The sequence below is a fragment of the Phoenix dactylifera genome, chromosome 4, assembly GCF_009389715.1.
Source record: "Phoenix dactylifera cultivar Barhee BC4 chromosome 4, palm_55x_up_171113_PBpolish2nd_filt_p, whole genome shotgun sequence".
Classification (NCBI taxonomy): Eukaryota; Viridiplantae; Streptophyta; class Magnoliopsida; order Arecales; family Arecaceae; genus Phoenix; species Phoenix dactylifera.
The window spans coordinates 6,964,098-7,035,707 of record NC_052395.1 but is presented as its reverse complement, the minus strand read 5'-3'; the positions used below and the strand labels follow the sequence as shown (position 1 = coordinate 7,035,707).

Sequence of the window (71,610 nt, the reverse complement as noted above, 5' to 3'; positions counted from 1 at the left end):
AGTATAGGATTATACTATGGAGCATAGGATTTTTCTGTATGTTATTTTATGAGTCATTTACAACTCAGTAAAATATATCATGACTCAGTGTGTAACGACCATTCTCTCTTTTTGACTTTTTTAGAGAGATATAAAGAATACCTCCAAGGAGAGGACCTGCTCGTCCTGGAAGGAGGATGGAGCCAGATATAGCATTGGATGCGGGTTCTGCACATGTCGAGCCCCAAAGAGAAAAACCTCCTCCTGCTGATAGACGGAGGGTTGATGATCAAGGAGATGTAGGAAGTAGAGATGCATTGATGGAACAGTTACTGGCGGAGAATCAGGCTCTGAGGGAGCAGATTGCTCAGGGGAAACCTCCTGCCCCGTCAGTAGTATCCATCTCACCTCCTGTACCTGTGCCAAGAAGTTTGGCCAGGCGAGCTCTAGATGATGAGGGGATTACTGTACAGGAATTTCTGAGGCTCAGAACCCCAGAGTTTAAGGGGGAAGAAGGTGAAGATCCTCAGAGATTCCTGGAGGAGACTGAAAAGATGATACGGAGACTGCCCTGTTCTGATGTAAGGGCAATAGAACTTGTAGGGCTCACAATGAAAGAAGATGCCTGGGGCTGGTACCAGAGGCACGTGGAGGACAGATTGTACAGTAGGAATCCTCCAACCTGGGAAGAGTTCCGGCAAGCAGTGATGGATGAGTTTTTGTCTCCGGCTGAGAGGCAGAATCGGGCTCTTCAGTTTGAGAGGCTGAAGCAGATGCCCGGAATGAGCGTATCTGAGTACGCTCGTGAGTTCACTAGATTGGGGAAGTATGCTCCTTCATCATCCCCACTGAAGCTGCCAGGATAGAAAGATTCAGGCGGGGTCTGATTTCCCCGCTTTATAATGCAGTACTGGCAGTAGAGGTCCCCACCTTATCTAGGCTGATTGATAAAGCAAAACAGTGGGAGACCAGAAACAAAGAGGAAAGAGCTGAAAGAGAACAGAGGAAAATGAGTATGGGGAAAGGGCAAAGCAGTAGAGATAGATCTGAGGGAGTAGATCTCTCGGAGGGCCCGATGGAGCAGTCTGTACGCTCAGCTCCTCCTGCCCCACGTAAGAGGAAATGGAGGGAAAGAGGTCAATCACAAGATACTTTTCTGCCATCAGTACCTCGTCCTCCGGTCACTATGGCCAGAACGGAATCCAAGTTCCAATCATGGCCAGTATGTGGCATATGTGGGAAGCAGCACCCTGGCAGATGCAGAATGGGTCAGGGAGTGTGCTACAGATGTGGACAGCCGGGTCATTTTGTCAGAGAATGCCCGCAGGGTGCCACCCAGCAGTTTGTGCCTTTGGCATCCTACCCTTCTGTGCAGATGGATAGGCCTAGTAGTAGGGAGCCTGTAGGCAGAGGCAGAGGTCAAGCACAAACATCACAGCAGAGTGCTGGACCATCTCAAATGTCAGCTCCAATAGGCAGAGGGCAAGGAAGGGTGTTCACGGTAAATCCACCGGAGGTACAGGCATCAAATGCAGCTGTGACAGGTATGCTCCTCATTGATAAGATTAAAGCTAGAGTGTTATTTGATTCTGGAGCTACCCATTCATTTGTGTCCCCTTATTTTGCTAAAAAGTTAGCTAAGGATAAGATATTGATGCATATTCCCTTAGCTATTAATACACCTGTAGGGGATAGTATAGAAGCGAAGTATGTATATCCTACCTATGTGGTAGAGATAGAAGGTAAAACACTCCTAATTTATTTGATTCCCAATACCACACCGAGCAGAATATGAAGACCAGATACACTCACCCCTTTGAGTAATCAGGTAATTTACTCTTTTAAATTCGAGGACGAATTTTATATAAGGAGGGGAGGATGTAATAACCCCAAAATTTTTTTTATATAAAAAGGGATAGAATAGTCCTTTAAAATTGATATGAGGGGTAAAATTGGAAGGAATGAAAAGATAATGGCATAGTTGTAGATATGTTGAAGTGTTAGGGGCAAAATGGGAATTTAATAATATTAAACAAAGGGTAAATAGTGTTTTGATGTGACTTAATTGGAGGGTTTTGAGTTGGTTGGCTGGCGTTGGGATGGAAACTGAGAGAGAGTAACAGAGAGGGAGAGTCAGAGACGCAGAGAGGAAAGAAAGAAGGAAAAAGAGAAGAAGAAGAAGAAGAAAGAAGAAGAGGAAAGGGATTCGAGGAGGAAAGGGAATCCCGGTTGCACTTCCAGCTGAAGGGAAAAACGTAGATCTCCTTCCCCTCTACGCAAGGACCTCGATTTCCAAAAAGAAAAAGGTAAATATCCATCCCTATCTAGTCTTTTGATGACATTAGGCTATACAAAGGGTGGATATAGTCTAGAGGGGTCGGATAAGGGTTGTAGAGGTGGTTAAAAGAAGAAGAATCGGATTTTGACAAATTTTTCCGGCACTACGGAAAAACTGTGTCAAAGTCCCAACTTCGACGAATTATTTAGGGGGTCAAACGGCCTCCGATGATGATGCATATTATCTCTTTGGAATCCTCTATGAGTGTAGAATGCTAGGTAAAAATTTCATCAATTTTGGAGTCCTGAAAGTGGATCAAAACCGGGATGAAGTAACCCACTGTCAGTTCGGGTTACTGTTCATCCGGGTGGAAAATAGGGGATTTCATGCTATAATAGAGTATTAAGCCTAGATCAAGCTAAAAGGGACCTTGTACTCATGCAAAGGAGTCCCTAATACATATAAATGGTGAGTTAATTAATTAAAAAGAAAAAGAAGAAAGAAAAGAAAAGATTTAGGGAACAGGGGAGTTGAATCAATTAAAGTTCCCTATGTTATAATTGGCACGTAGATTATAGCCCTTGATACAAGACTAAATGTATTGTAAATGCATGTCACAGTTGGGCAAGAAGCTAGGGAACAAGAGGAAGAAGTCCCCTGCTGCCTACTGTAAAATTCTAGAGGCGTATCGAGGCCGTGCCGGATTGACAGGTGAGTGGGAGTCATGTACTTTGCACCATGAGCATTCCTTATTCATTTTCATGAATGTTGCCAAGTGTGACTTGATTCCACCTGAGCCTATTGATTAACTGTTGTTGTAGATTCCTCTATATTTTGTTCTCCATACTTGATTATTCTGTACATGCATTCGAGGGAACATTGAGAGGAATTACGATGGATCTGAATTGGGAAATGACATCTTTTGTAAAGTGATTTCATTTCATCTATTTCAAAGACTTGTGAGTGGGAGTCATGTACTTTGCACCATGAGCATCCTTAATTCATTTTCATGAATGTCGCCAAGTGTGAATTGATTCCACTTGAGCATATTGATTGATATTGTAGTAGATTCCTCTATAATCTTGATTCTCCATGCTTGATTATTCTATACATGCATTTGAGGGAACATTGAGAGGAATTACGAGGGGTTGATGAGTAATCAAATTGATTCCGAATTGTGAAATGATTTCTTTTGTAAATTGATTTCATTTCCTCTATTTTAAAGACTTGTGAGTCGTAGCTTGATTATACTCTTTTATGAGTAATTAAATTGGTTCCAAATTGTGAAATAACTTCTTTTGTAAATTGATTTCATTTCCTCCATTTCAAAGATTTGTAGAGCCTTTTTAGTGGTATATTGAGTTGTATTGCACTTCCTTGACCCTCACTCCTAACCCTGATGTTAGTTTATGATTGGGTCATGATCGAGTGAGTGGTAATCTTGATTATACTCCTTTTTAGTAGAGTATTGGGAGGGTGCATTATGGCATTTATGCATGGCTTGGCAGTATCTGCAGGACACCTATAGTCGATGGGGTTGAACATCGGCCTTTGTGCACATAGTAGCCTTCTGGGTGGGCGGAGCCCAGTCCCTTCCTAGGGGGGGACACGGCCCTAGGCGTAGGATCGGCCGGTCCTACGACTTATATTCTGCTTGCCGCCGGGCATAGTAAGACCCCGCGAGGTGCAGTATGGCTTTCCGCGGATGTAGAATTCCCGCGAGGTGCCGTTTAGTATGTAGATGTGAGATGGATTTCTGTTCTGGATACTGGCCAGCATTTATATGATCAGTGTGGTGTCTTATCCTGCATATGCATGTGACAGTAGGGAGTTGTTGCTGGTTCGCCTGGGGCGTAAAACCCACCTCCTGATAGCTGTCTAGCATTTATGTTATCGGTATGGTGTCTTATCCTGCATATGCATGTGACAGTAGGGAGTTGTTGCTGGTTCGCCTGGGGCGTAAAACCCACCTCCCGACAGCTGTCTAGCATTTATGTTATCGGTATGGTGTCTTATCCTGCATATGCATGTGACAGTAGGAAGTTGTTGCTGGTTCGCCTGGGGCGTAAAACCCACCTCCCGACAGCTGTCTAGTGATGATTTCAGCATATTGACACCTGATTTGTATGTTCCAGCATTATGATCTGTTGAGCATATTCATGAGTAGCATATATGTTTGCTTGATTATTCCATATATGCTTCAGATGAGTTGATATTGATTGTGGTAATATTGATGATTTATTCCATATTCTCTATGTTGAGTTCATGTTCATGTTGTTATTGATCTTGAGATTTCATCTCGAGCCATGATTATATTCTGTCTCATGTGCATAGTACTCTCTACTCCACTCACTGAGTATTCATATACTCACTCCCCAGTTTGATATTTTTGATTGCAGGGCAGGTATTGTATAGAGAGGAGCAGGGTTAGAGATTGCCTGCTAGCTGTGCCGCTCCATAGTATAGTATAATGTAGATAGAGGTTTATTCCCTTTTGGTGTATTATAAACCTTCTGTTGTATTTAGTGTATAGTTACAGTCATAGATCCTGTTGTGGATATGGGTTTGACCATGGATAGAATGGGAACCAGATTTTTATACAGTTGAGTTATATGCCTGTGATGATGTATTGATATATATTGTCCAGGTTCGTTATGTGACAGGTTATGTGATTGCTGCTCTGACAGGTAGCGTTTTGTATGTAATGAGATAATCCTGACAGGTTACCATAGGAAAGGTGATCATTTTGTACATGTATCATGCCAAATTTTTCAAGATCTATTGATGATTGATAGGTAGTAGGGTTCTACGTGGTGGCTGGTGGCCTTATGCCTACCCGCACCCTAGGACCGTCGCGGCGGCCCGCCGGGAACGGGGCGGGGGTCGTGACAGCCGCCTCCCCGACTGCCGCTGCAACCCGCCCCTCGGCGAGCCGGCAGCGGCTGCGACTCCCCGTGGCCGCCATGGCCACCGCGGGCGGAGGAAAGGAAATTAAAAAAAAAAAAAAGGGAAAGGGAGGACTCGGCCGCCATGGCCTGCGGCCCGCCGCTAAGCGGCCCCAGCCGCTGCCAGCGGCGCCAGCCGCGCCACCCACGGCGCCCGCAGCACGGCCTCCGGCCGACGCCCCTGCGGCCCGCGACCGCGGGCTGCGGCCGCACCCTGCGGCCGAACCCCGCGGCCTCCGCGGCCGATCCCGGCCTCCGGCCCCGCCTTGTGGCCGCCCCGCTGCCTGCAGCCGTGCCTACGGCCGGCGGTGGCGGTTGCGCCGCCGTCGTTTAGGAGAGAAGGGGCCACTGGTTTTGGCCCCCTTCTCTTTTCGCTTGGGGAAGATGAAGAGATGGGTTTCGGGTTTCGGGCATGGAATCCAACCCGAAATCCGAATCCATTTAAATATATATAAAGGGGTGAAGGGATTAACAGGTTTCGGATTATTGGGCTTCGCCCGCAACCCGAAACCCGAATCCTTTTGGCTTAAATTGGGCCTTTTACAGTTAAACCCCTGACAATATGTTATTCTGCAAAAGGGGCTTTTGAAATTCATATATGGTCCCCAGCCGAAAGTTGAATTATCAAAAGGGTCCTAAAATATTTTTATGTGGTCCCTTTGCTAAAGTTTCATTGCAGAACAGTACTTTGACAATTATATATTACTCTATGTAATGAATTTATTGCATAATTGATCAATTTATATGCTTTCTTATGATGATACATGATTATTTAAATTTATTCATATTTTTCATGATAAAAGAATGATATATGCATGAGACGAGCCAAAGCATCTTATGTAGGAAAAGACATGTAAATGATTAAATTTTTGCATATTTGTGGTGACGAGCCAAAGCATCCCATAAATTTTAGAATGCTTTAGCTTAATTTAATCAATAAAGAGTCTTTTTATCATCATCTCATGAAATTGAATAGTTGCATCATATATAATGAACCGGCCCCAAAGGGAAATCATTATACAAAGTTAATGGTGGGATGAAATAATGTTATTAGTATGATATTTATGATGAAATCTTGTTGCCCAAAGGCCTTGAATTCTTCATTAACATTGAACAATATCTAGTAAAATTTTATCCATTGAATAACGGTGTCTAAGAAAAGCTTGTCAAAAAGGCATACGTGCCTAAGAAAGGCTGGTACTTAAGTGAGCCTAGTGCTCCACCACCGATCTGGAGCTGATCTGGCTGTTATTCTTTGGATTTTTTCAACTAGATATATAAAGTTCATTAAATATCATACTTAATGCATTAGTTTTATCGTAAAGGGGTAAATCATGTAAAGTTAATTTTGATTTACTCACTAAATTGCTAATATGGGTTAGTGATTTAGATAAGGTTTTAGCGTAATTATAGCATGCATATTGATAGTAAGCATATGTTTTGCAGCTTTGTTTCCGACAGTTTTTTCACAATCCACATCATCCATCCCAATACTTAATGGTTCAAATTTCTCGGAATGGAAAGAAAGACTGACATTTACTTTAGGGTGCATGGATATTGATCTGGTACTTCGTGAGGACATGCCACCTGTCCCCACGGAGGAAACTACGCCAGAGGAGAAAAAGTTGTATGAGAGGTGGGAGCGGTCAAACCGCTTAAGTCTTTTACTCATACAAAATCATATCTCCAGAAAGATAAGGGGCTCAATTCCAGATTGCAAAACTGCAAAAGAATTCTTAACAGCAGTAGAAGAGCAATTTGTGAGTTCAAAGAAAGCCCTAGCCAGCACCTTAATATCAAGGTTTGCTTCCTTAAAGTATAATGATAATGGTGGCATACGCGAGCACATTATGGAATTACGTGACATCGCTGCCCAATTAAAATCATTGGAAGTAGACATGTCAGAAACTTTTCTTGTACACTTTGTCCTTAATTCTCTGCCTATGGAGTATGCACCATTTAAGATCTCATACAACACACATACAGAAAAATGGACTATGAATCAACTTCTAGCCATGTGTGTTGATGAGGAGCAGAGAATAAAACAAGAGAGGCAAGAGAGTGTTTATCTCACCTCTCATAGGGGAAAAGGACATAAAGAGGTCGGCGGTACCAGTCATCATATTCCTGTTAAGAAGAAGAAAATGAAAGTGTCAGCCAAAGTGACTGACAAAAGGCAAATAAAGTGCTTCTTCTGTAAGAAACAGGGACATTTGAAAAAGGACTGCATCAAGTACAAGAAATGGCTCGAAAAGAAAGGTACTTTTCTTTCCTTAGTGTGTTATGAATCAAATTTTATTGATGTACCTCATAACACATGGTGGATTGACTCTGGTGCTACTATCCATATATGTAAAACTTTGCAGGGATTGTTGAACAAAAGAATTCCAACGAAAAGTGAGCGAAGCATCATAATGGGAAATAAGATGCGTTCACATGTGGAAGCTGTTGGAACGTTCAAATTGACCTTAAAGACTGGCCATATTTTGTACCTAGAAAATACTTTTTATGTACCTGGATTTTCTAGAAACCTAATATCTATTTCAAAACTTGTTTCTTTTGGATATACCGTTTCATTTGGACGGTCATTTGTAAACCTTTCCTTGAATAATATTATTGTTGGTAATTGCTTGTTAGAGGATGGTTTATTTAAATTAGACCTTGATACATCCTTTGAGCTATCCCTTTTATCCCTGCAAAATAAAGATCATTATGGATTAAAACGTAGCCTAATAAATGAAAATTCCTCTATATTATGGCACCGAAGATTAGGCCATATCTCCATAAAAAGAATCAAGAGATTAGTAAATGATGGAATTTTACCAACTCTTGACTATGGTGATTTTGAAACTTGTTTAGACTGCATCAAGGGAAAGCAGACTAACAAGTTTAAGAAAGATGCCATTAGAAGTACAAATTTATTGGATCTCATACATACAGATATATGTGGGCCTTTTTCGATCCCATGTTTTACTGGTCATAAATATTTTATCACCTTTATTGATGATTACTCACGCTATGGGTATCTCTACTTGTTGTACGATAAGGCTGAGGCATTAAATGCATTTAAGCTTTTCAAAACAGAGGTAGAGTTACAACTTAATAAAAAGATTAAAGTTGTGAGATCAGATAGAGGTGGTGAATACTACGGTAGGTATACTGAAACTGGACAACATTTAGGTCCATTTGCTCGATTTCTTCAAGAGCAAGGTATAGTTGCACAATACACTATGCCTGGTACTCCTGATCAAAATGGAGTTGCGGAAAGAAGAAACCGAACATTAATGGAGATGGTAAGAAGTATGATTAGTCACTCAACTCTCCCAATTTCTCTGTGGGGTGATGCCTTAAAAACCGCTGCGTATATTCTAAACAGGGTTCCTACTAAAGCTGTCCCAAAAACACCCTATGAAGTTTGGACAGGTAGGAAACCTAGTTTAAGACATCTACACATTTGGGATGTCAAGCTGAGGCAAGGGTGTACAACCCACAAGAGAAAAAGTTGGACTTTAGAACCATTAGTTGTTATTTTATTGGTTATCCAGAAAAGTCCAAGGGATACAGATTTTATTGTCCTAATCATACTTTGAGGATTGTGGAGACAAGAAATGCTAGATTCCTTGAAAATGACCAAATCAGTGGGAGTATAAACCCTCAAGAAATTAATTTTGAGGAAAAGCAAACTCCGTATGCTGTGCAAGATTCAAATAAGCAGCCAATGATTCCTCCACCTATCATTAATAATAATTTAGAGGAGGATGAGTCTACTATTAATGTTCCACTTGAATCTGTGCCAATTATCACTGAGAATGTTGCTCCTCCACCTATAGAGCCAGTGGATCAAGAAGCAACTTTAAGAAGAAAGAGATAAAAAGGAAGAAAGCCTTGACCAAGAAAGAGTCAAGCAAGAAATTAAAAGTTAGGAGCAACAATGATGATATTAGCTCCAAGGAACTACAAGAGGTAACTAACTCGTGCTTTATGGCACAAGAAGACAAGGTAAAATCTGAATCTACTCTTACCTCAAATGATTTTCAAGAAGAATTCTCTTATGATGAATTATTAAATGCTTTTCATGATTTGTATGGTGAATGTAGAAAATTAGCTGTGAAGAATAAAAATCTTAAGAAACTAAATCTGAAAATTTCAAAAGAAAGAAATTCTAATGATGAAATACAAGATAAACTAAATTCTGAAAATGAAATTTTAAGGTTAAATTCAGAACAATTAATTCAGAAAAATCAGAATTTAATTAAAGAAAATCAAAACTTAAGTAAAGAAATTAACCAATTGAAGTCTTTTATTAACAAATTTACTGTAAGTTCAGAAAGATTAAAAATGATGTTTGAAAGCCAACATGCTGATTTTGATAAATCAAAATTTGGCTTAACTCCTTCACTTAGCAATGAATTCCTAAAGAAAAAGGTTATCAATTCACCAAGCAAACCATTAAATAAGATAACTTATTTCAAACATGAAAAGAATGGGCATAACAACTTTACCTATCGTTCTAACATAATTAAATCAAGTAGTAAAGGTATTACAATTAAACAAATTTGGATTCCAAAAGGAACTATATGTCCTAACTCTCAAGGACCCAAGCAAGCTTGGGTACCCAAAATGAAAATATGATGATGTAGATGAAGGTGTGCCAAGATACCCATGAAACAAATGGAACTTTCATACAAATGGGTGATCTAGACACACATTAAAGAGTGAAACTTAAAATATAATCAAGAAAAGTAATTAAAATAGAAGAAATAAAATCAAAGTTCTTCATCTTTCTATACTTTTCTATATTAAGGGATACTTTGTTAATGATTAATCAACCTCCTTAAATTATCCTTTTGAGTCCTCTATATGCTTGATTGAGAGTTCGTATCTATGGCATTATCCTCTATTAATCATAAACATAATAATGTGTATTTGGTATGCATGTTAACTAAGGAAACAAACAAGAATCAATTTCTAAATCTAAAGATGTTGTTTCCATCACTAAGTTTTCAAAAGCTTACATTGGATTTGTTCTTGGCAAATAAAATTGAAGTATTTTCTGTATTTGCTAAATCCTGTAAAAGTGTTTTAAATGAAAAAGGTTTCCAAACTGTGAAGAGTATCATGGCACAGTGTTGAAAACCAAAATCCTGATAAAGTTTATACAGAAAATAATTATTTCAGCACCAAGGACACCTTAAGTAAAATAGGGTTAATAGAATTCTTGAAGAAATGAAAAAGACAATTGTGTATGATAGTCATCTACTTAAAAGCTATCATCACTGCTTGTCATACATATGATTTCTATTAGATCTATTTTTGATGAAAACTCCTTTTGATCTTCTGAAAAATAGAAAATGATCTATTGTATATCTTTCATATTTTTCAGTAGTTTATGTTATGCTTGATATGGTCTTTTGAAAATAATGCCAAATCTGATAAAGATATTTCTATCCTTAGATATCATTCATCAAGCAATGCATATAGAACATTCAATGAAAAGATTCGAGTTGTAGAAATATCAATTCATTTTATTCTTTATGAGACTAATGATTTATTATCAAGAAACTGAAATTTAATTATATATGTATATGGTTAATCTCATGTGAATCAAATTTGCCGAGTTCTAGTATTTTTTGAAAATAATATGATATATGGTTATGGACGACTCAATAAACCAACTACCTCAATGATGCATTAAGATCCCTTTTCAATAATTAATTTATGATTTTGTTAGTCATTAGAGATAGACCTGTTCAAGGTCGGGCTCAAGCTTAGGGATCAAAACCTAGTTTAACAAATATTTTTTATGTTTTTTGTATTATTTGCTTATATTTGCTGTATTTAAATACTTAATTCATAATTGTTGTAAGTTGCTGGCAATATTTAGTTATTCAATATAGCATTTTTTAAAATATTTAAAGTATTTTTAGTATTTTTAAAATTAAAAAATATCAGGAAGTTTAAGGTCTGGCATGATGCTCGAGTGAGATCTAGGTTTGGACCTGGAAGATAGGCCTTCAAGGCCCGGTTGAACCAAGATTGAGCCTAGATAAATTATGTCGACCTTTGGACAAAGTTTGATCCAGCCCAACTTATGAACAAGTCTAGGTGGAGAGAGCACTCAACCTAGCTTTTCTCTTTCAATCTTAGAGAGCACCAATTCCAACTAAACTTATTGGCTGTTTTGAATCCCATAATTAGTTTTTTTTGAAGTGAGGGACTGGCTTTGCTAAGCTAGCCCTAGAGGCATCTGAAACAAAACATGATCTATTAAATGACGACCATTAAGAAACAGAGAAATCTACGTACCCTACGATGTTGCTGCATCGTTGGTGCACCGTTGGGGTGGAAGCTGACGGAATCATCACATAAGGGGGCAAAGAGGAGGCGGAGAAGAAGACATCGAGAGACACCAGTCCGACAGGTGCACGCTACCAATTTGAAATGAATTGGGCCGTATCAAGTGAGGTTAGGGAGCGAAGGATCCTAATATGGTAATGTATCAAAGATTCCTATCAAATTTGGTGGGCCACAACACCTCCTCTGGCCCACCTAGCTTCGTTGCTCTCCAGAGTGGAGTTTGGATGCTCTCCACTTGTGGAGTTGTGGGTCGGACTGAAGAAGACCATTCCCTAAATCATGCTTGTTTGTCTGTCGTACAATGGTTATAATTGACAAGATATAATATAATATATAGTAGACTGCATGAATGATGCAGAGTCTAGTCAATCATGGAATTGTCACCACCACACACGGCCACTCCAATTCAAACCTCAACAACAAAGGACCCCAGATATTCTGACTTCTTGCTACAAATGTAAGCATAAGCAAACAAACTGGTTGCTGCTCCTGATCTAAATCTCTATCCCAATGGGATTAGAGACGCATCAAATCTTGCTTGGTTTAAATGTATGCAAGTAGGCCAGAGATGAAATATCTTCTACAAAATTGGCTTAAATATGCACAACACAAATATCACATGCACATTGGTTGTTTGATTTTGTTTTCAGACTACCTTCTTGTTTAGATGCTTTTATGAGAAGTAGCATTTTGTTGGAACGGACTCACCAGAAGAGTCCGAATCTTCTGTGCAAGTGAAGGAGGAGCCCGATCCTAGAAATTTTTAGAATTTTAAACTCATTCAAACTTATATCAGAGTCTTCTGCGCAAGTGAACGAAGAGCCCGATTTTAGAAATTCTTAACTGTCACAACAGCTGACAATTTGAATTTCAAACTTATTCAAACTTATATAAGTTGCGCTATACTTCTATAAATTTGTAAACATGATGTACGTTCAAAGCAGGGGAAATGAAAAGATCTTTTCCTTAACTCTCATCTTAAATTCTATACATTTACATACATGTATCTGTCTATATGTTTATAGTCAACATTTTGTTGGTGAAGTGATTATAGTAGACGTGCGTACGTTCATCTAGTCGCATAAAATACTTTGTATACATGTTTACAAAAATATTTATTAGTGTATTGGCATTAATTTTTACTTAAGACTATGAAGTTTAATTCAGCATTCGATTTAATACATGCTTATTTCTGTATGAATCCACATAGATCCTGGGGACGAAAAAGAATGCATCAGTTATTTTTCATCTTTTAACTTATCAATCAAGGGTATCTCCTATTTTACCCAATTTCAGTTCAATCTCTGGCTGTCCAAACCCAGAAAGAAAAAACGAAAAAAAAAAAAAAACATTTTTAGCATCAAGATTTGTGCTATGGAGGCGCAGACACGACGGGAACGCCATTGAGAAAACAACGAATGTGCCACCAAGGTGGTAGCCTAGTGGTACTAGACGTATTTTCTATCCTCATGGTTTCAAGTTCGAGTCGCTACGACGTTGATTAAAATGTGGCTTCGACAACTGCTTGAACATAGGGCCTAGAAACGCTTATTGGACCTCTAGTAATTTTGGTGGTGCCAAGTGTGATATACTCACACGTGGAATTCGAGCCGGAGCCTAAAAGGGTAGCCTTGTCGGGCCCACGGATAAGGAGGATATGAGTAAAATCGGCCGAGGTGCCCAACACACGGCTATTTCTGCCCGCATCGAACATTCTCCTAGTGGGGCGGAGGCCCAATGAGAACTGCTATGCAGGGTGTGGGCTTGTCCCTTTCTCCCGCCTTTCCCTTTTGTTTTAGGAAAAAAAAAAGAAAAAAAACAGCGAATGTCGGCCCCGGCGCACCAGACACGAGAGAAACGTTCCCTTCCATTTATTTCACGGGAGGGGACTGCTCTAGAGTCAAAACACCGCAAGGTCCACAATGCCCGTATGGACCATTGATCGGTCTTCTCTCCACCGCGATAAGTCGGCTATCCTCAGCGTTATAAATATCGGGTTTGGGTTGTTATCTTTGGCGCGAAAGAACGATTATCGCGACGTCGGCCATTGCACCGCTACAGTTCTCAAAGCACTTCTCCATGTGCAAAAAAAATAGTAGTAGATTGATGATATCTATTTGTATCTATTTTAATATTTAAATTTATTTAAATTTAAATAAAATTTTAAATATTTAATTATTATTTATATTTATATTTATAAAAAAATAAATATATATATGAATAGATAGCTAGCCAATCAATATTTAAATATCACATTTTATTTATAATTCTATTTAATTTTATACCGTACTGACATATTAATATGCTTATTAACTTAATTAATCATCTACTTAAAAATATTTTTAAATTCTTATAATTCTAAAATTTAATTATTATATTTATATTTATATTATATTTATATTTTGCTATATGATCGTCAAATAAAATAAATATGAGTGAAGATATGCTAGCCTCGGAAGATTCACGCGTGCGAGATAATACCCCTAAGGCTATAAATAGGTTGGAGTTGACTCGTGACCCGATCGGTTTTGGAGGATCCGTAGGACCGGGTCGGGTCTTAAAATTGGACCCGTTTTAGTTTTTGAGTCATGTCTGAGTTTAGATCCGCTCCGACCAATTTGAAATTTGGATAATTTTGGATTTAAATCCTACGATCCGATTTGACTCGATCCGAATTTGTAAAATTATTTAGGCCCGCGTGCTGCAATCTATAGGGGGCAAACACAAATTCTGAAGCCATGGATGAGTTGACCCAAATTGAACCCAAACCGAATCTGATATTTTTAGGTTGGGTCTCATGGATCCAATCCGACCCAAATAACCTGTTGGCTCAAAAATTATTGTGATGGATCCAACTCGATCCGATCTTCTATCGAGTCAGATCTGAATCCAAAATTAAAATCTGAATAAAAAATTAGATTTTGATTGAACTCACTAATGACCATCCGTAGACATGAGTCCATCATTTTCCAATCATCTTACGGCACATTGTCTGAAACGCCTCCGAGCAAATGACCCCTTGACGAGATTTTACCAATATCTACTCCGATATGCTCCCGTCCCCGTTGCCGCCCCACCATCCTTATCCCTATATCTCCCTCCCCAAAAGACCCGCCAAGAGTAATTGCAGGTCGTTTTCTTCGAAGCCCTTCTTCTCTTTGGAGACTACATAAAACCCCCTTTCCTCCAGCTCATCGTTCGCTCCCACTTCTCCACTCCAGTTCCAATCTCCGCGTTGCTGCAAAGCTCGTGGGAAGCGATGAGAGAAAATCTTGCGTTCTTCCTTCTCTCCTCCCTCCTCTGTCTCGATTTCTTTTTCGCGGTCGGATCGGCATCGCCGACGCTCGCCAAATCGGAAGGTAAGGAGGCGAAGCGAATCCTGTATTTAATAGGGGAGCTACATTTTTCTGATTGGATTTGGTCTCGAGTGCCAGTGAATGCGCTCCGGCGAATCGCGAAGCAACTGAGGAAGACGAACTGGGATTTCGGCGTCGATCCCTGCAGCGGCGAAGGGAACTGGAGCGTCCCGGATGCGCCGAAGGTTCTCGAGAGCGACGTCGTCTGCGATTGCTCCTTACATAAATCCCAATGTCACATCATAAGCTTGTAGGCCTTCTTTTTTGCTAAAAAGCTTGTAGGCCTTTCATCCTATCTCTTTTCGGTTTTTGATATCCTCTTTCATTCTTTAATCATCAGTGGTTTTAATTCTCACTGTTTTATTGATTTATTTATTAATTTTTAACGGGGTTCTGGATATCGTGACGTAGGTCTCTAAAAGGGCAGAACCTTTCAGGCGTGCTTCCCCCGGCATTCGGCTTGCTTCGTCACCTCCAGCTGCTGTAAGTACAGACGGGAGAATGTCGGCTGCATCCTCACCTCCGGTTACCGGAACCGACACCTTAAAATAGTAATATATCATTTAATATTTAATAACGTATGGGGCCCAATCGAACCACCAGACGTTTCATGCCATGTGGCATTAAGCAGAGTGGTTCAATTCCGATGCGATACAATATACGGCGAGAATCGCCGATATGTGACGCTAGAGCTCGGTTTGGTACCCGAGTTGGGCCTCGAAATAGTTTGATTCCAAATCCTCTGTGGCGTTCGGTTTGCGGCCCACGACGTGACGGCTGGGCAGCTGATGGGCCCACACGTTCCGGCGACACCGCGTGGGCCTCCCCGCAGACTTGACGCCATGAAGGACTCGGGAACCGGGACCCCTTTCTTTATTAGCTATTAAGTTATTCCCCTTCACTGGTATAGTTAAACTACTCTCTCTAATAAAACGGAAGGTTTTGATCGCAGAGATCTGAGCCGCAACGTCTTCAACGGCAGCATCCCAGAGCAATGGGCGGGCATGCGGTTGCAAGGCCTGTAAGCCTTTTTTTTCTCGAGTCAATTCCATCTCAATCCATGTTTAAGAATGCTTCATTAGCTAAATCAATCAATAAATGCCCAGGCTTTGGTTAATTAGATGTTGAAATGTATAATAATATGGTGATGGAAACTAGGATGAAATTAGAAAAAATAATGCAGGTTTTTGATGGGGAACCGCTTGTCTGGGCCATTCCCCATAGTTCTGACAACGATTACCACCTTAACCAATCTGTATGGAACTCTTAAACCCCCTCTCTCCTATAACTTTGGTTATTATTTGGTCCAATTTGGTTGGTTAGAATGGTGATGAAGGTTAATGAACATGTTCCTCAGGAGCATCGAAGGGAATCGCTTCACCGGGCCTCTCCCTCCTGAGCTTGGAGACCTTGTTCACATGGAGAAACTGTGAGTTTTTCACCCCTCCCCATTTCTTCCCCAATTTAAAGAAGAACCTCAGAAACTTGATCATTTATTTGTTATCTTCTTTTAATAAAATTTCGAATTTCAGTGTTCTTTCCTCCAACGAGTTCACTGGGGTGCTGCCCGAGGCTCTTGCAAAGTTGACCAATTTGACTGATCTGTGAGTTATTTTTCTTTCTTTCTTTTATTTTATTAACATTTAACAATAAATAATATTATGTGTATTCATTTTTGAAGAAGTTTGCTGTTTTGGAATGCTTTAACATATTTGCTACATAAACAGAAGGATTTCTGGTAACAACTTCTCTGGCAAGATACCTGAATTTATAAAAAACTTGACCAGACTGGAAAAACTGTAAGCAAATTCACTCCTTCATCCATTAAAATAAAATATGATAATTAGTTTCTCCGCTAATTTATGATGTTTCTCTACCAAAGAGTTATGTACATATTGGTGCAGACAGATTGAGGGATGCTCTCTAGAGGGGCCCATTCCTTCTGGCATTTCAAATTTGACGAGGATGATTGATTTGTAAGCAAGTTGTGATACATGCTTGTAATTTTCTTTTTTATTTTGTATTATCAATAAAGCTGAATCTTTTATGTGTTTATTGGTGTTTAGGAGGATTAGTGACCTGAGTGGAAATGGATCAACCTTTCCAGAGTTGAGTCAAATGGAAAATTTGAGGGCACTGTAAGTTAAATATCTAGATAAGGTTTGATGTCTATATACATCTGCTTTGCTATAGGTATCTATGTACTATGTATATGCATGTATGCATTATAATGGAGTTAAAAATAGAAATGCACATTGTGTGTAGGATACTGAGGAATTGCTCCATTCATGGAGATATCCCTGCTTATATTGGATCGATGAGGATGCTGAAGCACTTGTAAGTTATATATTTCTTAATCTTCCTATAAAATAAAGCATGTATTATCAGGCCAATGAACTCCAGCACTAGCATGTGCTCATTTAGACCAACATCATTCCTCTTCCTTTTGTTTTTTGTGATTCTTTTCTATTTGAGCAGTTCATGAAGGAATATTAATTTTTCCCATCAGATTTGCATTGTAATGAAAACTCCATTTAATGGACAATTATATTGGATAGATATGGCAAGTAGTTGCTGATTGCTTCAGCATTCAGTTTAACCATCTTAACAATTATATGCCTTTAGATAATGTCTTTTTTTGTCCTTCATAAAATTTCTCTCATTGTTGCAATTTACCTTCCATCTAGAACCGGAAGGGAGAAACACAATGTAGTCTGTTTATAATAATAAAAAAAAAATCAAACGCAGTTAAATTATTTCTGGTTTGATAACAAATATCATTGCCCATTCATATTGCATTATAGGCTTCTCTGCTATATATTACTTTTATATATTGAAGTATATCCATACAATGTTTGCCAAAAATCTAGGATGCGCTTCATGTCTGTAGTTTAGCAAAGCTTTTCTCTCTGTTAATCATGGTCTAACCTCATACAAGGATATTGCTTGCTTCTTAGACTTTTATGATTTCTTTACATTTGTTATGTATAATATTTATAACAAAACATAATCGTATTCTTGATATCATTATGCTCTATGCCCTGTCTATGCAGAGATCTCAGCTTTAATAAGTTGACTGGAGAAATTCCAAGTTCCTTTGCTTTCCTGGTTAAGGTAGATTTCATGTAAGTTGCAAATAATTTTTAAATACTGTTTTTTTATGGTTTAAAGTCTCAATAGACACAATTAGCATCACTAGTTTCAATTTTTTGTCGAACTTTTTTATCTTTCTAGAATGAATTCTAACCCCTGTTTGTGGAATCACAATGCCATTATCTGGTAGATATCTTACTGCAAACATGCTTTCTGGGACCATACCAGGATGGATCTTGAAGAGAAACAAGAATGTGTATGTGTTTTTGATTTTTCATATCAGCCAGCAATAATACTTTTACCTACAGCTTCGGTCTGTCTCTTTTATGATGTTTGGCTGCTACTATGTCTTAGACCTTTCATAAAACTTTCTAACTAATAATACATATAAAATTATTTTTAACTTGCCAGAAGCATTTAGACATGTGATTCCTTCTTTTTCTGTACAAAGGATGGTACAGTATCTGAATTTAATGTGCTCAAATTCAACGGTTGTGAAATTACCTATTTCTAAATCCATGTGAAATGAATATTCCTTCACAATTTTCTTGTTAAAGAACTTATAGCTAGTATGGTGGTATGCTTGTTTTTCTAGTCCAAAAGGGTTTAGTTGTTTTAGTCGTTTGCATCATGCATATTCCTTGTCTGGTTATTATCTGACAAAACAAGTACATTCACTATCTTTGTGCGTATAAAAATTTTAATGCACTGCAATCATCCATACTCGCTAAATAGAAAGTTTTGTGCAGTTGTTAGTGCACGACTTAGGTTGTACATATGCATGCACATATCTACTATAATGGAAAGAGCTTTAAGGAGGCCTCAATCGGATGGCCCCAAAACATGAAGCTGGGCCCCATATTGCAAAATACAGAAACAATCCATCACCTCCTATCCTGAAAGAAAGAAAAAAACACATGATACTGTTTCTATCCCACATGCATACCAACCCCACTGAAAATTATTTTTTTATTACTTGATATCTTTCCATATATGATCACGTTCTCATGTTCTATATTTAAATGGAAATCAAGGTTTTTGAACTTTCCTTCACCGGTTAGCATTCTTCTATATTCAAAACTCTTCTTAATTAAAACTAATTCTTTTTAACTAATTAAAGATCTTTTCTAATTAAATAGGCTACACATAAAATAATATTGTAGATATTATTTTAAAAATAAAAAGTACATTCTTGCATGTCCTAGTCCTAAAAGTCATAGCCATCCATGCACAGTGAATGTTCATTTGCATTGCACATGCCTCAACTCTAGTACATAAGTAAATGTACAGATGCACTTATATACATATACAGACATATACATACTTAGATACATATGAACATATGTATACATTTTTATGTATATCAAAGAGAATTCCTGCTAAATAATTAAAAATGGATGTTACTAATGTTCTTTAATTAACAAGCACGATTGTGAAGGTTCTTTAATTTGGACTAGGTAACTTGCAATATGATGTGAGGACACTGATATGGGCATTGAGCCATTATGAATCTTAAGATTCCATGTCCTCAAAATGTGTGTGATGGCAGAACATGTCTTGAAGGATATAGTTAAGTTTCTTTTTGAACTTTTCAAAATCTAGCTCCTCGCAAGAAGGGCAAAAAAAAATCCTTGCCTTCTTTCTTATAAATACACGCGATCTCCAACTGTAGACTAACCAGATCTTGCTAATTGGTGGGGAGTTTCTGATATAAACTAAAACCTAACCTTCACCTAGAAGACAATTGCCTCGACTGTATGCATATTGGCTTTAGGGATCAAGTTATGATCTATCAAAGTTTGAGCACATTTTTTTACATACAACCCTCTACTTGATAGGTAGTGAGGCCTACCTTATTGATTGGAAGTTTAAGATATGCCACTAGTATCTTGTATACTGGTAAGGTTTCAATTGAAAGGAAGAAGGCAAGGTTTGATATTTAGTACTTTTCTGTTATATTTTTTCAGATGCACCATTCAAATAGTTCTTGTCTAATGGAAATTAAATAAGCAGAAAATAAAACATTTAAATTTACATATGCCTCTAACATGTGGGATCCTATCTTCTAGACTTTGTCAAATACAAGAATTCCTGTCATTTTTATGCCAATACCTGTGCTCATGTGATGTCAAATTCCCACATTCATGAGAATGTGCGGCCACAATCATTATTTTGGTATTTCAGATAAACTTTTGGATATATATGAGTTGCATGAGCTTTATATGTGATGCAGCTGAGTTTTATCAATGGAAACAGTTGAATATATTAATCCAATCACGTACAAATATCTGGGGCCTAACATCTAGCTTCATGAATGTGTTTTCTTCTAGCCTAATTTATGCTGATACTAGACATCTTACAATTATTGATAATACCAAAGAAAGAGTACTCAGTCCTACCACAGAAGTGGTTGACTATAATGACTAATATATCTGGATTAATGTATGTGGTTAAATTGTTTGGATTGAGGGTTCAATGTAGCCAACTTTGCATATATGATTTGATAAGATCTCAGCACACTTGCTTGCCCAGTTGGAGCGATTCTTTACTATTTTCTATTTCATTGTTCTTCTACAGAAATATCAGATATTGATTGTTAGTTTTGAAATCCAGGGATATTTCTTACAATAACTTCACAGTGGGAAGCTCAGGCATTACTCAATGTCTTGAAGGGAGTGTGTAAGAATGCTTTCTCTTAGATTTTGCTTGCCTCTTAACATGATTTTTTTTTCCTTTCTTCAAACTATAACTCCCAATTAATGCTTTTCAGTAACACAGTGGAGTGCTACTCACCAGCAGCAGACAATATGTAAGATTAGCTTGAGATGTCAAATAAATTTATTCACATACGTGAAAAGCATCTTTAGTTACCCAAGTATTTTCTGAACCCTAGCTTTGTTCTCTTACTTGTATTATATCTTCTGGTGAATAGTAAAGTAAATTCATGCCTAAAGAGGACTTTCCCCTGCAGTGCTTCCAACAAACAATGTGAGTAAATCGAATTCATTATTCAACTCAAATCCTGATCAAAAGTTTTCCTTCCCTAGGTATTATAGTAATCTTAGTTATGATCACATTAATTTCCATGCTTCATGTAGTAATTCATTGACATGCATTTTGTAACGCTTGCTTCTGTCTCTCTCATTGAAAAATATAATTCACAATAAGCTTTTTTGACAACCAAAATTAGGCGGAAAACACTTAAAAAGTCATGAAGTTCTACCGAGAGCTGTTCATACTCTTTCAGAGAAAGAGAGAGACAATAGATTTATACTTCAGAACCCAATGATGATTAACTTATGTCAGAAAAAAAATATTTTTTTGCAGAATTATCGCCTTAATAAGTGGTTGTCCCCACAAGTATGTAACCAGATCCCAGCTTATATTACATGTTCTCACCATGATCTTATGAACAGATCAGTACTCCTTGCACATCAATTGTGGAGGTGAAGAAACAATTATCAAGGGAACCAAGTATGAAGCAGATACAGAGGAAAGAGGTGCTTCAACGTTTTACTTAGGTCCAAACTGGGCATTCAGCAGCACAGGGGACTTCATGGACGATGATGTGAATGCGGACAATTATATTACTACAAACGCATCTATACTCTCCATGCTTCATCCAGAACTATATACAAAAGCACGCCTTTCTGCTCTTTCACTTACCTATTATGGCCTGTGTATGATGAATGGAAGTTACACTGTGAAACTCCACTTTGCAGAAATAGTTTTCACAAATGACAATACATTTAGCAGCCTTGGGAAGCGCTTATTTAATGTTTTCATTCAGGTAACTATAGTGCACATATTTTCCCTATTGATTAACTAAACATAAAAATTATAGTGGTTCTAAAATTTGCTCAATACAGGGAAAGATGGTATTGCTGGACTTCAACATTGAAGATGCAGCTGGTGGACCTGGAAAACCAGTTATAAAGACTTTTACGACAAACATCACACAGAATACCTTGAAGATACAGCTCTACTGGGCTGGAAAGGGGACGACAGGCATCCCAACTAGAGGAGTGTATGGTCCTCTGATATCAGCTATCTCAGTGACACCTAGTAAGTTCTGTAATTTTCAGTGGCTTTTGCTGTTGTAATTTTTTGCTGCCATGAAACTTGATAATGCAGTCAATTTTTTTGACATCACCTTGTTTTTATCATCAGATTTTGATCCTCACCTAGATGTCGGATCTCCTAGCAGTAATAGAATATATACTATAATTGTGGTTGTGGTCATGGCTTTGGGGATTTTCTTGGTTCTGTTGGCTCTGGGCATCTGGAGGAGGAGGTTAAGGCTTAATTTCATGTACAAAGGTATTGAAGGCTATCACATTTGGTCTATACTCTGATTCTAGCCTGCTTCCACATTACACTCTTAAATGATTAGCTAATACTAAATACTAATATGATGTCAATGTGTTTCTTTTTTTTTTTTTTTTTTGAGAAAAGGCTAGTAGATGCATATTATATGAAGTTCATACTCGGTATGGGATTCTCAATGTTTATACATTCCAATTCCAAGTTATTATATCTCTTTTTATGTGCATGTGTTTCTCTGCATGTATGGTTGCTCTCATGGCCTCTATGAGCATGAGAGTTCAAATGCTAGCTAATGCACTAGTATTTTACATAATTAATTAAAAGATGAAAGGAAAACCATTTCACTGAAGAAGAAGACACAACTTCAATTAGACTCTTAATATTTCATGCTATGATATTATATTCCTCCAGAATTCCTCAAAACTTTAAAGATACTGATATTTTCATTGCTTTATCTGATATATCTTCATTGCAGTCAAAAAAAGATCTCCCTGAAGTGTTCTAGAAAGGAACTGTTACTATCCAAAAACTTCTCATCCATAATAATAATATTAATGAAAAGCCATGAAAGAACACAATAACATGGATGCATCTAGGATAAATCTATTAAGAATATAAAGTGTACAACCGCACCTCCATCTCAAACTGTTTGCACACGATATTGAGGCTGACCTTCTAATCTAGCAAATCTGCATACAAACTAACTATTCGTTCAACTATAGTAACATGACACCATCTAGGAAAATGGGTTGGTTATTTTCAGGATAGCATATGGAAGTTTATGGCAAGAGGAATTGTGATTGTAGAAGCAACAAGAGGGCAAGAGGAAGGCAAGAGTGGAGAATTAAAAGAAGAGGTATAGGGAGAGAATGGAACTTGCGCTAACTCAGAATCAGCACTCTACCTCACAAAGGGTTCACTGGTTTGGAATTAGCACCAAGGAGCCTCTGCCTACCTCCAGAATTTGTAATACTGAATTGGCAACTAATCAGACATGTATTTACGGGTTTGAAGGCTTCCTCTATTGAAAAGTGAAAACATGGGTGAATCCTTGGGTACTTGCTTAAAAATAATGATATTCTAGTGCTAAAATCATCTAAGACTCAAATGAGTGATTGGTTGCCATGTAAGATAGTTTTGAGTACATCAGATACCAGTCTTGATGGCATTAGATTCAGGAATCATATTGACCCTCTGAAGACTAGTTCCATGTTGATCTGCTGTCACCCTTGTATGCATTCCGGGTTGGGTAGGATATTCATAACCACCTTTGGGGGCCACAGGTTGACACCTGTATCTGGCACCATCCATGCTAAATATTGGACACACCCTTTTGAGGTGTTGGATTGATTCAAATATGATGCTTTTCCACATTGGATTCTATGCCATAATCAGTGTAATCAATTGGTGTACCTCCCACATAGCTGACAAATTTTGAAACTTGTTAAGTACATAGGTGGATCTCAATCATCATTAGTGTCCTGGACAATTGTGAAAATCTGTCTCACGTCCTTGAGGACACATGAAAGAAATTAGCAAGAGAATGTGCTGCAAATTTCTCATGCATGATAATTAAAAATAAATCTTTATTTTATTTTTTTTCTGCAAGTTCTCTTCCTTCATCATCTCTTAGCTTTCTTATTCCCTTTCCTTCCAAAGATCCTTCTCCCTAGGCCTCAGCATATAATACTTAGGTACCCTTTCTTGTTTAGCATGTAAAAATTTGGTTCAAGAGCAAACTACCTATTTCTGAAAGAGAACTTTACCTAGTAGCGAAAAGGAGCAATGCATGACCTGCTTCACAAATATATAACTCAAAAGGAAGGCCCACTAATATGAGGCAAAACTGTTGCATTAAGGAGCACCAATTATTAGGGATGGCAGTTGGCTGGATTTTTTCAGGTACCCGACCTATCCTAAATCCTAGTAGGACCTGTTTAGCAAAACCCTATTGGATTTGGAAAGGGTTTAAGATTTAAAATTAAAACGGATTAGGGTTTGGAGCGGGCTTGGGATTTGACCCCTGGGTACCCACTACCCGAACCCGATTACACACACACACATACATACAATAGATGGGTGAGATTGCTGCATATTTTTATAGCATCTGATCGTTGTTCTCTATTGTTCGGTATCCGACCCGACCCGAATAACTTGATCTAATAAAAATTCAGGCGGGTTCGGATATGGATTTACTATTTTTTAATAGGACAAGTTTGAGATTTTTGAATAATTTTTTAATCGGATTTGGGATGGATTTGGATAGTAGGATTCTAAACGGTTCAGATATGGGTAGGTCAAATTTCGCGGTATTCTACCTGTTGGGGGAAAAAATGGATCACCCAACACATATAGTTAAAGCATCCGAATCCGACAGTAAGCGTGACCTCAGAAGGCCGAGCTCAGAAGGCATGAGTTCAGAAGGCCGAGCTCATAAGGCCGAGCTCATAAGGCCGAGCGCAGAATGCCCACATAAAGAAGGAAGCACCAAATCCTCCATATTCGGGATCAAATTCTGCAATCTCCGCCACCACAGCTGTCAATTTTTGAATTTCTACCATCTCAACCGATTGCCAGCTGATTTGAGCGCCCGTGCCATCTAAGGTAACCTATTTAATCCGAGATATGCGCAATCGCAATCAAGGGTGAGTAACCGCCACACCCCCTCCTATAAAGAGGGGGGAACGCTGGCGAGGCAAGGGGCTTCCTCCTTTACAAAGGAAAAGCCTCCTCTTCCTCTTCCTGGCTAAAATACATTGCTACATTACTTCTCTCCATAAAAAATCTCTCTCTGACTTAAGCATCGGAGGGCCTGCGCCGGAAACTCCAGCCACAGGCTTCTTGCAGGTCCGTCGGAGACAGCCGTCAACCGCCGCACCACCAGCCGGAGCTCCTCCTTCTCGGTCCGCGGTCATCCCCGGGTCCAATTTCCAGCAACAAATGGCGCTAGAGGAAGGGACCGAGTCGTGATCATGAGACTAAGGAGCAGAGGAGCCTCTAATGCCTTCCGGCATCATGCACCAAGTCCTAGCCGCTCAGTCCAGAATCCACCACCAATGTCTCCGGCAAGTCAAGCTCTGGGGATCCACCCTGAACAGTTTGACAAGTTGGTGCAACAAGTCCAAGCACTCATTGCGGCCGTTCAAGGCCTGCAACAAGTAAGAGACCAGCATGTACTCCCTCCTCATGGGTGTAAGTCCTCAGAACGGTGCTCGCGACGTCGCTCTCTTACAAAGCGTCGCCATCACCGAAGCTCCCACCGAGCTCGGAAGGATGACCTTGGCAGGCACGACCTCAGAAGGCAAACCTCAAAAGGCTGACCTCAGAAGGCCGAGCACAGAAGACCGAGCTCAGCAGGCAGAGCTCAGAAGGCCGAGCTCAGCAGGCCAAGCGTAGAAGGCCGACCTCAGAAGACCGAGCTCAGCAGTCAGAGCGCAGAAGGCTGACCTCAGAAGGCCTCCTCCAGAAGGCCGAGCTCAGAACGCCTCTCCTAGAAGGCCGAGCTCAGAACGCCTCTCCCAGAAGGCCGAGCTCAGTACGCCTCCCCTAGAAGGCCAAGCTCAGAACGCTGACCTCAGAAGGCCGGTGTTGAGCCAAGTCCTAAGGGACTTCGAAGGTCGCGAGCCATCAAAATGTCTCCAAAAGGTACAGAACGCCACTTTAGCTTTAAATAATTTCAATATTTTACCTATTTTCAGATCGGAGAATGCAAAAGATGACCTACGGGTATCTCTATCTCCAATGTCGCCCCGCTCCAAGTGGGGGCGCACGATCGCCAATGGACGAGGTTCGTCGCCTGCGAGTATCTCCATCTCCAACGTCTCGCCCCGCTCCGAGTGGGGGCGCACGATCGCCAACGGACGAGGTCCGTCTCCTGTATGTATCTCTAATAATGCCCCGACCAAGTTCGGGATGCCCCGACTAAGCTCAAGATGCTCCGACCAAGTTCGAGATGCCGCGACCAAGATCGGAATGACCCGCAGAGTCGACCGCGAGCTAAGGATCCCTCGACCTCGGGAACTACTCGACGACGCTCCGACTAAGCTCGGGATGCACCGACCAAACTCGGGATGCCCTGACCAAGCTCGGGACGCCATTTCGACGCCATTCGACGACATTCGACGCCTTTCAATGCCATTCGACGCCTCCTACGACAACGCGTCCCAATCTGAGTGGGGGCACCCTGCTGAGTCGACCACAAGCTAAAGAAGGCTGCTGAAGTCGACCTCGGAGCAGAGTCGCTTAGCTCGGCTTGGACAGCTCGGCTTAAGGCTGTTAGCTCCGACTGCACGAGAGATATACCCTACTTGGCACATACATCTCCATAGACATTTGGCTATATTACATGACGATCGACGATTAGCTACTTCCTTCGTCTGAGCTCGAAAATGGCTCAAACTCGAAAGTCGGGGGGTGGTGTTGGGGAAAAAAATGGATCACCCAACATATATGATTAAAGCACCTAAATCCGACAACAAGCCTGACCTTAGAAGGCCGAGCTCAGAAGGCCGAGCTCTCAGAAGGCCGAGCTCAGAAGGCCGAGCACGGAACGCCCACATAAAGAAGGGAGCACCAAATCCTCCATATTCGGGATCAAATCCCGCAGTCTCCGCCACCACAGCTATCAAAATTTGAATTCCCACCATCTCATCCGATTGCGAGCTAATTTGAACGCTCGTGCCATCTAAGGTAACCTATTTAATCCGAGATATGCGCAATCGCAATCAAGGGTGAGTAACCGCCACACCCCCTCCTATAAAGAGGGAGGAACGCTGGCGAGGCAGGGGGCTTCCTCCTCCACAAATGAAAGGCCTCCTCTTCCTCTCCCTGGCTAAAATACATTGCTACATTACTTCTCTCCATAAAAAATTCCTCTCTGACTTAAGCATCGGAGGGCCTGCACTAAGGAACCTCCGGCCACAGGCTTTTTGCAGGTCCGCCGAAGACAGCCATCAGCCGCCGCACCACCAGCCAGATCTCCTTCTCGGTCCGCGGTCATCCCCGGGTCCAATTTCCAGCAACACTACCCGTTGCCGTTCCTACCAATTATGCCCCCCCGCCCCCCCTCCCCTCCTACCCAATAGGAGAGGAAAGACAAGAATGAGTTGGGCTTCAGGTTTCTAACTAGGGATATTTTGTTGGACTAAGTGAAACTATCGCTGTTATAAATGTATAAATATTCTTAATATTGTTTAATTTTATGAGATTAATTTTTTACTTTTATACTTTTCCTGTTTTCAATCTTGCATGCTCAAAACCCTTTAGAAGGGCACATTTCCATGTGTTGATGATCCTCAAATGAACTTGATTTGTTTTGGTTCCATGAAATGTAGTGCAGTGGACATGGGTTACGCATCTCATGGTGTTGAAAAGGTGACGGAAAATGAAAACTTGAAAATCCTATATTTTATATCTCATACATGAATTCTGCTTTTTATGGTAGATCTAAGAGGCCTTGACCTGCAAACTGGATCCTTCACCTTGCGACAAATTAAAGCAGCAACCAAGAACTTCGATTCTGCAAACTTGATCGGGGAAGGCGGATTTGGTTCAGTTTACAAGGTAGTGATGATATCTTACTTGTATATTCTTATGTCCTGATGCCCAGTATGATATAATAAGTCCTCTATATTTGAACTACCTTCTATGTTAAACTGTATTCTCCTTGAAAATGAAGGGTCTGCTATCAGATGGAACCGTAATTGCCGTGAAGCAGCTTTCATCTAGATCTAGACAAGGAACTCGTGAATTTGTGAACGAAATTGGCATGATTTCTGCATTGCAACATCCTAATCTTGTGAAGCTTTATGGATGTTGTACCGAAGGAAACCAATTATTGCTTATTTACGAGTACATGGAAAACAATTGTCTTGCCCGTGCTCTATTTAGTAAGTCGTCTCTTTTTTTCCTTTCTTTTTTCTCGTGTTGATTTTTTGTCTAAGCTATTGAGTTGAGTGTGATTGGTTAGATCAGAGCAGATAATTATCAATATATTGTATAGGTAAAAAACCAGAGTGCAGATTGAAATTGGATTGGCCAACAAGACATAAGATTTGCCTTGGCATAGCTCGAGGCTTGGCCTATCTTCATGAGGAGTCCAGATTGAAGATTGTTCACCGAGATATCAAGGCCAGCAATGTACTGCTTGATAGAGATCTAAACGCCAAGATTTCTGATTTTGGTTTAGCAAAACTCTATGAAGAGGAAAATACCCACATAAGCACTCGAGTGGCTGGAACAATGTACGTATTTCTTCTTGAATTGTTAAAATGACATTTTTGAATAAATTTGCACCCATAGTCATTATTGATGGACTGGTTGTTCAAGGTTAATCAGTTGGGATGCAACTTACCATGGTTGCCAACTAATTTCATCACGAGCAACGAAAACAATTATATCTATCTAGAAATTTATTTATAGTAACGAGAAACCTAGATTTGGAAGAAAATAATGAGCTATGATGCAACTCTTATTACATCCTAGTCAAGAATACCTCTAATTTTAAGCACTATAAATTTCAATCTCAGCACATGCCAGCAAGTATCTTTAACCATTATTAAATTTGTGAAGAATGGTTTCTCACAATATAAAGGTTTATCACCAGAATTACTATTATGTGGTTTTATCTGTATTCTTTTGGTGTTTCTAGTTATTTCTTCAGAGTATGCTAGTCTTCGGCGATTGTTAGCATAACAAGTTTATGATGGCTATCATCGATGAACATGATTTGTCAATGACTAATTTACTTGATGATCCATTATCAAATTCTGGTCTGTAACTGAAAAAACTGAAGAAATCTAAATTCTTTCTAAAAAACGATTTATCATCTTCAAACATTCAAGAAAATCCATTGAAAGGTTTTGGCAGTACAATATTTTGCCTAAAAGAAAGGGGAAGTTTGGCTTGACGTTTAACAGTGGTACTTGGAAGTACATTTTCTTTTTTCTCGGGCATGGTGCCATCAACACTTTTCTTGTCAAATATTAGGCATGCAACTAATGCATTTTTGTCATATTTTGATTCTTTCAGAGGTTACATGGCTCCCGAATATGCAATGCGAGGTCATCTAACCAGTAAAGCAGATGTTTACAGCTTTGGAGTAGTTGCTTTAGAAATTGTTAGCGGAAAGAGCAATACTAATTATAAGCCGCAAGAAGAATTTGTTTATCTTCTTGACTGGGTAACTTTAAACCTTTATTCTTTTAAGTTTGTTTTGTCTTTGATATCAAAGAAAGTAATTTTAGTTCTGCTCCCTTATGAACAGTGTTTCGAATTATACTTAGTATGATTGGATGTATATAATTGGATAAATGATTCAAAGAATCCTTACATTTAATTTCTTCTTGGCATCCCAGGCACAGGTTCTACAGGAGAGAGGGACCCTGTTGGTATTGGTAGATCCAGACCTCGGTTCAGAGTATTCAAAGGAAGAGGCAATGGTGATGCTGAATGTGGCTCTCTTGTGCACTAGTGCATCGCCTACGCTGAGACCTACGATGTCAAATGTGGTTAGTTTGCTCGAAGGACAAGCTCCTCTTCAACCTTTCCTTTCAAACCTGAGCATCTCAGCAATTGGTTCGAGCTCTAGAGGAATGAGAAGAAACTTTTGGCAGGACCCAACTGAGAACCAGGCAATGTCAGCTGATGCATCAGGTATGGATTCATCTCGATCGGCACCCAGTAATGATGGAAGCCTGCAACTTATAAGAAGTTGCACGTAGGTCTGGCAAACAGTTCTTTGTTTAGGGCCATCCAGCATCCAAAAACTCATGCCTTGTGCCCTAAATCCTGACGACTGTTGAGATGAGAGGTCAAAGAGAGAGAAGCAGAAAAGCTAGAGCAGAACCGATGCATCCAGAGGAAATTAGATAGAATAGAATGACTGTATCTTTGCCGCTCGCATTTAAGCTATGGCAACTCAAAGCATGTAAAATACTAACCATTAGCCTTAAGTGAAAATTTTCCAATTGGCAAAGCCTACAACCTAAGTTTACAATGGTTTGAACTTGGTAAACTTGTAAAGAAAAGCTGGGACTAAAACTAGAAGCAGGCATAAATGTATCAGTGTGTCAAACTTCAAAGTTGAAGTATGCAGGCTATGCATGAGATGGTCACTTGGCAGCAACTTCTGTTCGGAGCAACATTCATATCTCTGGTTAAGAACAACCATCAAATACCTGGCGGCGATCAGGAGTCATAAATAATTAGCGATTTCAATGGAACATTCATATTTTCCAAACTTTAGATGTGGAGGCACCTTGTATTAATCTAATTGAGGTTGCAACATACACAGAAAATGAATTCAACTTGACCAGCAGCAGCAATCGAGATAAACTGATAATACACATTAACAGTATCAGGAGGCAAGAAATAGGCTAGAGAAATTTTTACAACTCTTAAAATGACCATAGACCTCTCAACTCTGACTAGGATTTTTTTTTTAAAAAAAAAGAATATCCTAACGTCCGCACAACATGAATAATCTGCATCTTATATCTGGAGAGCACCAGAAAATCTACCTCGTTACTTGTATTCTCTTGTCCCTTATAGGAAGAGGGATAGGCTTTTGGGCCTCATGTGGATGGTCTGGGCCTTTGTACACTTTGAGGTGCGTGAATAAAGTTCTTCCGAGCTGCACAAAGCAAAAGTTAAATTCTGGCTAGAGCGCCAAAAGATTGGCTTTCAACTTCTTGTTAAGTTGAACTTTCTCATAAGTCTTACCAATAAGAAAATGGAACCTAGAGTCCTTTGAATAAGTAATACGAAGATGAGGAAGTTCAAGAAAAAAAAGACCTCCAAATGCAATGAATATTGAAAATTTAAAATGTTAATTAAACCAGTGATTCATTTAATGGGAAGCGGTTTGCCTGCAAACTAATATAGAGATACTTAAATGATGCAGACCGTAGACATGATTGACCTCCCACAAGATACAATAAAAGAGCATTAAAAATAAATTTGAAAGTACAAAAAAAAAGTATGCTATCAGATCCTTCATAAGCATCAACCATCAAGTCCAATGTATGTCACGGAAACACTGCCATGATGCCATCAGTTTTTCTTGGAGAATAAAATAATGAATATGCATAGATCATATGCAAAAAATACACTCATTCCATAAAAACTTGGTGCATGACACAAACAATTAATAATGGCCTTCTAAATATTCAGAAATGAACTCTAGTCAATGAACCACAAAAAGGAACCAGTGCATATCATGCCAACCAATGGAAATGCAATGTTTATGAATCAAATCTGAAGTAAATGCAATGCTATGAATCAAGTTCTCAAAAAGCTCCATTGTCCTTTTATCTTCATGGCAGGACAAGTGCCATATTGAGCTTCGGATATATCAGCAGTCCTATTCTAAGTGAGCACCAAAGTAGAAACCAGTAATGAGGTACTGTCCAGCTTCTGAACATTTGATGAAATCCTCTCAGAGTAGTCTCACAAGTAGCAGCAGATTTTATGATTCATACATATGATTAGTTAAATCTCTAGCTTTCTTCTCTTCTTTCTTTTTTGTAAAAGAAAAAGGTTAGTCCTTCACATTCGAGGAAAAAAACAAAATGACATCCCCTCAAACAGCAGTTTTTCGACCAGAGTAACAAATATAGTATGATCAATAAATTGGACAGGTAGATCTCTAGCTTTTTCTCTCACTATAGGACATTAGTCCTTTGCATTTCAGGAAAAGAATATGATAGATATTAAATTTTGTCTTACCCTTCCTTTAGGAAGCATGCCCCGCACAGCATGTTCAATTATTCTTTCAGGAATTCTCTTTTGAAGTTGATCAAATGTCTCCACCTTCATACCACCTGGCCTTCCTGAATGCCTCCTGTAGAGCTTTTGAGTCCTCTTTCTACCAGAAACTGCAACTTTTTCTGCATTGACCTGTGTTCAGCGCAGTAAGAATAATTGAGTGACCAGCAATTTAACAATTTCACAATGTGCACATTTCAACAGTATGAGTAAGAGCAATTGCTAATTTTGCTACAGTAAAATAACCTAATTTAAAAAGGACATGACTATTAAGGTTTAAAAGCGGCTGTAACATTGGATGTTGTGAAATAAACTAGCTCCAAATTATGTCTGCCCAGCCCATAATTTCAGCTTGGACCAACTTAGGAAATCTGAAACCGGTGACTACTTAATTGTCTAAAATGTCTATCAAGTGCTGACCAAGAAAATTGTACTTAATTAATCATCAAGCAGTGGAGGTTAAACTCAGGAAGAGAAGTGGATGCAAAAGCATTCCCTTATCATCATATAATTTTGAAATCTTTAATAGCACTATTGGCACTTTGGTAGTTTCCTCTTTTACCAGTTTTACCAAGATTTGGTCCCACATTGAATTGTCTCATAGGCTAGGAAGCACAGCTACTTCAAATCACATGATGCGTCCGTACGCTATCCATATCAAATACCTATACTCATTGGGTATAGACATGTTGTGGTTCAAATTCGGCCCAAGGGTGACCACACCGGAGGAGTCGAGGGAGCTACCGGTAGGGAAGGATGAAGGACATCGATTCCTGCATGCCAGCAGACCTGCACAAAGTCTCATCAGTGGGATTTCGATGAGAGCCCTCCGATGATTAAGTTAGGGTAGATTTTTAGCTGGTCCAGCCATAGGAAAAAAAATCCTCAGGCATTACCTGATGGGGCTCTTTATAGTCCCCGCGGAGGTGCCCAGGTGGCGGAGGTATGGCCCGTCCTCATCATGGGAGGAAATAGCGAAGGTCAGGTGGCGCGTGGCCACGGTTTGCTTGAGGTACAGATTTTGAGCAGTTCCTGCACACGGTATGGTGTTGCAGGCGTTAACAGGGTATGGCCCTTGGTAGCAAGGTATGGCCCGTGATCGTCATGTTGTAGAGCGGCCAGCAAGCAAAGCATGACGCGGTGAGGTTGTAATGTATGACTACATATGTGAGCGTAGGGGCGCACATAGGTGCGCACGTGGATGCGGCCGTAGGCGAGATCGGGCTCGCTTGGAGGCCGCAGCCTTTACTTGGTAAAGTCAGCTTGATGAGCACTGAGGTCGGGCTGACTTGGAGGCCGCGACATGTTCGGTGAGGTCGGCCCGACGGACTCTGAGGTCGGCCTGGCCTCCTCGGTTCTTAGTTGACTCTGCAGGACGCTCTCACTCAGATCGGGGCGTCGTTACCTGCGGTTGATTAGTATGTTTAGCGAGGTCGGCTAGCGGACTTTGAGATCAGCCCAGCCTCCTCGGCTCTGAAGTCAGCTTGGTAGGGCGCCCCAAGCTCGGGCCGGGGCCTTATTGTGGATACCTGCGGTCGACGGAGCCTCTTCGGCTCTTGGTCGATCCTGCAGGGCGCCTCAATCCTGCAGAGCGTCATTGTAGATATCTGCGGTCGACGAAGCCTCTTCGGATCTTGGTTGATCCTGCAGGGCGCCCCGAGCCTGGCTTGAGGGCCGTCATTGTAGATACCTATGGTCGACGGAGCCTCTTCGGCTCTTGGTCGATCCTGCAGGGTGTCCCGAGCCCAGTTTGAGGGGCGTTATTGTAGATACCTGCGGTCAACGGGACCTTTTCGGCTTTTGGTCGATCCTGCAGGCTTATGACAACAGAGAGATCTGGCCGAGATTGGCTCGGCCTTTGGTAAGGTCCGGGGTCGGACTGGCGCTCAGCGGGACCGAAGTCTGGCCTGCTCGGTGCTAAGATCTATTTGGCTGAAATTAGGTGGTCCCATGCTGAGGTAGGATGATCCATTTTGCCTTCCATCAAGACACATTTCCAATACTTGTTTAAAATATCCTATTTTTAAAAATTTTCTTAAAAAAAACATTTCGGATACTATCCAGCTACACTTCCCTGATACTTTCCAAAAATAGGGGGTCAATTTTGTAGTATATGATATTAATATTAAAATATGAAGTATGCATTAGTCTATGAAGTAACGACTAACTGATAAACTTGTAGCCTATTATGGATGTTTTTTTTATACATATATATGTATTTTTACGTATCTATGAATGCATTTTGTACGTGTTTACATGCACCTATATATATTCCGTAACATATCCTAGTATCATATCTTACTTTTTCAAGATTTTCCTTGTCGGCGTATCCATATCCATGCTTCATAGCTCTAGGATATGTGCAGTTTGAGAAAAACATTATAGCAGGCACTACCATCCATAACACAAGAAGGTTACAGAATAATAATTTATTAATGAGATGAAAAGAGGGGTACCAGCAGTATTGGAATTTAATTGGAATAAAGGAGAGCTTCAAAACACTTTAAAATCTCAAAATAAGTGAACTAATGAGATGTAGCTTAAGTGGGAATATAAATAAGAAAGACATTCCAACCAAGACCAATGACCAAAAAGACACCACAACGAGTCAAATCTCCATGCCCTCAAATCTTATTTTACATACTGACGGAGATACAATGAGGGTTTTTGAAATTGGAGTACTTTTAGCATGTTTTTGTGATGCCACTGGCTATTGAGACATAAGGAGATAATGTTGTAAGGCTCACATATATGCCGTATATTAAGTAGAAGGAGCTTCATTTGTCTACAAGATGTGGGCAGACCTTGGTGCAATGGTAAGGTTGGTGCACTGTGACCTCGGTGTCATAGGTTCAAAACATGAAAATAGCTTCTCCAGACACAAGAGTAAGGTTGTATACATCTGACTTTCAAGTGGGACACCTTTTTTTTTAAAGTTGTACAAAAGATAATGGTTGATATCCAGATTCCAAATACTATCTGATGCAAAAATAGATAGTGGCCGATTGAAATAGCATGGCATGTGTAATAAAGAATAGAATGGGTCATAGTACAGAAAGAGAGCAGATTTTGTCATGAAAAATTAGGGAACTGTAAGGAATGATTCCACAAAATTTAGCCTTGATCAACAGGCCAAATAGATCATTGGGCAGTAGAGTTCATGCCCCCCCCCCCTTCTACTTCCCTCCCCTCTTCTTCTTGATCATTCAGGGCCTTAAAAATAGCAATAATACATATCTAGAATTTTAAATTACTTCATAGGTTGTAATCTATCATTATGTTATAATTTTATAATAGTAGAGAATTGTACGTGTTTGTATGCCCAATTAATCTCAATATCTAATTTCAAAACCTATTCAATGCATTGATGTTTAAACAAGATTAGGGTAGCACCATACACTGTTGGACAATACACTCATGTTTATTCAAATCTTAGTTTCAATTCAATTAGAAAAGTATATTGGTTTTGAGTTCCTTTATAATTTGTTTCGTTTTTTTTTATTATCATAAATAAAAGACAGTACAAGTTATTAAGGTATACAATTTGTTTAAGATAAAAAGTATTCAAGGCTTGTTCCATTGTGGATCGTATTTTTTGAAGTATAGGAGGGCAAAAAAACAGAGTTGTACATAGCTATGATGATTTACAAAAGTAGGATCTGCAATAACAGATAATTAAAACAGGATAAATACAATTTTCTTCAAAAGGCCACAAGAAGTCCAGAATATGGCTTCCCCTACACAAATATCAAGAGAAGTTCTATAGTGACCCATTCACATGTAAAAGAAGGTACAAATGTAAACCAAATTAAATAGAGTTCCTAAATCAACGTGAGGACCTATAAAACTGTCCTGATAAAACTAAAACTTGCCCAACTTATTACAGATTTAAAATGTGAGACATTGATATCAAACTGCTAGAAAATTTCTATACTTGCCCTCACCAGGCCTCCCAATTGAACTAAAAGGTTTCAGTCAAATACCTTACACAAAGTTTGACCAAGATTTTGACAAATATAACAGACCAATGAGTATAAATTCAAAATTATGTCACGGGGCTTGAATTTAGCTTCCTAACAATTGTTACATGCATAAAATGCATAAGTTCCCATCTATTTATGCCTCTAGGCATGCCTTCAGCTCAAAGACAAAAACTGCAGATTGTATTTACATCATCTAGTAACCCTTCTCAAAAATGATGTAATTCATATACCAGATTGCAACAAGGATTTCTATGAAACCAACCATGTCTAATGTGTTGATGACTAGTGATGGATAAGAAGTCATGTATGACCAAGATGTTTGACCACATTCGAATCCATGTCCAACTGTCTGAAAGAATAGCTAAGTTCTTATTGGAATGCATGTCCAACTATCTGAAAGAATAGCTAACTTCTCATTGTTAAAATGTGTCATAAGTCAGAAGTCATAAGTGTACAGCATTACAAACTGTAAATTCGAAACAAAAGTCCTTGCAGGTTGAGTTTTCACTAGGTGATCTGTGCATGCGAAAGCTGGCAAAGAGAAGCCCAGACCAAATACTAGTAGATACATTATACATACCACAATCACATAGGCCCCCATGTCCACACTAGGAGTGTAGGTTGCAAGATTCTTTCCTCTGATATGTATTGCAATAGTTGATGCCATTCTGCCAAGAATTTTGTCCGTTGCATCAACTATATACCATGTTTTTTCTGTGGTTATGTGATCTGCAGCCTTAGGATACCAAGTTTTGTTCCAAATGTCCTGAAAAACAGTGCATACATGTCGTGTCAAACACGAAATAACCAAAAGTGTAAAAAAAAAATGAAGAACAAGCTTTAACTACAAAGATGGAGCTTTTGAATGGAAAGAGCATTCAAGACTTCCATGGTTAGAAGGCATACTTCAGAATTCATCAAGCTTAAAAAAAAAATAAACATACATAATAAGGCCAGAACCTAAATATAAAGAAAGGAAAAGATGCCTACCTCAAATATAGTTTGGTTTATACTATAATTGTTTTCAATTCACACAAAGCAAATAAACATATATTGATAAGCCATGACTGTGTGCCCAATCATCGCCACTGCTATACCTCTTCTAATGTTTCTTTCTCCGCTCGTTCCTTTCCAGTTTACCAGACATCGATCTCAACATTTGGGGGCAATGAACAATCCCTTCAACTTACTATACGGCGAGGCCTCTTTGACATCCCCCATCTAAAGAGATTCCAGAGCAAATCCGTGCACAAAAGCTCTCACTAAAAGAATCAGTTAAACGAGGTTCAGGTCTTCATCTCAAAGAAGACCAAAATTCCAAATTCGCAATAAACTTTGTCTATAGGCCTCCAAGAAAACATCTTTCCTACTAATTTAGTTATCATAAAAGAAAGTGCAATATCAAGTTTCCAAGATTTTCTTGGAGTTCCCCACATCGAAAAACATCAAATTTCCAAATCAGCAAGGATTTCTCCATCACAGGCCCCCGAGATCCCTTCTTTCCCACTATTTTTGGACTCGTATCGTTCAAGAAGCAAGGAAAAACAATATTTCTTTTACTACAATATATGAAAACCGTAAAAAATGAAGAAAGTAAGGAGCCAGAGAGGGATGGATTACGGGGCCGTTGATCTCGGACTCTTCGTACATCCACCGGTTCTCCCTGGAGACGACTGCGACCTGCTTCTCTTGGCAACGGACCTGGAGGCGGTTCCTCGAAGGGAGGGAAGCGATTCGAATCGAGGGTTTGGCGACGGCTAGGGCGAGGTTAGAGGGCGCAAGAAAGGGAGTCCTGGGGAGGAGAGGGGCGCCCGTGGGAGAGGAGAGCGAGGGGTTGCTCTGAGAACGGGCAGCCGATATGAAGGCGGGCATCGGAATCGCCGCCGCCATTTTCCCTTCCTCTGGCGGACGGATTGGGATTTGGGATGGCGGGGAGTTTGGCTCTGAGATTTCTCTCCTTTTTAGCCAGCTCTCGGCGGACCAACGGAAAGGAGAAGAGTGAGTGGATAAGGTGACCGCCTAACGGGCATGAAGTGGAGTACAATGGAGATAGGGTCACCCTAAGTGAGATTATTTTGGTTCCACATTAAGGCCGCTCGCTCGAAGCCCAACAGCCCGACCCAGACGTATTGAATTGGGATCCAATAAACGAGATCCAAGTAATCAAGTTCGAGTCAGAGGTCGAGTCCCAGTGTTCATGAACAAATTAATCATTTTAATTGGAACAAAATTAACCGGCAAGCGAGAGTAACTAACTTTATTTTAATTATTGTAAATATCTTATTCTTTTTGGTCTTACAAAAACTTATTTTATGCGTTTATTTTTCTGGTCATTTAGCGAAACAGCATGTGCAATTATTTCAGTTTATTCCAGCTTTCAAGGAAGTAAATTTTAAATTTATTAATAAAATAAAAAGGATAAAGCAGAATTTAGAGGAATATGAAGGAACTAAAATTATATATTTAAGTTTTCATTATTCATGAGCTCTTTCTTTTAACAAATTGGGTTTCAGATATCCAAATGTAATTAAGTACCAGATGACCCAATCTAGAGGGACGTCCCAGCCCCTGCCTCCCTTCATAAGAGTATTGCTCAACATACCACTTAGCGTACTCGAATGAGCACCGAGCCAGGTTTTTGTGCGCCATAAACGGGGCAAGGTGGTTCGTGGGGGACTTGATAGTCCAAATCATCCTTGGGGACTCGCAAAGAAACCAAGTTGGGCATTCCAAAGGGCATGAGAAAGCTTTTTTTTCCTTTTTCTCTTCGCTTCTCTTCTCTTCTTTCTTCCAAGACGGTCTTCTCTCTCTATTATTTCCAGACTACATGCAACTTGATCAATATTTGATTATTAATAAAATTATATTTAAACTTAAATAATTAGATATCATTTAACATCATTTTTCTATTTTACAAATAAAAATAAAAATTTTATTTTGTTTTGTTTTTAATATATATATGTGTGTGTGTGTGTTTGGTATAGTTTTAAAAATATAAGCATAATAATAATAGGCAAGGTCATAATAGTTGTAACAGAGATAGGAGAGACTATAGTGGTAGCGGCACATTTATGTGGGCATCGATGATGTAATAGTGATAACAATAACGATAATGCTACGATAGAAAATATAAATGCGACGACAATACAAAATGGTTGGATGTGATGGTAGCAATAATTTTGATAATAGAGTGGTGGTGGCAACAATAATAATGGGAACGACCATAAAAATAACAATGATGATAGCAAAAAGGACAATGGCAGCACTAATGATGATGTAGATGATAATGATGATGATGGTGGGATAGCAACAATGATGATGGTAGAGATAATGTCAGCTGTGGGAGTAAGAGATATATTTTTTATTTTTCAGAATAGTAAAATATATTTTTTATTTATTTTTAAAAATATAAAAAAATAAATAAACATAAAAACAAAAACATCAAACAATTTTTTTCTCAATTTTTATAATTTTATTTTTAAAATTAAAAAAAAATAAAAACTACACGGTGTGCAATTTCTCATCAGAGCTCAGGCCACCGTTCGAGCTCAGAAGTGTCGCAATCTTCTTACAAATGACCGAGGTTCCAACTGCAGGAGCTCGTATGCTGTGTGGACCCTTTTACGAGGTTTTACCGTTGTTATCTTTTGAAACGTACAAGAAGGCATTGTTCAAGTTGTTAGGCTGAATCATCAGCTCAAGTGCATGAAAACCTATCCTACACGGTGTGCACTATAAAATTATTTACACCACTATAAGATTGTTTACTCTGATAATCACAATCGCTTATATATTTCTATAACTATGCCTCAAGATCAGTACTTGATAATGAGGCCCACTGGATCGAGTGGCTATGATAGGTAGTGTACACAGCCTCATTGGGCGCAAAGTATAAGATACAATTTCTCGACAACTATAGACCTGCCTGCGTCCAAATCCGTGGGATCTAACACATCCGACCCATTCCCCACGGCAGCCATCGACGAGACTCCGACCAAAAAATTAAAAAGTTGCTTTTTCAAAGAGAACCATACAAATTAAAAGGGCATCACGCAATGCAGTTCATTAATTCTATGACAAGAAAAATACTTAACTGATAGTAATGATCTAAATCTGGTATAAAAATTTTTATTTAAATGCACTGACAATTAGACCCTCGACTTTTGAATGATGTGCTTCTATTGTGAAAAACAGTAGTATGCACAACAAGAAAGCACAATATCAGTCAGTAAATAGTTTATAGATTGTACTGTATGCTTATCAGTCAGTAAATAGTTTATAGATTGTACTATATGCTTTTCATGATTCCGTTTCTTGCTTATTTATTATAGCATCCGAATTATCACATAAATAACAAGAAGCAAGAAAATACTGCATACATCAGCCATTCAGGAAAATGAAAAATAGAAAAGAAAAAAAATAAATAGCTGCAAAAGAACTTGCTTTAGACATCTGATCATGAAAGTTTGCTGAAACAGTCATCTTCAAAGCTTCGGCATCAATCCTGCAATTAAGACACAAGGGCGCAATTGATGCTTAGGAATTTTATCATACACTTTCCTGCGTTCTACACCCCGGACCCTGACAGACGCCTCCTTGTTGCATTTGAAATTGCCAACTGACCAAGCTTGTCAGTCTCAGCTGATAAGGTTCGCTCTTTGGGAGGCATATAATGGCGAAGCCACGCGCCCGTATAGACCTAGAAGATCAGACAGGATAAAGAAAGAAGCAATTACGGACATGTTAAGGGCATAAATTCCAGAAGCAAGTTGATATTTTCCTGGTAGAAATAGCACATGCTTATTGAAAGACTGCATATCAGCCAATGAAAACTAAAAGAAGAGTTTCAGCTCTCATAGCAGCAGCCGAAAATGCTTCAGGAAGAAAAATGGAGGGGCGCCTCTTCCATGCAAAAGATTGATTACGTAAGAATAAACACCTGGTATCCACCTTTACCAGAGAGGACAGATTGGATAGCATCTCACAGCTTTTTAAACTTGCCATTTTTATCAGCTGGCCATTCATGGAAACATAACAGACCCCAATAACAGATTTCTCATATGAAGTAGGATAATGAAAACTCTTGCAATGAACGCCTCAATATATTTGAGGAACGATCAAAAGGGACTACTCATTGCTATCAGAAATCTTGACATGGACACTTCCTGAAGACTGACAGACTACTATGGAGAAGAGCACTGCGAAATAAGATACCAGAAAAAATAGCAATATTTATGGGGTCTATAAGGCAAGACATGTATCTAAAAGAACTTGGAAGGAAAGTTAAGATTCTTACACACCAAAATTTCACTACAAAGAACAGAAAAAAAAACAATCTCTAACTGCCATTAGTGAGGCACAGTATTTGCTAGATTAAGGCTTATTGGTCATGTTTTTGCTTGAGTGCATATTGAATGTACTCATCAGAAAACTGATATCAACATCTGTAAAATGTACTCAGACAAGCTAAGAAAAATACATATTACAACACTAAGAAAAAAAAAATCAGTCAGTGATATCTACAGGAATGCTGATTATTACATATTTGCATATGCCTAGTAGTATTGCTGTGATCACAGAGTTGGAAAGACACTAGAAAATAGAAACCACCAGGTTCACACATAGCTTACTTGTCATAAGTGACAAAGTTTATGGAACAGAGCCTTGAATGAGTCTCCATATTTTTGCCAACATGGTGACCAAAATCCTAAGGACATGCATGTGCAGTCTTGCGTTAACTACTACAAATTATTCAGTTTCTTTCATGTAATCTCTAAGAGAATTCAAAAGATCCCAACAATGCGTGCATCCAGTCCCTCCCTAACACCTGGCATGGCCATCAAAATTGAGTCCATTTGCAAGGACAATCTATTCCCAGGTAATTCTTCTCCTACCTAGTGTTACCAAGAACCATCACCTACATCTTCTCTACCAAATGTCCTAAGCTTTTCAGAGACCACCTTATTCTTCCCCATTACAGATCCACCCCTAATATATTAGACCCACAAAGCCCTTCAAACTCAAAGACCTTAGAATTGAAACCTGCATTCACCCACTATTTTAGTTTTTCCCAATCAACAAAACAAAACTAGAAGAACACAAAAGAAGAAAGAATTCTCAATAGTTTTATAATCTCCACGCCAACAACCATGAACACATGACATTTTCTCACTGTGCTACGAAGGTATACTTTTTGAAGCTTACATCAGGAAAGAGGTTGAGGATCATTTCGATGGATGTTGGAATATACCTGCTGGGGTCTCATAATCTTCGTGTCAGGATCATCAAGTGATTCTCGCCAATGTGCTAAGTATCCAGCCATACGAGGGATTGCAAACAAAACAGGAAAAAACTCCGTCGGAAATCCCATTGCCCTGATTCACAATTAGTTAATTACTAGCAAAATTATCATGAAAAAATGATGCAGATATTTTCAAGCATACCGGTAAATCAAGCCAGAGTAGAAATCAACATTAGGATATAGTCTTCTCTTAACAAAGTATTCATCTGATAATGCAGCTTTCTCCAATGCAACAGCTACCTGAAAAGAGCGCATGATAGCAAAATGAACTCTCGATGGTACTATTATAGGATACTATATGTACCAAAGCTGTAGAAAAGGTCCTTGTAAGAATGAGCATTCAGTCAAAAAATGGCCATTGGCTTTGTCTGTAGTTAAGGTCCACATGTTCGAACCAACATCGGCAAGTCCATATGCCAATTTGGGGATCTGAGTACAAAAATAAACTCAGATTTCTTTAGAGGTAATTTTTGAAAAAGATAAAAAGGAAAAAAATCTAGTGGTTCCTACACAGAGAGAAGACCATGAGCAAGTTTAGTTTATCCAAAATTTGCATGTGCCAACAGAGAACTTAAATTCTAGGTCACACACTCATGCTTAAAGCCCAAAAAAAACGAATGTTCTTTTTTTTAAAAAAAAGAAGAAGAAGAAGAAGAAGAAGATATCATGCAGCTCAGACTCGCACATTGACTCCCATACATCCACTTGTCACTACCACTTGTTTTGTGCACACCATTTAGCTGATTATCAGTACCTACTGACTTCAATCTTGCACCTCCTCTACCAAAAAGATAATTGCTTGCAACATTATCAGACACCAAAACAAGTATACTTGGTGCTTAAAGCCAGGCAAGCTTAAGCAACCATAATATTGAGAGCATAATAACAACGAAAATATGTCATATCTGACAATAAGCACAGATACTTACGCTAGGACAGCCACAACCCAGGCATATGTAACACAACCTTATCGGTAAAATCTCACTATATAAAGTCATAGAAATATATATTTTCATGTAGAGGAGATAAAAAAAAAACCTCAATGAGAGGATCCCGTCCAACAATTGAGAAGACCTCCTCCGCCAACTTGCGGATAACTTTAGCACGAGGATCATAGTTTTTGTATACACGATGGCCAAAACCTGACATTTTTCGCTTCCTATGTACAACCATGTTTTGGAAAATTCAATGAAAAATAATAAGAATCCATAGGCAGCTAACGACTGTTGTTTGGGTAATCATGAAACTGCAAAAGCATAACATACCTGCTTTTCACACCTTCGATAAACTCTGGAATATTCTCGACTGTTCCAATCTCATTCAACATCTTAAGGACAGCCTGCAGTTAACAAATCAAACCAATGTATTAATGGCAGACAAATGAACATCGTCACACAGAATTTACAGGTCCACAGATGCAGGCAATTTCCCAGATTGGTTCTGAAAACAACGTGATCCAAACTCCAACCTTCAAGTTAGATGATACTGATAAACTGGACCGTTCAGACTAAACTACTGGGCCCAATATGGTAGCTAATAACAGATTTTATACTTCAAAATAGAAAATGTAGCCAAGATATAAACCTGAGAGGATCCTTTGATATATTACATTCTTCCACTGTGCCAGAAAGCTTTATGCGATATTATCAACATTTATGATTGATAAAATTTTCCACTTCAGCCAAAAAGACCAGCCAGTTGAATAAGTTTTGACCAGAGCAGACTCATTTAACAAATATAATGTTCTATTATCCTTTCAAAACACAAAATTTAATTTGTGTGGTACAATCCTCTTGCCAAAATTAACTCAAATAAAGTTGGGTTTCCCAGAGAATGGGTCATTTCAAATCATGCACTTCTCACTCATCTCCAGGTTTGATTAAATAAAAATCATGTGGACTATAAGCTCACAGGATATGGAGTTCTATGCCTCACCTCATTTGCCCCACCATGCAGAGGGCCATACAATGCTCCGACAGCACCAGCAATAGCAGTATAGACATCTACACCACTGTGAATGTCACACCCGAAATGAGCGACAACATTTGAGTATCTGGGTTAAAGTTCTAGATCAGGTTGCGAACCTTGATGCAAGATGCCTTGCAGCAGCTGTAGAGCAGTTCATTTCATGTTCCGCATGCAGTATAAATAGAATGTCAAGTGCTCGAGCAAGTCGAGGATTTGGTTTGTAAGACCTATTACCCCTGCATTTCCAAGAAATATAATGAGGGGACCAAGCTTTCAAGAGTAGCAAGATTATTTTCTTACTCAAGCTTGAATGCATAAGCATCCGCCATGTCTAGCAATTCTTTCCCCCTATCATTTAGGTGCTTCAATTATCTTCAAACGAAATTTATACATGCATGAACATCTGAACAAGTACTGCAAAGAAGACATGGTAGCATGAACACTTACAAAGAGTCCAACATATACAAAAAGTTCTCTGAATAAGAAAGGTTGTTCGAAGGAAGCACTGGAGGCCTTCCAGCTATTCTCAAATAGGCTGCTGCTGCAATAGTGGGTGCCTGTAGATATAAAATATACAAAATCAATGGGTGAGAGATTACAAAATCAATGGTTTCTATAAAAAATGGTAGATACCAAGCACATCCTTAACTTTAAAATTCAAGCCTTATTCCATTTATACTGGTCAGGCAAAACCTTAACCCAGAAGATACAATGATGCAAACATGGAACTATCCAGCTTTACTGGACCTAGAATTTGGATTTCATAAGCGTGCATATAACTTAAACATATAAACAGAAATACTGATTGAAATGGCCACCCACAAAAAAATTGCAAGCCAGAAAAGGGAAAGAACACAGGACACACCTTTCCCAGTATCCGCACTATCTGCTTGTCTCTTACTTGCTTTGACTGATAAAGACTTTGGCCCTACATGAACAAAAGAATACATACATTCAGGATTCTTCACACAGATGCCATATGAGTTTAACATGCATGCTTAATTGATCACTAATGAGATGCTGCATATTGTAAATTAGAAGAAGAACAAGAAGAAGAAGACAAAGATCAAAAGATGTCCGATGAGTTTTGATAGATCAAGGGATGTCTGGAGATTCAGATGGTGGTTTCAAAAGAAACGGAATGGGTGACAATACATAAGAGTGAATAAGATGCAATACATCTGGGTAGCCAAGAAGCACAAACATCTATAAGGAGACTTTTTAGAAATAATAACAACAAGCAAAAGACCTATATAATTAAATTATGAAGAATTTAGTGCTAATTTACAAGGAGCAATGTAAAGAAAATCCAGCTACATGTTCAGGAAAGAAACACTGAAATTTACTTGCATAGATTCTTTTTTTTTCTTAAAAAAAAAAAAGTGGCTGGATAAGGACTTTAAAAAAAAAAAAAACCATTTAACTTAACATGGTCAATTGATGTCACCCTCTCAGAAGTCCTTGCAGCTTCATAGGTGCTGGTTTGAGTAATTAGCACAATGTGATCAGCTAGTATCTGGTACCTATATCTGCTGGAACCACATGCGCTATGGATACCACATTACAGCTAACCAAAACCAATACATGTCCGATGCATGATAAAGAAGAAACAAAAGATATTTTGTTGCATAACATGCTTCTCTTAATATTATCATTTTTAGCAGATTTTTATGTTAGCTCTCCACCTATCTACCTATTTTCTATGAAATATATATATCCCACTCTTCATCTCTTAGATATGTAGTATACAATTTTCATATCTTAAATAACTAAGTGATGAATAGAACTAGGTTTCTCATCTTGTGGAACTTTGGCTTCATGTGGAGGGTGGTTACACCTAGTGCATGAAGCAGAGGTATGAAACACGAGGAATTCAAAGTCTATAAGAAGTCAAGATACAACTAAATCGAGCATGGCTACATCAATTTAAGCATATCCTTTTAGATCCTGTTAATTGTAAATATATGACTGTTCATCTATGTCACAGTGTGGTCTGCCGGACAAAAACTTCCTTCCATAATTCTTTTTAATTTTTGGGAACACTTATTGCAGGAACTCTCCTCAATGTATGTTTCCAATCCTCACTCACTGCTCTTTCTTTTTTATCAATATAATACACACACACTGTACCTTTTTTCCAACAAGAACTTAACCTACATGAAATACCAAATTTAAATGTTCAGTGTGTCTAAGCAATTGAAGTAAAAAAGTGGCTGTTGCATCTCAAACTACGTCACTTGTTAAATATTTATACTCACTCTGAGAGCAGGATTGGCATCTGGGTGGAACACAGAGAGTGCACTCATTGCACTGACGAGTACACCCATTGGGTGCGCATCATGAGGCATTGATTGTATAATGTCCTGCAAAAGAGAAAAATCAGTGACTAAGCTATTAGTAACTATAGAAGTATATATAAAAATCATTTTATTCATAAAATGTAAACCTCATTTTCATCATAAAAACTAATTTGTGGTTACTGGCATTAGTACTCCAGAACAGTGATGGGAACATAAATTCAAGCACTAAGGGACTTACCAAAAGACCATGAGGAGCAGCAGAATGCTGAGAAATTGCAAACTCCCAGTCTGCCAATTGGCTCTTAGAAGGCAAATTCCCATACACTGAAAAGCAAGCAAGTTCGGAACTTAGACCATATAGATGAACTAACTGATTCAAATAAACTTGTTAGTAGGTAGGACACTCACTTAAGAGATAGGCCACCTCGACAAATGTGCTGCTCTCAGCTAGCTCCTCGATTGGGTAACCTCTGTACCGAAGAATCCCCTCATCTCCATCAATATAACAGATGGACGAACGGACTGGAGCCGTATTAAGGTAGCCTGGATCGTATAGTTTAAGCCCCTTGTCTTGTTTTCCGGTTGCTATCTGTCATAACCCGCAATGAAAACTAACATCAGCCAAAGCAACTTTGCATGCCAGGTAAATACAAAACAGAAAGCAACCATGGTCAAAATTCGTGCATGTGATTTCAATGACCATAAAAATTTCTGGAATCTAAACAAACCATCACAGCCACCAACCACTCTGTGACAATAAATAAAAATATATTACTGTTCCAACAACCACAGAAGCTACAACGACTAAAATAAGTCAATGGTGGATAAATTTTCATTTACGTTTCGTTTATTTCATTTGCGTGTTGTTTACCAAAAGGCGATTTTTTAACTAAATATCACGAAATTTAAGAATAGATGTATGACACAAGTCAAGAATTTTATTTTCTTCAGCCAGATGAATCTAGTTAATTTAACCCAAAAAATCAAAAAAAAAACTCTCAAATAGGCATCCAGAGGCCGAAAAAAAAGTTAAGACGACCTTGGGTGGGGAAATTTTCGTACCTTTTTGAGATCGGTGGCTTTGACGGTCCCTTCCTCGGAGATCTTGAGCTCGTATTTTTTCCCGGTTCTTCCGTCAACAACTGTCAAGGAGCCGCCGAGGTTCCCCGGAGGGAGAACGATCTCCTGCCGGGAGGCGGGGGATGTCTCGAGGATCGGCGGGAGATCACCGGAGGAGGAGGCGGGGGAGGTCGCGGCGGCGGCTAAATGGGCGGAGAGGACGGCGAGCCGGCTACGGGCAAGAGTCGCCGGATCGAAGCTCCGTTCCATCGTCTTCTTCGAGAGATATGATCGAATAGCGAGACCTGGGAAAAAGGTTGGGGAGGGAGATGAAGAAAGGACTGGGTTGAATCGGAGCCATGGAAACCAGTTTATAGCCCAGGGGCTGCAAATGGATCGGATTCGGGTCTCCATGCATGACCCGATCCAGTCCCAACCCGATTAGACCCGATCTAGCCCTTTTTGAAACACAAGGATTGGGATGGGTTCAAGAATCGGACCGATCTAAAATCTGTGCTGCATCTGGGTCTTGCATTTTTAATCCCAACCCCACCCAATCTGCCTCATGTGGATCTAATTTGGGTTAATAAAAAATAGACCCGATTCAACACAAATCCGATCCAATCAAAATCCAATCCTATTCAACCCATAAACTCATATAATACAAATCTTCTTCTCCCATATTCTAAATAACTTTTTCAATTTATTAAATAAACTCTCATTTAAAATAATATCTCTCTTTTTATCTCAATAATCACAACTTCTCTCATCTATTTTCACTTAATTATATTAAAATATTTATATTTTATTATTTATTTTGATGAATTCTTATTTATAATACTCTCAAATTTATTTATATATAAATATATATTAAAAATCATAGATTGTAAACCTAAGAATAATTAATTACTTGGATGAAAATAAAATTCTTGAATGAAAATTCAATTTAGTTGGCTCTTTTTATTTTTTTAAAAAAAATCATAATTTTATATTTAATTATCAACTATTATATTTTAGTTATAAACTAAAAATTAAATGTTTGACTTGAAGTACAAATCGGATCCAACCTAGTTCCAACCCGAGTATGAACATTTCATGTTGGGTTTGGATCGTCCTTAACCCCAACTAGACCCAAATGACCCATTGGATCAAAAATCTTTTCTATGGACCCAACTGAACCAACTTGATCAGCTAATGGATTAAATTCATGTTTGGAATCGAAGATCGCATTCAAGCATGCCCTAGCCAATCTTACCCACTTGCAACCCTACTTACAGGTCTTTGGTTAGATATTTACTTTATACAAAATCCACTCATTATTTGGCTACTAGGATGTTGATTCCTAGATGAAACTTGATTGAATCTCTAGTTCCTAATTATCTATTATAGGTATTATCATCTTTAATTGTGTCGATCAAAAACCAAATACAAGCAAAACTATTAAAGCTCGGCTCAACTTTTTTTTTACAAAAAAAAGGAGCTGACTCAAGCCCAAGTAGAGCTTCGAAACTCCACTTCGAGCTCAGCACATGTATTCTCAAGCCAGCACGATGTCAGCTTGTTGAAGCTCAAAATTTGATGCCAATCTCAAGATCGTGCAACCTATGTTTCACTTAAGAATTACGACTCCTACACCTTCTCCCTGTTCTCCTCCACACCCTCTTCGACAACAGATTGCCCATGGTCATAAAAAACCATACCAAATTTTAATAAATTTTAGGAAACTGAGACTAAACTTAACCCTAGTTTATCTGTTCATATTGTGTCTCTTGATGTTGAGAAAGTTAGCCATGAAATAGGTGGAGGTGGCGCTTGGGGAGAGCTATACTCGTAGGAAAGTTGACGAGCTCCAAGATCTCCCAACTAGGATGTTCTTAATAATCTTAACCTGTACTCAGTCCATTTATCTAGGTAGGTATGTTCTTAACACTTACAAATGCCTTCAAGTACACTTTGTTGGGTGTCAATTTTATAATATATAAATCCATGACCTTCTTTAAATAACAAAGAGGAACTAACCACCCGTGAAGTAGGTTCTGTATTGTTTGTCGATAACCTAGACAGTATTGAAAATTATTGAGTCATGTTTTCTTTCCAAGGGGTGGCAGTTTGATTGGGTTGGGTTGGTTCAAACCTACTCGGATACATCATACATCCTCAATTACATTAGTATGCAAGAATATCCTGAGATATTTAACCAAGTGGACAACCATATCATCTACAAAATGCACCTAATTAGTGTTAAACAGTAACAGCAGAAACAATGAAGAAAGAAAACAAAGCGACTTTGAGGTGCGTCTAAGACACTTTTTTTAAGGTGATATTTGCCCCCACTCAAAGAGTTTGCTACTGGATTATTGGCAAATCACCTCCATGATATAATAAAGTCACAAATCCGCAGATAGCAATTCTGAAGATTTTATGTAGAACTCTCACCAAACCGTATATTAAAACTGAGAGCCTTAAAAGACAATAAAATTATGACTTTATCCTTAAGCCTATACTTCTATTTATTGAGTTTGAATAGTTGTAAATAACTGCCTTTTCTAACCCTAATATTTCTGAAGAGGTGTTTGATTTAAATTTAAATAGGTGGTTATCTATTTGCAGTTGTAACCGTATAAAGTTATAACTACTTTGAGGACTTTTGATCCAATATAACTTACTCACTATATTATTGTACACCTAACCATTCAAACCTATAAATTAAATTACCATCATATTACCATCTATATAATATTTCTAACAATCCCCTACTTAGATTGTAATATAGAGGCTCTTAGTCTTAATATTGATATAATTATGCATAGAAGAAGGTATCTTTCGATTTAAACCTTCAATTAGTGTAGATACTTCAAAGTTCTAATTAAGTCAATGGTGGCCTAAAGCTTAAATCAAAACTTATTCATGTTAGAGCCAAAAATATTCCACACATAATTCTATCCAGTTACAATGAGTAGTTCACCAATCATAATATACATATAGCCATAACTCCATCCTAGACTTCATGAACATTTCCAAAAGTAAACCCAAACTCCATCCTAGACTTCATGAACATTTCCACTTCTTATGTTCATATAGGTGAGATTCCATCGGTGTCCCACTTTGAAAATATTCTTGAATCTCATTAAGAGTTTAAACTCATCCAAACTAGTGTAACAGGCAACATTGAACATCTTAAAATGAGTTTCAGTAAAAATAAAATTTCTCAGTGTTGTATCCATCACTTATCAGTAATTTGTTGTTACCCTTTAAATCTTAGACTTGCTTTAGGTTGGGTTCCCATTACTGGTGATTTATTTATTTTAAATAAAAAAAAGGTTTCAAACCCATTCCACTAGATATACTTTTAACCAAGTCTCTTGAGAGTCCTTTCATCAAAGGATCTGCTAAATTATTACTTGATCTAACATACACAATTGTGATAATTCCATCTCGTATTAATTGTCTTGCATATTCATATCTCAAGCTAATATGTCTAGACTTTCCATTATAAACTTTATTATATGTTCGAGACGTAGTTGCTTCACCATCACAGTGTAAAAAAATAGATGGCATCGGTTGTGGCCACAAGTCTATATCTAGTAACATATTTTTTAGCCATTCTGCTTCTTTACATGCTACAGCCAATACTACAAATGTAGATTCCATGGTGGAGTGTGAAATGATTGTTTGCTTCTTTGAAGCCCATGAAATGGCTCCTCCACCAAGAGTAAAAATCCAGCCATAAGTTTATTTATTGTCACTTGCACTAGTGATCCAACTAACATCACTATATCCTTCTAGTACTGTTGGAAAGTTATTAAAGTACAATCCAATACCAATAGTTCGTTTAAGATATCCAAAAACTCTACTGATAGCTTTCCAATGATCTATGCCAGGATTGTTGGTATATCTAGAAAGTTTGCAAATTGTAAATACTATATCTAGCCTAGTGCAATGCATTGTATACATCAAACTACCAATTACACTAGCATATTCTAGTTGGGCAACTGATCTGCCTAAATTTTCAGTCAATTTGAAAGAAGAATCATATGGGGTACTTGCTTCTTTAATTCCTAGATGCTGAATTTAAGAAGCATTTTTTCAATATAATGAGATTGGCTTAAAGCATAACCCCCACTATGTTTCTTAACTTTGACTCCTAAAATAGTATCTACTTCATTAAGATCTTTCATCTTAAAATTTGAAGTTAGATACTTCTTAATTTTAGACACACCTATCAAGTTGGTCCCAAATATAAGCATATCATCTACATAAATGCAAATAATTACACCATATTCTTTTGTAAATTTAGAATAAATACATTTATCAGCACTATTATGTTTAAAACCATGAGATAAAATCACAGAATCAAACTTTCCATGCCATTATTTTGGTGCTTGCTTTAATCCATATAGTGACTTAATTAGTTTGCAAACTTTTTTTCATTTTCTGGCATAACAAACCCTTCAGGTTGTTTCATATATACCTCTTCATCAAAATTACCATTTAAGAAGGCTGTTTTGACATCCATTTGATGAACATAAAGATTATATATAGAAGCTAGTGCCAAAGTACTCTAATAGATATTATTCTTGCCACATATGCATATGTATCAAAATAATTTATACCTTTCTTTTGTTTGAAACCTTTGGTTACTAACCTAGCTCTGAAAGTTTATAAAGATCCATCTGTGTTGTATTTCCTTCTAATACCCACTTACATCCATTAGGTTTAGATCCTGGAGGCAAATCAACTAATACCCAAGTATTATTAGATAATATTGAGTCCATTTCATTATTATTGCCTCCCTCCAAAAACCTGCATCTCTTGAATCCATGGCTTCACTAAACGTTTTTGGATCTTCTTTGACATTTAGTAAGATGGGTAATTCACTTAGGATAGCGTTTCTATTTCCTTCCATAAGGAAGACAAGAGCTTGTGAAGAAATAAAATCAGAATCTAAGTGTTTCTCCTTTCTAGCTCTCTGACTTCTCCTAGGTTCAGCAGATATATTAGACAAATTTTTCTTATTTCCAAGCGAAGCTCTAGGATTAGAGTTTATTTCCAAAGTTTGAGTAGGTGCTGAGATTATTGTGGAATCATGATAGAATTTATTTTCTATAAATTCAACATCTTTTGATTCTACTATTATATTGGAATCCAAATTTAATAATCTATAAGCTTTGGAATTTTCAGCATATCCTACAAAAACACTTTTGAGAGCTTTTGGTCCTAATTTTGTTCTTTTTGGATTTGGTACTCTGTAGAAGGCTAGATAACCCCAAACTCTTAGATATTTTAGAGTAGGTTTCTACCTTTCCATAGCTCATATGGTAAGATTTTCATTGTCCTAGAAGGTATTCTATTATGCACATGGCAGGTAGTAAGTAATGCTTCTCCCCACAAATTTGAAGGCAATTTTGCATTCAAAAGCATAGCATTTACCATATTGTAGAAGTTTACAATAGGATATGGCTGAAGGTTGTTTTCCCTTGAGAGATTTGTGTTACATGATGGGGTGTTATATAGAGAGAGGATTGACAACCACTTCTAGAGATACTCGGCATATACAGAGTATAAGGTTTGAATAAGTCTTCTATTCTTTAAATGTGCATATGTTACTGAACAGTTGGAGAGGTCCTAGAATCTTGGATCCCATCTTCTTCTACTTGTGACTCGGTAGAGTCAATAACTGCTGCTGCTATTTTGGTGCAGTCAAGCATACTCCCCCTCAATTGAATGGGAAGACCTTCCACATGAAGATTGTGCTTGAGTAACTTGAACCGAACATAATTTAATGGTTTGGTAAGTAGATCGGCTAACTGATCTTTAGAAGAAACAAAGCAAACTTGGAGCTTTCTCTGCAACACTTGATCACGCACATAGTGAAAGTCTATCTCTATATGTTTCGTCCTAGCATGAAACACTAGATTTAAAGATAAGCAAGTAGCTCCTATGTTGTCACACCACAACTTTGGAAGCTCTTTGATAGGAAGCCGAAGATCACTCAAAACTAATTGAAGCCATTGCATTTATGCTGCTGTGTTGGAAAGGGATTTATACTCAGCCTCAGTGCTACTTCTGGCTACTGTGAGTTGCTGCTTGCAACTCCAACTTATCAAGTAGTTTCTATGGAACACACAATAAGCACCAGCAGAATGCCTATCATCGTTGTCACTGGCCCAATCGGAGTCAGAGAATCCTTGCAAGGAGTGTGATGTATAGGCAAATAAAAAAAGTGAGTAAGACACCGTGAGTTTAAGATATCTAAGAATTCTTTTTACCGCATGCCAATGAGGCATACGTGGCTCATGCATATATTTGCTCACCTTGTGAACAGCAAAGGCAAGATCAGGCCTAGTAAATTCAAGATATTGTAAAGCTCCGATAGTACTCCTACATAATTGAGGATCAGGATAGATATCACCTTCAAACTTAGAAAGCCAACAATTAGACACCATAGAGGTGCTGCATGGTTTGACTTTATCCATTGAAGTTTTCTTTAGAAGTTCGACAATATAATGACGTTGTGATAAAAACATTCTATTTGTAGTTCTCAAGGCTTCCACTCCTAGAAAGAAATTGAGATCACCAAGATCCTTGACAGAAAATTCATTATTAAGAATCTTAATGATACGATCAACTTGAGTAGAATCAAAACCAGTCACAATAGTATCGTCTATATAAATAAGGAAGTAGACACAAAATTAAGTAGTAAGCAACATATAGAGTGAATTGTCAGCTTTGGATCCAACAAAGCCTAGAGATATTAGCTTATCAGTAAGATGAGAGAACCATGCTCGCAGGGCCTGTCCAAGACCATAGATGCTTTCGTGGAGCTTGCAAATGTGATTTGGATAATCAGGATGTGCAAATCCAAGAGGCTGAGACATGTAAACTTCTTCACACAATATGCCATGGAGGAATGCATTTTGAATATCGATTTGTCTTAAACACCATCCTCTAGACAAGGCAATAGATATCATCAATCAAATGGTACCTGGTTTGACAACGGAGCTGAAAGTTTCATGGAAATCGACCCTTTACTACTGGTGATATCCTTTAGCAACTAGCCTTGCTTTGAAACGCTCAACATGACCATTGGCATTCCTCTTGATTTTGTAAACCTATTTTGATCCTACGAAATTCACATTAGGCCATGGGGGAACTAATGTCCAAGGGCCATTTTGTAGTAAGGCATCAAATTCTTGATTCATTGCGTTGCGCCAATGGGCATGTTTTCTCGCCTCAGTGCAACAGGTTGGTTCAATGAGACCGGAGTGAATAGCAGCCAGCAAGGCTCGAGGAAGTGGGTACCTGATGGTGCCATCATGAGGAACTCTAGGCTTCAAGGAATTGGTTTGTGACCTTGTAACCATTGGATGTTGTTTCTGTGTTTCTGGTAATGGAGTAGTATCTGTGCTGGATGGAGAAGGTTCAGTTGCAGGTTCAACAGGGACACCGACATCTGCTTCGGAATCCATCATGGGAGAACTCCCTCCACCTGAATCTTGAGAGTGGGGAGCAGCTGAATCATGTGGGATGGGGAAGGATTGATCTGGAGTACCTATAGACACAATGATAGCTCTTGAAGGAATTTGATTAGTGGTGAGGTTTGGGGGAAGGTTGATACGGGTTGGGCTAGTTTGAGCTGGTGTTTGGGATTGGGCTGAATAGGGAAAGATGGATTCATTGAAACTACATGTCTTGAAACAAATATTTTTCCGGTTGATAAATCCAAACATTTGTATCCTTGATGGCAAAGACTATGGCCAATGAAAATACAAGTTTTGGAGCAAAAATCTATTTTATGTTTATTATAGGGTCTAATGTTGGGCCAACATGCACAACCAAAGTCCTTTAGGAAATTATAGTTGGGTTTTCTATTATAGGCTACTTCAAAAAGGCTTTTGTTGCTTAAAATTTTTGTAGGAAGCCTATTTACAAGGTAGGTAGTTGTTAAGAACGCGTCCTCCCAATATTGCTTCGGGAGATTAGAATGAGCAAGAAGTGCTAATCCCATTTCCACTATTTGTCAGTGACGTCGTTCGACAACACCCATTTGTTGATGCTAAACGATGTTGGATACCACAAGTTTTGAAGAAAGTATTTAACCTTCGATATTCACCACCCCAATCAGTTTGAATTGACTTAATTTTGCAATCAAAATGTCGTTCAACAAGGTGTTGAAATTGAAATATGGATTCAACTTCAGATTTTTATTTTAATGGAAAAAGCCAAATAAATTTTGTAAAGTCATCCAAAAAACACACATAGTAACAGGAACCATATCTATGTAAAGTTGAAGAAGGTCCCCAGACATCCGAATAAATTAATTCAATAGGCTTAGAAGTCGTAAATTGAGATAAGGGAAAAGGTAAATTATAACTTTTAGCCATTTGACATTCTGGACAAATAGATTGTCTTTTATTAACAACTAAAATCTTATTTGCTGAAAGAACTACAATAACAATGGGAAATGAGGCATGTCCAAGCTTCTGATGCCAATCAGAATGAGAAAGACAAGTACCAACAAAGGCCGAACAGGAGAAGTGGTGGCGAGAAACAATATAAGCCATCCCGAAGATAGCCTTTATGCTTGATGTTCCCCAAGTAGTCCTTGATCAAGAAAAAAAAAATCATGAAACTCAAAGCAAACATGATTGTCACGGGCAAATTTTGCAACAAATATAAATTTTTTTTTTGATTTCAGGGACAACAAGAATTTGATTGAGCACAAAAGATTTGGAAGGTGTTTGTAGGTTAGCTATACCAGTGTGAGAGATACCCAAACCTGATCCATTCCCCACTTGAATTTGATCAGATCCACCATACTCATCACTACGTATGTTGAGATTACTGATGTCGTTTGTCAGGTGATGGGTAGCTCCCGAGTCGAGATGCCAAGCAGAGTCTGTGTTCTGTTGGTTGTAGGCAACCATAGCTTGACCATTGTTATAGGATGGAGGCTAGAGGTAGTTAATATTGAATATGTGAAAGCACTTGTGGACTGTGTGTCCTAGTTTCTCACATAACTGGCACCAAAGAGATGATCGATCAGAATTGGAATTGCGATTATAAATTGGAGGGTTACCTCTACTATTGTTCTGGCCTTGATTATTACGGCCCCGGTCGCGATAGTTATTGGTGGGATTGCCACGACCTCTCCCATGATGTGCTGATTGTTGTCGTTGCACAGTATTTGCGCTAGCACTAGGAATAGTGATCGGCTGAGTGTTATGAATAATACGAGCTTCTGCTGTGAGAAGAAGAACATACAATTCTTCAAGAGGTATAAAGTCTGAGCGTGCTGTAACCATCGTGACAAGTGAATCATACTCTGGGCCAAGCTCTGCAAGAACATAAGTGACAATGTCCTCATTGGGAATGGCTTGCCCTGCAATAGCTAACTCATCGGTGAGCTTTTTGATATGAATGAAGAAATCACTGGTAGTCATATTGCCTTTGTGAGTTGTTGCAAATTGAGAGTGAACTTGTACTACCTTCGCGTGAGACTGAGAGGCGAAGCATGTCTCCAACGCAAACCAGATATCGCGAGAGGTTTTTGATCGATACACCTGGGCTAGAACCTCATCTGTCAAAGAGGAATTGATAATGCTAGGAATCAAGTTATCCTGCATGGACCACTTTGCATATAAAGGATTGAGAGTTTGGGTGCCATCTGCAGCAACAAGTTTTTGAGGAAGTGCTTTCACAGATCCATCAATGTACCCGAAGACACCTTGGCCTTTCAAATATGGAAGCATCTGCACCCTCCACATGGGGTAATTGATTCTTGTGAGCTTGGAGATATTGATGTTGGAGGAGGGGTGGAATACTGGGTATTCTGTGGTGGAGTTCTCAGAGGAGACGTCAGAAGACATTCTGTTTTTGGGATTAACATTGGTCTATAGGCGGTTCTGATATAATATAGAAGTTTACAATAGGATATGGTTGAAGGTTGTTTTCTCGTAAGAGATTTGTGTTACGTGATGGTGTGTTATATAGAGAGCGGACTAACAACAACTTCTAGAGATACTCCGCATATACAAAGTATGAGGTTTGAATAAATCTTCTGTTCTTCAAATGTGCTTCTATTACTGAATAGTTGGAGAGCTCCTAAAATCTTGGATCTCCTCTTCTTCTGCTTGTGACTTGATAGAGTCAATAACTGCTGCTGCTGTTTTGGTGCAGTCAAGCATGGCTCCTTCAACACATATCAACTAATGTTCTATTTTTTCTTTCGGCCAAATCATTTTGTTGTAGAGTGTAAGGTGCACTTTTCTGATGTATAATCCCATATTCTTCACAGTAGGAGTTAAAATCATTGGAAAAATATTCACCACATCTATCACTTCGTAGAATCTTAATTTTCTTTTCCTTTTGATTTTCAACAATAGATTTATAGAGTTTAAACATCTCAAAGGCTTCATCTTTGTGTTTCATTAAAGTTACATGTGTGTACTGTGAAAAATCATCAATAAACATTATGAAATATCTATTGACTCCTCTAGTTAAAATGCCATTTAACTCACAGATATCAGAATGCACAAGCTCTAATTGTGAATTTCTTTCTACTTTAGGAAAATGTTTCCTGGTCATTTTGGCTTGAATGAACACTTGACACTTGTCATTATTATCATGAGTATAAGAAATCAAACCATGATTAGATATATATTTCAAAGATCTATAATTTAAATGTGCCAAACGAATATGCCATAAAGTAGAAGATTCAATAATATAAGTAGAAATATACTGTGCTTTATTAATACTTGATTTAAACATTCCATCATATATCATATGAGTACCCTTTTCCAACAAACACTCCACTTTTTGACAGTATTAATTTGTCAGATTCTAAAACAACCTTTATGCCTTTCTTACATAATAGGCTAGCAGATACCAAGTTCTTGATTTCTGGAACATAAAGGACATGAAGAAGAACAAACTTCTTTCCTGAAGTAAACTGAAGTTCAACACTTCCTTTTCCCAAGACTTTGGCAGAATTGTGGTTCCCCATTAAGACTTCCTGTCCTTCTGCAACATCTTCAAAGAACTTGAACTAAGATTTGTTATTGCAGACATAAACAGTGGCTCCAGAATCATACCACCAATCAGAGAATATGGTTGTTGTTGCCATATGTAATTCTGTAACCATACCAACTCGCAATCCAGAGACCATGGCAATAATTTCAGTAGTTTCTTTCTCAACCATATTTGCACTATTGGTATTTCCAGCATTTTCTTTCTTTTGTTTCTTCCTATATCTGCATTCACGTTTCAAATGACCCTTCTTTCCGCAATTATAACAAGTTTTATTTTTCTTGTTATTATTGCTGGAGTTGTTTGTGTCAGGGAACTTTCTTTTGTTTCCTCTAAGATTTGTCTTATTCTTTTGGTCCACATAGTTCACTTTAGAGTCAAATTCAACTGGAATTCTTTTCTCACGAATTCTGGTCTATTCTGGTCTCCTCTTCAATTCGTAAGTGTTTTTGAATTTGCTCTATAGTAAAATCTTCTGTGATATGGAGAAGTTTCTTTCTATAATCATTCTAACTAGGAGGAAGTTTTGCATTTATTGCTCCTACTTGTAATGATTCTGGAACTTCAATTTTCAAATCTCGAAGTTTACTCACAAGAATTTGCAATTCATGAACTTGATCCATAACAGAAAAACTATCAACCATAGAAAATTCAAAATACTTGAGAGTAAGAAACTTATCTGCACCCTGTTTCTTAGTGTTGTATTTGGACTCCAAAGCCTTCCATATCTCTCTTGGAGATTTGACAGAAGTGAATAGATCATAAAGTCTGTTCGATAGCGCATTTAAAATATGTCCCCTGCAAACCAATTCATCTTCTTCACGTTTCTTTCTATCTGCCTTAGTTTCTTCAGTATCATTTGGACTTGGTTCTGTAATTGGCGGCAGACTTGGATCAAGAACATACGATATCTTCAATGCAGTAGGTAAGAAAAGCACTTTGTCTTGCCAACGAGTGAAGTTTGTTCCATCAAATCTATCCAACTTCACAAAATCTTGATTCATAACTTTGAAAGCCGCCATGTTTGATCCTTCTTCCATTCAAATATCACCTTAAAATTGTTAAATAGTTACAGCAAAAACAATGAAGAAAGAAAACAAAGCGACTTTGAGGCGCATCTAAGACACTTTCTTTAAGGTGATATTTGCCCCCACTCAAAGAGTTTGCTACTAGGTTATTGGCAAATCACCTCTAGGATACAACAAAGTCATAAACTACAGATAGCAATTCTAAAGATTTTCTGTAGAACTCTCACCAAACCGTATATTAAAACCGAAAGCCTTAAAAGGCAATAAACTTATGTCTTTATCCTTAAGCCTATACTTCTATTTATAGAGTTTAAATGGTTGTAAATAACTGCCTCTTCTAACCATAATATTTCTAAAGAGGTGTTTGATTTAAATTCAAATAGGTAGTTATCTATCTGCAGTTGTAACCATATAAAGTTATAACTGCTTTGAGGACTTTTAATCTAATACAACTAACTCACTATATTATTGTACACCTAACCATTCAAACCTATAAATTAAATTATCATCATATTACAACTATATAATATTTCTAACAATTAGCTCAACCTCTTCTCTTTCCTCTAAGAGTGATACTTGATTGGTACAACAGTCAAAACCAAAAATACATTAATTATTCAATATTTAGTATAATTATTGATTTTTTTTTATCTTGACAATATGCTGCCCATTTGGTTGTGCGCTAAGTGATGGCCCATGCATATGAAAGGCAGTTTTGATGAGAACTCTCAAACGCATTTGCTTATAGAATTGAGTACAAAGTTGAGAAGAGTATGGGAGGATTTGAGGTATGCCCTGAGCAAGCCGCATCATCCTAAAAAGGGATTTAGCGAGGATGGGTGGCTAGGCCAACTGTCTATAGGAAGGGTTACTTAGGAGTACTTGGAGTATGACTAGAAGCCTTGATAATTTTTGAGCGCTCTATATTTATGATAAGGTGAACAACCGGATTTTTTTTTAATGGGTGAGCCCAACATGTAAATTTTTAATAATAGGATTAAAGAGTGCGAAGACATGATTCGAACTTAAGACTTCTGCTCTGATACCATGTTAAAATCACGACTTGTCCTAAAAACTTAAGCACATAAGATGAGATAGATTTATTTATATATTTTATATTTTATTATTATATAATAGAGTAATTTGGAGATAATAGATGAAAGATTTATGATGCTCTTTTTATTTACTTTGGAAATATTTTATTTTTGTTTTTTTTTTAATGTATTCATGCTCTGAATCATCCGGTCAAAAAAAAAAAAACAATAAGAAGTGAGGAAAGGAAACTAAAACCTATTATGGAAGAAAAAGAAAAACTTGCTGCCATGACGCACGAAGTCTTATCAGGCGCTGCCACGAACGTGCGGAAGAAAAAGAGAGAGAAAACAAAACAACTCACCATTGGACAACAAACACCTTGCATGCGCAGTTGCGGTCTGAAAAGAACAATTGGACCCGATCGGTTGCGTGTCCGATGGAGGACGGTCCACACCAACGGTTTCGTTAGGTTTAATCGAACCAAGGGGTGGCGGAATCCTGTGGCCGCCTCCACGGAAGGAGCTCTCTTTTTTTTTTGGTACAAAAGGAGGAGCTCTCTTTCGCTGCAGGAGCCAGAGCCCCTTCTCTCCCGTCGTCGTTATTATCCCCAATCTCTTTAAGGTAAGGCTTCGAGTTCCTTTCTCCTCTCTTTTCGATCGTTCTCTCATCGCATTCTTTTATAATCTCACGTCTCCTTTCCAAAGTTTCTGTGATCAGGACGGATTCTTGACGCATCGGCTAAAATAGGGTGTTCTTTTAGAAAAAAGACAAATTTCTGGGTCTTCTGTTTTTTCCCCCGCAATTTCTGTTTATAATTCTACATTATAATCTGGATCTAGGGTTTTCAAAGGCTTTCAAGATTCTTTCTGACCTCTTTAATTAATCTTTTTCTAGCTTCAGTTGACTGCAGTTTGAATTGTTCCCAAGGAATTTATATTGCTGTCTTGATTTGTTCTGAGCTGTCTTCGTAGATTTGGATATAGTCGTGTTATTTTTCACAGGTCCGATTTATTTAAGAAAAATCTTTGGTGATAAATCGAGATATTTAAAGTTTCGAGCTTCGCTCATGTGGAAAATACGAGAATTTTTTGAAAAGAAGCATAATAATGTCTCGCAAAACAGTATGAGGAGATGAACTTGCTGTGCTATGTAATGCATGCAATTCATTTTAATATTTCACCTTACTCCATATTACCGATTACATTGTGTTGAATTTCTGGTTATCAACTAGCTTACTGAAAGTACGGAATCCAATCTGCGAATCATTCAAACTAAATTTCCACGATCATTGGTTAATATATTGACATCTTAATAAAACGATATAGGATTCTATGGTTATGGAACATAATATTGCATTTAAAATGCCCTTCTTAGACCCTGTTGTTGTCAGAGCTTGGTGAAAGAGATTGCACCTGTTTTGATATTTCTTCATGATCCTTCCTTATGAAAGATTTGATGATTGCTTGAGTGGATTTTTATTTTGTTCCACCTTGCTACAAATATCATTTGGTGAGAATTTCTTGAAAGATATGATCCCCTATTAGCTTCATTCTTATCTTGCAGCTCTCTGGTGCTTTTTCCCACTTATTTTTTGTTAGCTGCGACAGGAATCCTTTGATTTTTCAAGAAAATAATCTCATACAATCCATATGCCCGTCTTATGTTTTCACTTGAGCATCTATATTATGGAATTTGAGACCTTAGTTGCTAGAATCGAGAGTAAGTGCTAGAGCGGACAGGTGTAGATGCAGAGAAGAGGATATTTTAGAACCACTTCTAATGAGAAAGCACTTAGGGAAGCATATGCAGTCTTTAGATTTTGAGAAGATTCTGAAATGGGGGTATCATCCTGGTAAAGGATTCTGGCCGCTAAGTTTCAAACCTTAGGAAGCAGCAGACTAAATTTTTATATGGCTTTATGTTGAGTTGAAGTGTCAATGGTAAAGGGATTGGATTCATCTTAAATGTCAAATCTTTGAATTATAACCAGAGATGGAAAATTCTACCTATAATTTATTAATCAAGCTGCTGCAAAGTTATTATTCTAAACATAGCTTCATTTGAAAACCATGAAAATGACTGGACAGAATTCAAGTAAACTAGCAATGTATTATATGTTCTTCTTACCAGATAAACCTGTACTTTTAAACTAAATTACTTAGCAAAATGACTGCACTCCACTGAGATATGTAAGACTAGTCCTAAAAATAGTTCCAAAAGTGTAAAATTTGTGAACATGTTCAATACGCTTTCCATTAGCCACAATTCACCGGAGACTGGCATCAATTTTTTTCTGCTTTGCAACTGAGGAATCCAATCTATGGTACTAACTAGCATTCTAAGAAAATGGGGAAAAACTCTCTGCTGGTTGCCTATTTCATGAGCATGACTGCACACCTGGTCTATCCATGTGTCCATGTCCTTTAGGTTTACATCCAGAGTTGGATTCAAAATAAATCAAGCATGGCATGATTATAAACTCAACTTGCCTGCTTTGGTTTATATCAAATCCTTACATGAAAATATTTAGAAATTTCTTCAAAATTGCGACGTGGATCTGATACAGTTATTACTCTATCTGATTCCTATGCCATTATATAAAATGTCATAATAATTATTGATATATTAGCAAGAAAAGAAGGTAACAAAGTATGGATATTCTAAAAGCAATGAGTACACATATACTGCAGCCTTCATTTATGAGATGGTAGGATTTCCTATATACCTACAGCAGCTCTGTTGTCTTGTAATTTTATGTATATACTATATAGTATTGTTGTTTGTATCTTGTTATGCAAATCTTTCCCTGGTCAGGTTAAGTCCAGAAACAAAAAAGCTCTCATCCTTGTGTGGATTATTATCATACGTAATTTTTTAACATGGCAATTACTTGGTCTGAGAATTGGCCATTTGTATTATAAGTTACATTTTTGCTAGTAGCCTAAATAAAAGAAGAGCATACACATTTGGATGTAATAAAGAAGCCATTTGCTTGTGGGATAGTTGCTAGGTGGTCCTTATGCAGATAAATAACATGGTTTTAGTGAATTTTTGTTTCAAATAGTTACCTACTTTAAGGACCAGATTTTTTGAATGCTTCATAGTTTTTCCAGTTCTTTGTACCTCTCTGCAAATTTGATGATTTAAGCAGTTTTCGGCTAATTTCCAATTTAATGCTGGTTGAATGAATGCCTGGTCCTAGGTGGATGATGTCAGACTGGTAACTACAGTTTGCTCTCTGTGTTTTTCTTTCACAGGCTTCAATTCTGATCCAAGCCAAAAAAATGAAGATTTTTTCTGGGACTTGTTCATCCGGCATCCATACTTCATTAATTATAAAAGTATAAACCTATCTGAGGCAGTTAGGGCATAGTCAGATTCTCTGAGGATCCATTTTCTGAATTCTTATGGGTTAAATATATGTTGAGTATATCTAAGCACAAAGTTTTTGCAGAGAGAACCAAGATCTGATTGATTAGCAAAAGAATAAGGGATGCTGCAAAATGTTAATTTTACTCTTCTTTTGTCTTCTTAATGCACAAGGATACTGTGCTTCTTGAAAATTGAAGTCCTATCTTCTTATCTGATTTCGACAGTTTAGCCACCTTCAGAACACGTCGTGGCTTTGTATGTGTGTTGTTCTTCCACACTAGAGCTGTTACATTAGTAATAATTAGATGGCCAATTAGGATGAGACCTTTATACAGTATTTTACATCCATCATTTTCATTTCGATATGTTAGCAACCTAAGGTTGTATAGGATATATCCTAGCTACGTGAATGGTTGAACTCCCAAAATCATGGTAGTCATAATAAATGCTATTTTCTTAAGATAGATGGTCTTATTTATAGCGCACACAACATTTACTTTGAGTGACAGTGCTTGATAAATGTGTTCGTATTGACTGGTGTTGTTTACATACTTCTGTTTGCTAAATAAGAAGCTATAAACATATGATATTTTATAAAATTTTAAAAATAGTATATACTGTTTGATTCCCGAATCCTTGGTTCAAGGTCTTGAAGGTAACTCTGACATGTTGGATTTTGTTTCCCATGCTGAATGTGTTAAATATTTCAATTAAGAGCTCCTTCATTGTCTTGATATTTGTGAAACATATCTTGTCACTTCTTTAAACTTTTGGTATCTTCTTTCTTTCTCTATTCTTCTTCTTCTTCTTTCTCAAGTCTTGCTTGAATGAATATTAAGAATTTAGCCTGTTTGTTGTTGCTAAACATTATACATACTGGAATTAACTAATTGAACTTTATTACTGATTCAGTTGAAAAATTGAAGCTCAATCATGGGAAAGAGGAAATCAAGGGCAAAACCACCTCCAAGGAAACGAATGGATAAACTTGATACTGTATTTTGTTGCCCTTTCTGCAACCATGGAAGCAGTGTTGAGTGCCGCATGTATGCATGATCACCTTTGATCCTTGAAATAGGCTACAGTAGACTTGAATATTTGGAAAATCTTCCTTGTTTAATAATTCATTTACTGTTGGTAATCTGTAAAACATATTTGAAAGTTACCAAATCTAGTTAGATTATAATTTTTTTAGCTATGTTTAACTCCTTTTGTTACAGTTGTAGGTTTTTCCTAGCAGGTATGTCTAGGGGTTAGAGACAGGTTCAAAGAAGCGGAGTTGTTTATTGACTCTCCATGTATAGATGTATCCAACTGCTGAAGAACTGTAGGAATTTTCCTGCAATCAATAACAGTCACTTTTTCACCTTCCTTATTGATTTTTCTTGCAGCATTTCTAGTTCCCACATGGCACATAGTATGACAAAATAGTCAGGACACATGATGCTTATTGGCTTTGTTCATGGTATATTAAAGATAGATTTATGATGTTCTCTCAGTAGCTTATAGAGATCATATATATTTTAATTTCAGTCGCACTTAGAAACCATCTTATTTTTCAGCGACATGAAGAATTTGATTGGTGAAGCTGCATGCAGGATTTGCCAAGAAAATTTCAGCACCACCATCACAGGTATGTTCATGAACAGTTAGTTAGATTCAGGCTTTTGAGTTTGCACTACTACATGGTTTTGTGGTACTACTATTTCTAAGTATCAGCAGAAGCTGTATATGCTTAGGCCGTCTTTGGGTAATCCTACTGGATGCGTGGGATTGGGAAGGGAGGGAGACAGAGGGAGAGGGCAGCAGGATGGTGATGATGAGGAAAACGGGGAGGCCTGAGCATCGCAGGAAAGACAAGAAAATGATCAATGGCAGGGCTTCTAGCATAAGATGCCATTTCTTCTGTTTTATTTATCCTGAAAAAAAGTTAATGCATTTTCAATTGTAAGCTTTATTGCTAGCTTTATCTGGGCTTCTAGCATGTGGCAGGGCTAATGCAAGTTGGCTCAGGAGACTGTCTTCCAAAACTTCATAACCCCCACCCACCCCCCACCTCCCACCTCCCACCCTTCAAAACGGGAAAAAGGGAGAAAAAAACCACGTCCAAGTTTGAGTTGGACTCTAACCAGGGAATTCTTTGTTCAGATTAATAGTAGGATCTTGGGGCAGTTCAGATACAGGTGTGAGTGAAACTGATTCTGGCCAAGCATATCAGAAGAAGGTTAGGGCATGCTAAAGAAAAATGATTGATACACTAATGGACCGGCATCATGAGATGGTCATGGTTGTTGGTGGGTTAGCTTGCCTTCTGTTAAACATTGTTAATCTTCTCAAGGACCATGTCCTTTTTGCAATTCAACAGCGAAAAGAGTTGGTCTTAACTGATGCTAGCCGAGGTCCAGTCTGATGTTGATGTTGGCCCCTGATCCATAGTTGAGGTCTGGCCTTCTGGATGCCCTACCCACTGTCCAGACTCCAGATCTAGCTGAGGCTGGAGTAGACCTGGTTAATCAATAAGCTTTAGTTGTTGGTGATGACCAAAAAGAAAAATAGAAGGGCACAGAAAACAATGGTATCATAAATTATGAGATTCACAGCTAACCTTGATTTTTCAATTATTCTAGCTAGAACTCTACTGATTCTTGTGAATGTTCTGGCTGACCTCTTATTTTTCCTTCCTTTGCAGCGCTGACCGAGCCTATAGATATGTAAGTAGGCTTGTTGTCCACATATTGTATCCAGATTCTTATTTAGCCCGATTTTTAGATATGCGAGCACAACATCTGATACGAGGTCATGTGTTACAGATACAGTGAATGGATCGATGAATGTGAGCGGGTCAACAACCTTGAAGATGATGCTAGCTAAGTTCCTAGTTTTCTGGGAAGTTGTTTCTACCTAAAGCTTCTAGTTTGTGGGTGTGTCCTTTGAAGCGGTCTGTATAAAGATGTAAACAGAACCAGCATATCTGATGATATAACATAATAGTACATAGTGGACTCTGGTTGCGTGCTTCATCTGTACTTCAAACCAAATAGAGCTATCAGTGATGCATGTATTTGCTCATATTGTAAAGAGTTGCACAGGATGCTGGATTGGACGGTTGCTGTTGAAATAGTTTGCTTATTCGTGCGAGTGATGAGGTACTAGTGATTGTGTTTAAATTTAGGTGAATTTCCCAAATCACTTGTGACCAGCCACTTTCTGGAATGGGCTCTTAAATATTAAATGGAAAAAAAAGGAAAACCCTCAAGAGTATGCACTAGTTGATGAATTGGCCCTCGAGCTGAGATGTGCCATTGGTACTGGCACTTCTTTCTTACACATTAAAGCATTTTTCTGTCTACCATCATCTACATTTCACATGGGACTCTTTTAACAATTAAGTGCAAAACAAATTTGTTCACACAATCTAAGTGTGAAGGAAAAAGTCAACAAAAATCGATAGCGCTTTCTCAGTGAGAAAAAGAAATCCAAGCAATCAATTGCAGGATAATATTTGTTAGCACTTTATTTGTGAACACATGGGTTCTAGTATCTGTGAAGCCAAGTATGAATTATGATGGGGGAAAGTATTGGCCATTATGATCTCGAATTGTTCTGAACTCTCTGACCTAGGTATTAATCAATGAGTTATGCTGATCGGTCCAGTCGTGAAATAATGCTAAGAATTATTAAATATATAATCAGTGCATTAACATCGCAAAGAGGTGTTGTCAAATATTAAACGTTGCCAAATATTAAACATAAGAGGCCAGTTGTACTATGTAGTTATCGTGCCTCCTGATGATTAAGATAATAGATCATCACCCCATTCTATACATAGGGATGATCCGAAGATTCCAAATAAGCACTCTTCTACTCCGATTCTCTCTCTTCTCCCACTGTTGCTTTAGATTTTCACTAACTTAAGCATCAAAGGGTTCCATGCTGAAAACTTTTCAGCAAGCGGACTTTCTTTCAAGTCGTTCTTATCTTCCAAAGTGGCGACGTTGGTCCTCTTTTATCTTGAAGCTACTTCTCAACTCTTGACCTACCCGCTTTTCAACTCAGTATTGATTGACTTCAACGAACCTCGAGCAGTAATCGACCTCAACTCAGATTCTAGAATAGATTGGCGCCAGAGAAAGAACTTCAAACTCGTATTTGGAAAAAGAGAGACCAAACTACTTTGCAATCAATCATGAAGTCCTTAAGAAGTTGAGGTTCATCCAGTGCATCACAACGACGGACTCAACCCAAATCCAATGGTTTCTTACAAAGCCTGTCGCATGCTCCGATGCCATAGATTCTAGCAGCAACAGATTATATCGTCCATCAACTGTTCTTTATTGATAAATAACGGATTTCCTTATATCATTGCACCAAAGCTCCTGAACCTTTTTGGTTCATCCAAATTAATCACTGCCTATCTTAAGAGAGACATGATTTTATGGCATGTTTGGGGACCCTCCTTGGCGCTTGGACATCCGCAGATCATCCACAAAGTCCAGCTGCCTTGATGTTTGCAGCGGCCATAAAATTACATCGTTAGACGTCGAGGGCAACGTTAGAAAGCGAAGGGGAGAGGAAGAATTGGCAAGTTAGGTAAAACCGGCTTGAGATCGTCACATACAGTTTGACTATGATGCTATTTTAACCTTTTGACTTCTATAGGACATGATGCAAAATTCTTTAGCGTGCCAGCGAATAGCAGATGGACGGCTACCGGATCCAAAGGAGAGCTAAAGAAGCCCGCAAGCTCGGTTTGATTGATAGACAAGTCAAAAGCGTCTTTTTTCTTGCAATCTGTCGCGGCGGTCAAAATGCCCTCAACCCGCCCCCTTTTCTTTTTTCCCTTTCTTTCTCTTCCTTGAAAAACCCAGTCGACTCGCGAGGAGGAGAGAATAAACACCTCACCACGCAAGCCCCTCCGGCCTTCGATTTCAACGACAACAATTAACAACGAGAGATGCGGAGATTCCCACTCCCGCCGGAGAGATGAGATGAGATGAGAACAAGCCCTACCCGTGCCCATCTCTCCTTGTCCTCCCATGGAGAGGCCGCGGGCGCCGCCGGAGAGCTCCGACGCTCTAATCTCCACTCTCTCCAACGTTATCCAGGCCCTCGGCCGGGGCTTCGATGTCACCTCCGACACCCGCCTCCTCTACTGCAAGGGCGCCCCGGGCTCCCGTCTCGTGCTGGTCGATGACGGGCGCACCAGGGACGTCGTGATCTCCGAGGACGGCGGCGTAGTCCTTCCCGATGTCTCCCTGGATATCGATATTTTCAGGGAGCAGAGCCAGCGGGAGACCACCCCTGTTTGTAGCTTCCAGGAAGTAAGTCAAATAAATCCGATCTTTTTCTCACTCGGTTTCTTTTTTTTTATTCTCCTTCTGTTCCGTGATCTGGGTTTGTCTGGACTTTTGAAGTTATGAGATCGGGTGTCTGTTCTTTCTTGGACTAGATGCTGATGGGGTTTTGGTTTATGAGTTTCTTTTTGAGAGGGAGTTAGGGTTTCATTTGCTATGTTTTGATAGGTTGCTTCTGGTCTGATTTCAATTTCTTTTCGGCATCATTTTTTGTTCTGATCAAACTGCGCTAGCCTTGAATTTTGATGTTATTAATCATAGTAGTCTTGGGTTATCTGAGCCTTTTCGTTTATGTGGGGACAGTTGTTTAAAGAAAAGGTGTTCTTTCTTTCCTTCCCTTATCAGGTCGCCCGACAGACTTAGATTTCAGCTGGAAATGCTTTGGCTTTACTTTTGTTAATTACAGCTTGTCAAGTAATCATAATCCTGGCGTGAATCTGATCTCCAGATATAGGTGAATCAATCTTGAAGTGTGGGCGATATCTTAGTGGTGGCATGGTTTGAATATAATAATTCTTTTTGAGAAATATAGGTTTGACATCAAGTCTAGAATATGGTCAATCTAAAGAATTACATTCATGTGGCTATAAAGATGACACTTAGGCTGTCAGGATAAGTTCCTTACAGAATTCCAGGTCTTCATGAAAGGTCGAGTTTTGAGGAGAGTTAAAAAGAGGAATGTAGACTTGAGGTTGACTTTGTGCTATAGAGTGCCAGAATTATAGCACACATAATTGCAGGGTTACAGACATCCTAATTTCCCTTGCTGGAATGTCTGAAACTGGACATGGCAAGCTTGCTTGTTACAATAGTTGGTAATGAACATCTTTTGAAACAGCCTGTTCATTGCATCAAGGAAAGGTTCATGAATGACGATTATGCATTTGCTGAAGATATTGTTTCACAAGTTCAAAAGTACTGAAAAGTAATCAGAATTTCCAGTGGCCATTGATAAACATTGATGTTATATTATTTGATTGAACTAATGGCTCAGACTGTGGCAAATTCTGTTGGGGAGGAGTAAATTTATATATGATTGAGGCAATAGGATTTTTGACCTTTTTGAATGATCTGTTGCCATGCAGAGTTAAATTTTATAACATTTTTAGCATTGCTTCAGCATTGTTCGGATCACTTGTTTTTGCCTTGATGGGTACAATTTCTATTTCGTCAATTGGATAAGAGGTTATGAAGTTTTTGATAAATATTGTTGTTTTGGTATGCAGCAGAGGTAAAGATGGTGGTTCATGGTGGGAGTGATTATATGGTCTCTTTAACATAACATGCACATTTCAGAAATTATCATGAAGGAGAAAAATATTGAGAGTATATGGAGAACCATAACAAGATCGAGTGTTGTGCTATTTTAGGTTTTTTGTATTCCTAGTTATGACTTAGTAGGGCAGGATATTGGTCAGGAATAATGGGTTGGATATGGTCCGGTTCAGATGTAGGACCTATTGCTTAGATTTAAATGCATGCAAATGCGGCACACAAGCTGCTACCAAATCTAATTATTTTAATTTTAGATAAGTATCTTGAACCCTCGCAAGGTGCTCATGTACTTTGTGGTGATGAGCTGATTAACAATATGATTTATTCAGTATTATACTTTGGACATGAACCCTAGTGCACCTATATATATTTAATTCTAGAGGACACTGGATTTGGTGACTTGAGCTGCAGATTTAGGCACTGAATCTGTCTTTTGTTTTCAAAAATTGCAACAAACTTTCTGAAGTACTACTCTTAATGACACCAGGAGTTGTCTTCATGTAATTACGATCTAGCACTTTATCTTATAAGATACTAGTTATTTACATCTACTAATTCAAGTTTTGGAATATTTGCTTGATAATTTGGGAAAATATGGATGATTATTTTATTCAACATATATAAATAAACCATGGCTCAAAAAATTTATGACTCTGAAATGCTTATGCTTTTATGTAATGTTTGTGCAATTATCATCAAATATCTTTTATGTGTTTGATCTTTTATGAGTTGCTCAATCCAATTTGGATTCCTGATATCTTCAGGTTGAAAGGCCTTTTTTAAAAGTTGTCTAGTATAGAAGTGGAAA

The 71,610-nt window shown here is 38.4% G+C and overlaps 5 protein-coding genes across 7 annotated transcripts in view; 3 read left to right on the top strand and 2 right to left on the bottom strand.

Annotated features, from left to right (window-relative positions):
• Positions 1–14,637: 14,637 nt before the first annotated feature.
• On the top strand, positions 14,638–30,785 carry LOC103723413 (probable LRR receptor-like serine/threonine-protein kinase At1g07650). 2 transcript variants are annotated; one of them, XM_026800079.2, is made up of 24 exons: positions 14,638–14,918; positions 14,994–15,165; positions 15,327–15,398; positions 15,868–15,936; positions 16,099–16,170; positions 16,273–16,344; positions 16,448–16,519; positions 16,643–16,714; positions 16,820–16,891; positions 16,982–17,053; positions 17,181–17,252; positions 17,969–18,040; positions 18,199–18,264; positions 20,622–20,687; positions 20,779–20,817; positions 20,941–20,996; positions 21,425–21,798; positions 21,878–22,073; positions 22,179–22,328; positions 27,778–27,896; positions 28,012–28,222; positions 28,336–28,576; positions 29,364–29,514; positions 29,690–30,785. In XM_026800079.2, exons 1-24 carry the CDS (start codon positions 14,819–14,821, stop codon positions 30,053–30,055), a joined length of 3,024 nt encoding a protein of 1,007 aa, XP_026655880.2. In that variant the 5' UTR covers positions 14,638–14,818; the 3' UTR covers positions 30,056–30,785. The 2 variants fall into 2 exon arrangements, with proteins under 2 accessions (XP_026655880.2, XP_008812544.3); XM_008814322.4 differs by having other exon boundaries at positions 27,775–27,896.
• LOC103723408 (50S ribosomal protein L13, chloroplastic) lies at positions 30,658–38,112 on the bottom strand. Its single transcript, XM_008814314.4, has 4 exons — positions 37,703–38,112; positions 36,663–36,848; positions 32,061–32,231; positions 30,658–30,966 (listed from the first exon to the last, which is right to left on the bottom strand). Exons 1-4 carry the CDS (start codon positions 37,970–37,972, stop codon positions 30,850–30,852), a joined length of 744 nt encoding a protein of 247 aa, XP_008812536.2. The 5' UTR covers positions 37,973–38,112; the 3' UTR covers positions 30,658–30,849.
• Positions 38,113–40,305: 2,193 nt separating this feature from the next.
• LOC103723409 (citrate synthase, glyoxysomal) lies at positions 40,306–48,049 on the bottom strand. The gene is made up of 13 exons (XM_008814315.4): positions 47,714–48,049; positions 47,060–47,240; positions 46,890–46,975; positions 46,610–46,714; positions 45,217–45,279; positions 44,799–44,908; positions 44,468–44,587; positions 44,319–44,394; positions 43,649–43,722; positions 43,422–43,542; positions 42,526–42,623; positions 42,333–42,456; positions 40,306–40,781 (listed from the first exon to the last, which is right to left on the bottom strand). Exons 1-13 carry the CDS (start codon positions 47,978–47,980, stop codon positions 40,650–40,652), a joined length of 1,557 nt encoding a protein of 518 aa, XP_008812537.1. The 5' UTR covers positions 47,981–48,049; the 3' UTR covers positions 40,306–40,649.
• A 13,141-nt stretch (positions 48,050–61,190) lies between these two features.
• On the top strand, positions 61,191–67,325 carry LOC103723411 (transcription elongation factor 1 homolog). Of its 2 annotated transcripts, XM_017846720.3 has the most exons (6): positions 61,200–61,422; positions 64,059–64,142; positions 65,086–65,219; positions 65,736–65,806; positions 66,863–66,884; positions 66,984–67,325. In XM_017846720.3, the coding sequence occupies exons 3-6, from the start codon at positions 65,107–65,109 to the stop codon at positions 67,042–67,044; spliced, it is 267 nt and encodes an 88-aa protein (XP_017702209.1). In that variant the 5' UTR covers positions 61,200–61,422; positions 64,059–64,142; positions 65,086–65,106; the 3' UTR covers positions 67,045–67,325. The 2 variants fall into 2 exon arrangements, with proteins under 2 accessions (XP_008812538.1, XP_017702209.1); XM_008814316.4 differs by lacking the exon at positions 64,059–64,142 and having other exon boundaries at positions 61,191–61,422.
• Positions 67,326–68,981: 1,656 nt separating this feature from the next.
• The window catches only part of LOC103723415 (MACPF domain-containing protein CAD1-like), an 11,900-nt gene continuing 9,271 nt past the window's right edge, over positions 68,982–71,610 (top strand). The window contains exon 1 of the mRNA XM_039125409.1: positions 68,982–69,494. Coding sequence (XP_038981337.1) covers positions 69,210–69,494 — 285 coding nt within the window. The 5' untranslated portion in view covers positions 68,982–69,209. The remainder of the gene's footprint in view (positions 69,495–71,610) is intronic.

Coding starts and splice junctions, on each gene's coding strand:
- LOC103723413 (XM_008814322.4), top strand. CDS start 14,819: ATGAGAGAAAATCTTGCGTTCTTCCTTCTCTCCTCCCTCCTCTGTCTC. Junction 16,171..16,272: donor ATTACCACCTTAACCAATCT/GTATGGAACTCT, acceptor CATGTTCCTCAG/GAGCATCGAAGGGAATCGCT. Junction 20,997..21,424: donor CAGTGCTTCCAACAAACAAT/GTGAGTAAATCG, acceptor TCTTATGAACAG/ATCAGTACTCCTTGCACATC.
- LOC103723409 (XM_008814315.4), bottom strand. CDS start 47,980: ATGGAACGGAGCTTCGATCCGGCGACTCTTGCCCGTAGCCGGCTCGCC. Junction 43,723..44,318: donor TGCATGGTGGGGCAAATGAG/GTGAGGCATAGA, acceptor TGTTAACTGCAG/GCTGTCCTTAAGATGTTGAA. Junction 42,457..42,525: donor TACTCTGGCTTGATTTACCG/GTATGCTTGAAA, acceptor ATTGTGAATCAG/GGCAATGGGATTTCCGACGG.
- LOC103723408 (XM_008814314.4), bottom strand. CDS start 37,972: ATGGCGGCGGCGATTCCGATGCCCGCCTTCATATCGGCTGCCCGTTCT. Junction 36,849..37,702: donor AGTCCGAGATCAACGGCCCC/GTAATCCATCCC, acceptor ACTGTTTTTCAG/GACATTTGGAACAAAACTTG. Junction 30,967..32,060: donor GCATGCTTCCTAAAGGAAGG/GTAAGACAAAAT, acceptor TGCTTTGTGCAG/CTCGGAAGAACTTTATTCAC.
- LOC103723411 (XM_008814316.4), top strand. CDS start 65,107: ATGGGAAAGAGGAAATCAAGGGCAAAACCACCTCCAAGGAAACGAATG. Junction 65,807..66,862: donor TTTCAGCACCACCATCACAG/GTATGTTCATGA, acceptor CTTCCTTTGCAG/CGCTGACCGAGCCTATAGAT. Junction 66,885..66,983: donor CTGACCGAGCCTATAGATAT/GTAAGTAGGCTT, acceptor CATGTGTTACAG/ATACAGTGAATGGATCGATG.